This window comes from Arvicanthis niloticus, chromosome X (genome assembly GCF_011762505.2).
Source record: "Arvicanthis niloticus isolate mArvNil1 chromosome X, mArvNil1.pat.X, whole genome shotgun sequence".
Classification (NCBI taxonomy): domain Eukaryota; kingdom Metazoa; phylum Chordata; class Mammalia; order Rodentia; family Muridae; genus Arvicanthis; species Arvicanthis niloticus.
In genome coordinates, this window is record NC_047679.1 from 92,707,628 (window position 1) to 92,768,575 (window position 60,948).

The following is a 60,948-nucleotide window of genomic DNA, read 5'->3' on the forward strand; positions in this document are numbered from 1 at the left end:
GGTCTGGGTTACCTCACTCAGGGTGATCTCTTCTAGTTCCATTCACTTGTCTCTTTGAATATCACTGAGAAGGGGAAATAAAATAGACATAAGGGGTGCATGGAGGGAGGGAATTGGGGAGAGGGGGTAGGGAGGGGAACAGGGCAGATCAAGTGTGAGAAGAATAAGGGAGAGAACTGGAAACAGTGGAGGAGCATCTCTGAGATACACTAGAAACCTAGGATAATGAAACCTTGCAGGAATATATGAGGGAGACCCTATGTAAGACTCCTGGAAATAAAGGATATGAAACCGGAGCTGGCCATCTCCTGTAACCAGGCAACACTTAAAACAGAAGCATGGGAACACCTAACCCAGCAACAAAACTTTCAACCCACAATTTTTTCTGCCTACAAGATGTGCAGGAATAAAAGAGGAACAGAAATTCAAGGAATGCCCAGCCAATGGCTGTCTCAACTTGAGACACATTCCTTGAGAGAGATTCCACCCCTGACACTAATGATATTATGCTATGCTTCCAGACAGGAGCCTAGCATAACTGTCAATCAAAGAGGTACCTCATGGAAACAGATACAAATACCCACAGCCAAACATCAGTTTAAGATACGGTAATCTTGTGGAAGAGGAGGAGGAAGGATTAAAGAAATCAGAGAGGTCAAGGGTACCACAAGAATACCTATAGAATCAACTAAGCTGCACCCATAAGGACTCTCAGACTGAATCACCAACCAGAGAGCATTCATGGGCTAGAACTAGACCCCCTAAACATATGTAGCACATATGTAACTTGATATTTGTGTAAGACCCCTAACAATTGTAACAGGGGCTGTCTCTGACTCCGTTGTCTCTGTCTGGATCTCTTTTCTCCTAACTTGTTTAGACTCAATAGAAGAAAATTTACCTAGTCCTACTGCCACTTGGCATGCCAAGGCAATATGATATCCATGGGAGGCCTCCCCTTCTCTGAAGAGGAAAGGAAGGGTTATGGGGAAGGGGAGGGGAGAGGAAGAGAGTGGGAGGAGACAAGGGAGCAGAAGCTGCAATCGGAATGTTAATTAATTAATTAATTAATTAATGAAAATAACAAGTTCTTGATGTATGTAAAGAGGACTCATTTAACAAACTAAAGAAGGGATTTATAAATAGTAGAAAAAAGTTTTGATAAACTTTAGCTTTACTTAAATGTTTAAAAATAAGGTGACTGTAGAAATAATGATGATAAAATACAGCATAAATGTTAGAAAAGGTGGTAATCTAAAATTAAGATTTTCTCAAAATATACCCATAAAATTGAAACAAAGTATTAGTATACACTTTTTTAAATTGGTGTTTTTTGAGAAAAAATTAAAGTTGGGTGGGTAGGAAGGGTAGAGGATCTGGAATAAATTGCATGAGGAAGAATATGATCAAAATATAATTAAATTTAAAAACTATCTAAAGTAACAAAAATATAATAATAAAAAATAAAAATAATTGCCAACAGAGAGCCTGGAGATTAGTGGCAAAATTGTTCCCTAGTGTAGGTTGTTTCTCTAATGCCGTGATAAAGCACAAACCAAAAGAATTCTGGGAAAGAATATTTGGCTGATACACTACTGCCCACTGTATAGGGAAGCCAAGGCAGCAATCTCAAGACAAAAACCTGAAGGCAAGATATGAAGCAGAAATCATAAAGGAATGCTGTTTACTGGCTTCTGCTCTACCTTACTCTGTTACCTTTCTTATACAGCCCATGCCCACCTACCTAAGCAAGATATCACCCACTGTGAGCTAGACTTTTCCTATATCAATCAACCTGCAAAAAAATGTTACATTCATCTGCCCAAAGTTCATCCAATAGAGGCAGTTCTTAAACTGGTGTTCCCTCTTCCCAGGTTTCTAGTTTGTGTTTACAAAAAGAAAATAAAAACAACAAAAACGAGACACTATATCTAGCATCTAGGAGACTCTGGCCTTAAACTCCAGTACTAGGAAATAAACAAGAGAAATTATCTTTTTTTTTTATTAGAAGATGCAAAGTAACAGGGACATGCATTCGTTGCTAATAGAAATGTAAAATAGAAATGCCACTTTAGAGATGGTTTGACAATTTCTTACAAAGCCAATCATTGACATACCATCCTCATAAGTACTGAAATACACACAAACACACACACACACACACACACACGAATCGTCGCAGCTACAGAGGAAGAAAAGAAAAGGTTTCTACTTATCAAATTGCAGCAACATGAGCAATAAAATCGATAAGAAAGCATTACATTATAATCCAAAGTATAGCATAAATATGTATGCATCCACAATGGTATAAATAAACTTGAGTGTTATGGCTTAGATGCAAAATCCACCCCACCACCGTCACACACAGTGTCATATGTTTGAGAACTTGGTTTCCAGTTACACTGCTCTTTTAGGAGGTAGTAGAACTGTTGGGAGATAGTGTCTCCTGGATGATGGACATAGGTCACTAGGAGGTGCGTTTGAAGGATATAGACTACCCAGATTCTGGTGCCCTTTGTGCTCTCTGATTTGCTTAGACCTGCACATCTCAGTCATATATTCTCTCACCATAACATTGTACCTAGTCTTTTCTGTCATGGACAGACTGCTGCCACTGAAACTAGGAGCCAAAACTTGAAAATCAATTAAATACTTTCTATTGCAGGGGTGGTCTTTCTGGTTTTCTCCTAATATTGAGAGGGGGTTTCTTTCTTTTTTAGAGAATATTTTTCTTTTATTGATTATTTTATATACTTACATTTCAAATGTTATCCCCCTTCCTAGCTTCCCCTCCACAAACCCCCTATTACCTCCTCCCTCCCCTCCCTCTATGAGGGTGTTCCCCCACCTGCCCACCCTTGGCATTCCCCTATCCTGGGTCATCAAGCCTCCAAAGGACCAAGGGGCTCCCTTCCCAATGAAGCCAAATAAGGCAATCCTCTGCTACATATCCAGCTGGAGCCATGGGTACCCCCTGTGTACTCTTTGCTTGGTAGTTTAGTTCCTGGGAGCTTTGGGGGCATCTGGTTGGTTGATATTGTTGTTCTTCCTGTGAGGTTACAAACCCTTTCAGCTCCTACAGTCCTTGCCCTAACTTCTCCATTGGTGTCCTGGTACTCAGTGCAATTTTCCACTGTGTATGTCCACAGAGCCTCTCAGTGGACAGCCATACCAGGCTCCTATCAGTAAGCACTTCTTGGCATCAGCAATCGTGTCTGGGTTTGGTGCCAGCAGATGGGATGGATGCCTGGGTGGGGCAGTCTCTGCATGGTCTTTCCTTCAGTCTCTGCTCCACACTTTGTCCTAGCATTTCCTTTCCACAGAAGGAATTCTGGATTGATATTTTTGAGGTGAGTGGGTGGCCCCGTCCCTCAACTGGGGACCATGGCTATCAACTGGATTTGGTCTCTACTGGTTCTATCTCTCTTCTCTTGGGTACTTTGGCTAATGCCCTTCCTGTTGGGTCCTGGGAACCTCTTAGATTCCCGGTATCTGGGACTTTCTAGTGGCTACTCCCAGTTTCCTCTCCCCGACTGCTACACACTTACTTTCAAAATCATGACCCTCTATACTTCTCCCCCATCTCCTCTCATATCTGAACTGACCCCCCCTTTTCCCCCTTCTTCTCTCCCTTCTAACTCCCTCCCTCCTTCTACTTCCCAGAGATTATTCTCTTCCCCCAGTAGTACTGTAGCATCCACACTTTGGTGTGATCTTCTTTCTTCTTGGGTTTTATATCGTCTGTGAGTTGTATCGTGGTACATTTACACCATGGAGTAGTAGTACTCAGCTAGTAAAAACAATGAGTTCATGAAACTAGCAGGCAAATGAATGGAACTTGGAAATATCATCCTGAGTGATTTTACCCAGTCACAAAAGAGCACACATGGTATGGTACTCACTGATAAGTGGATATTAGACCAAAAGAAGCTTGGAGAGGGATTTTATTAGCTGCCCGATGCTTTCATTTGTAAAGAGGAACAGCCTATCTGTTCTCATGTGCTCCCAACCCTATCATATGACTATTCTTCTTTTGATTGGTTGCCAACAAGAACTCTATTTTCGTAGAGTTTTTCGATTTGAATTTTATCATTCTCTTTTCAAAATAAAGTTAGTTCCCTTAGGAGGCATTATGGAAGTCTCTGTTCTAATAGGTTAACTCTTACCATTGACAGACACTGTTTATTACTGCTCTATGAATAAAGGCAGAACTCTATTACTCTTGCACCTGTACTCTTACTGGCAGGACAAAGACTTCCTGGCTCCTTTTTCCCTGTCAGTAGGAAATCTCTTCCTTATAAACAAGCCGAGGTAAGGTTTAGGGGAAAAACATTCTTGGCCAGCTATACATTGGTAAGGTTTCTGTTCTAGCTGTGATACCTATGTACAGAAAGAAGTCTCAGATTTTACTTCCTGTAATACAGCATCTGCCACAGTAGGTGAGGATGAGAAATATCAACCACCATGCCTCAAAGGAGAGAAACCTTAGCCTTCTACTGGATCTGGGATAAAGTAGAGTCTTGTGCTATAAGAAGTCAATGGAAAAAGCTCAGTTGTTATAAATTCTAAGTATTCTATGATACAGTAGAATTTTTAGGAGTAAAAGCTTGTCAGCTTCTTATAAGTTTTTACCAAAGTTACCATAGGATTTTTCAAGTGATATGGGACCTCTTCTCTAAAGATTAAGAATTTAATCTAATCTATTATATTTTATTTTCCCTTTCTAGGGAGGTGGGGGCAGGTGGGGATAGGAACAGGAGGGATCAGGAAGAGGAGAGAGGGACAAAGAGAGACAGTACAGGGAGAGATGACTGTCCCTGGTGTTCAATTGGTTGGGCAATGTGGAAACCTAGTGCAATGGAAACTTCCTGGAAACTATGAGGGTGACTCAAGCAAAGACACCTAGTAGTGGACACAGAGACTGAACTGGTTATTTTTGTAACCAGGCAACGTTTCTGAGTGTTGTGACTAGGACACTAACCAAGCTACAAAACCTTTCACTTACAACCTGTCCTGCCTACAGAATATGCTGAGGCTCATAGCTTGGAGAACTGGCCAACAAATGACTGGTCTAACTTGAGGACAATGCTACAAGAGGGAGTACATGCCTAGGACTACCTGGATGGCCAGAAACAGGAGGCTAGATGGCCCAGAGATCTAGAGTACAATCAAAAATGACTGAATGACTGAATGACTGACATCAAACAAAACACACACACACACACACACACACAAACACACACTACAAAAATAAATGAAATAATTCTTAATGACATTCTGCTATATTCATAAATCGGTGCTTAGTTCAAACTCATCGGAGAGGCTTCCACTAACAGGTGATGGGAGCAGATACAGAGACCCTCAGCCAAACATAGGTAGAGCTTGGGGAAACCTACAGAAAAAAAAAAGGAGGAAAGACAGTAGGAGCCAGAGAAGTCAAAGACACTAGGAGAAGAGATCCCACAGAATCAACTAAGCAAGGCTCATGGGGACTCACGGAGTTGAAGTAACAATCAGGAAGTCCACATGGGTCTGACCTAAGCCCTCTGTACATATGTTGTAGTGGTTTAGTTTGGAATTCTTGTGAAACTACTGTCTCTGACTCCTTTGCCTACCCTTGGGACCCTTTTCATCCTACTAGGTTGCCTCGTCCAGACTTGATATGAAGGCTTTGAGCTTGTCTAATAGCATCTTGTTATGCCATGCTAAGTTGATATCCCTATAAGGCCTGCTATTTTTTCTGAAGGGAAACAGAGGAGCTGTGGGTCTGAGGGAGAAGGAAAGTAGGGGTAGTGGAATGGGAGAAGTGGAGGTAAAGAAGGCTGTACTCAGGGTATTATCTTTAATGAATCAAATGTATTTAATCCTCATGTTAGCAATTTTCAACCAGAACATATGCTTTATGTTGCCCAGTTGCAATGGGCCATGTATCTGAACAACCAGCTCCCTTTGGCATCAGATCCATTCACCTCCCAGTCTCTGTACCTCCCAGAGATTTCTGAAGTTCATACGCACTCAAGGCTCACCACCAGCCCTGAGTACCTCCTAATGTTCTTTACAGAGAAGTTCTTCTTTACACTTCCTGTAACTCTTATAGGGATACTAAGAGAGAAGTTAATGATCAATTACACTTCAAATGGCATCTCTTCCAGTTGATGATCTTGATCTTTGTATAAATATTTTTGTGTAAAAAAAAACAACTAAAATATTTAATATTAGGTTTTGCTGTACTCTATCACTGATGGAAATTATCAAAAATGATGATTTTCATGCACACAACTCACTGTTAGCAGTTTTTTTTCCTTTAAGAGATGATCAGTAGCAATGGAAGTCACAATTATGGTTACCCTCTTCTCCATTACATAATATCAACAACTGTTAATATGGAACACATACATGAATTCCTAAAGAACATTGTTCTAATGTAAGTTACTGGGTAGGTCTTAAGTAGAGGATTCTAATATTCTCTGAGGTGCTTCTTCACTTCAAATAACATTGCATAAAAATTAATCTAAATACTACTGGGTTCTTTATTGGAATTGGTAGTCTATTTTCCCATACATATTTTTAAACCTGCCTACTTCACCCAGGTAACTACAGTATTTAACATTTTAGTGTAGTTTTAAAATCTTCTTACTAATTTCAGATATATGTTTCTCTATGATTATTGGCATGTCTGTCCTGTCTTGCATCCGGCCTCACAAAAATCACAAGATTGACAAATGTTAAGAAAGGCAAGGCCAAAAGAAAGCTTAGCAGTGTGTGAACTCCATGACTCAGGTTGGAAAGAGAGAATTGACTCGTGAAAATTGTGCTTGAACCTCCACATAAGATCATTAACACATGTGAGTGTGTATGCACACATACTAATATTTTTAAATGAAAGGCTACCTATAAAATAACACGGGGTTATTACCATGATGTGTATGAGTTCTGAACTTTTCAAGTATAGTCCCAGGTCATGTCATAATTTTCAGCCTTATAGCAACTTTTTCTTTTATGAAATGTGATACTCACGGAACTTGGAATGTATTCAAAGCTTCCTTCATACTTATTCATGGTGAGTACTTTCACCCAGAATTCAGTTTAAAAGAACCATCCACAAAACCATTAAATCTCATTTTTTTCAAGATTTGGTAGTATCTCCAAAGGTTAGTTCAAATTGGGAGATCATATTATCTTATTAATACAACATTGAATAAAATCTGACCCATCTCTTTATGTATCTATCTATAGATCTTTCACCATAGATTTATGTAGAAACAAAGCAATTACTAAAATATAGTAAATGTACTATCTGCTAAGGGCTTGTGCACCATAAAATGTACCTAAATGCAATAATGAAGGTGGCCTTAATATCACACATATGCAATACCTGAAAGGCCAACTCACGACTATCACACACTAAGCCAACTTGAGATGCATATCTAGTACTTTAGTCAAAAACCTAACAATATTAGGACAAACACTGATTTGCAAAAAGATGTATTTGAAATTTGAAGGGAAATTGAGTTTAATATGACTCATGCTGGCTGGCTCTATGCCAGGAAAAGGGTATTTTAACAGAGGGTCTCTTCATAAGCATACACTTCTTTTTTCAGATCCACATGAAGGCTCTGAAATCCAAAAAGAACTCTGTCACTAACAAATGATTAATAATACAATTCCACTAGTGTTAACAATTCAGAAATTTAACGAGCAAAGCAGTGAAACATTCCATGGACATGCTGTATTCTATCTTTACAAAACACAGTATTAAGATGTTTTTCTCCAAACAGAGCCTACGTCATGGCTAGTTTTAAGTGTCAACTTGATACAATTCTAAGTCATCCAGGAAGAGGATCTCAATGAGGGAATTTCCAGGTCATGTTGACCTATAGTTACATACATGAGAAATAATTTTAATTTCATTAACTGAGATTGGAAGATCCAACCCATTATGAGTAGGACCACTCCCTTGACTTGTACCCTGGACTAGGTAAGAATGGAGAAGGAAAATATACATACATTTATTTCTCTCTCATTTTCACTATGAATGTATATAACCAGCTGCTTTAGGTCCCTAACACCTACATCACTTTCTCCTCTCCCAACCTGTTTTTCTCCTAGAGTTCATGCACTGTGCAACTTTCTAACCTAAATATCTGCAGTATTCCATGTTCAAAAGGGTTTTTCTCCCATTTTGACAGAATTAACAGCCACTCCCCAAAATGTGGGTTTCCAGTATCAAATTTGACTATTTTCTGAGGCTATTACAATAAAGTATATAGTATCAGTTGTACTACATAGTGAGCAAGCAAACGTATAAAATTCAGGCCTTTGAGTTCTGAATGTATTACTTTGTATGTCTTACTGTTTTGCATAACCTTAAACAACTTACCAATGTGGGTTCAGGTTCTTCCTTCTCCACAGCAAGGCAAAGAAGTAATAAAAGAAATATAAAGAAAAGACAAACTGGTACTATGAAAATAATCTTTGAGTCTGACCCTGTATAACCTAGGATTAAAAAAAAATATAACAATAAAAAGAGAAATGTTAAAGGTTTATGAGGACTCTTGAAACATTTAATACATAAGTAAACTGTCAATGATGCAGTAATGGAATTAAATGGACATACTTGTCAATGCACAGATACCACAGTTGGGTCTCAGTTTAGCATACAGAAAATCTACTTTGACATACTGTGATATGTATCCCATTTCAATTAGAAAATAACTCCCAAAACAGTATAATTTTCCTTAAAATTTGATGTTGTGACATTTCTCATTAAAAACCCATAACATGTCAGTCAACTGATTAAACAAACAAATGCCATGTATCCTTAAATCTCAAGAACAAATATTATCTTAATAAAGATACACACAATGCTAGTGAAGCTGACCTTACAAGGTCACCATCTAAAATTTGTCTGAGACTTCAGAGGCTGAACTAAATGACAAGACATGATGATGCTGTTTGATATTTTAGGTATAACTTCTCTTTTCTCCTGTTTTTGTAGGTTTTTTTTCTTACTTTAGTAGTGATTAAACACCAGGCTTTGAGCATGTTAAAAGATCACTATACCAAGGCATGAAGTGTTAATATTACTTCTCCATAGAATGAACAGTCAGTAGTGATACTTAAACTATAGAAAACGTTTACAAGTTTAGTGTCTCAGACTTGTTCTGGAATAACACACAGTATGTTAAATTTTGGAGCCAGACCTATGTATCTACCTCCATTTCAATTTGTCTTTGTCTTATTCCCTTGGGATCTTAATTCAAATGCATGTTATAGTAAAGATTTACAGGGGTAATTTTGGAGATGTAACAGACAATGTAAGTCTCTTGACATGCAGAATTAACAATAGCAAGGCAGATGGTTTCCTGAGGCTCTGTTTGTGTTCTCTAGTCTAGATGATTCCTAAGAAGTTATTGTCAAAACATTATTGTTCTAGTTATTTCCCCCGTCACGTCTGGTTTGTGTTCCCAATTGCTCATAGGAATGGGTCCTGACCTGGAGTATGGTCAAATGATCAGGGGTCATGTTATTAAAGAAAACTGATTTTCTCTTTCTCAGCAGGTATCAAATGCCAACTCAAAGTTGAAGGAGTAGGAAGGTGAGGGTGGCAGGGTGGATATGGGTGGCTAGAGGGGCTTAATATGATCAAAATATATTAAACAAAATTCTCAAAAAAAAAAAAAGACAAAATCGTTTTAAAACTTTAATTGTCCTAAAGAAGACCCCTCTGAGTACCTGAGTGTGGTCGGTGAACTGAGCTCAGATTTTCACTCAGTTTCACAAGAACTATAGAAAAATAAGTATGTGTTGTTTAAACAGAGTATGTGTGTGTATATAATTGTCCTATTTTCTATAACTTGAAGTACTCAAAAAGAAATATAACCTAAACATCTAAAACTACAAGCAATGCCAAAAAGTCATTGTTCCTAACTTGTAGGTCTAAAATAAGACTCTACCAGGAGATAACTGTTAGGGATAAAGAAATCTCAGTCCCCTACATTAAGTAATGAGATTTTATGTAATGCAAAGAGAAGTATGTTTTGATACTGTGGTAAAGAAAATCACTATATCCATTTTATATAATTTTTTGGATTAATGAAAAAATATAACTCAACACATAAACTCACACACACAAATACACACACATTTTCCAGATTTTTAAAAGTAGTTTCAAAGGTAAAAAATGTAGACACAGTGAAAGTATACTTTCTTTTATACATAATCTCACATTGAAACTCTTGCTTACTAGTACTGTTTTCCTCCATATTCTCTACAGGTTGTATAATATAGTTTGTTAGGTTATTATTAATTTTCTCCAACTTGGTAATAACAAAGACTTGACAAGAGTAATAAATACTGCTGCATATCCAGAATCTGGAATCTGATACATAGTAGGTACTTTAAAAGTATTTAATAAACGAAATCAAACAATGTTTTTGCCGTGTGTAGAGAGAGGTAAAGACAACCATTCCATTATAACGTGTGAAAGTACACTATGTTTTTACACTTAATTCCATATATATATATATATATATATATATATATATATATATATATATTCTCACTACATAAGCAGAGCCGAAGAAATTTTTCTTCAATTTTGAGTAATTATCAGTAATTTATAATGATATTCTGAATTAAATCATACTGTGTGTCACATTCAACGCTTTTATGTTTGGATCACTATGAAATTTGAAAAGAGTTGTATCATAAATCAATTTCCATTAGTACAGAGAGTAATGGTTTTAACTAAATTTAAAATCTGTCATGCTTAGTTTTCATTTTCAGCTCGAAGTGCTGTAGAATCATCTGGGAAGTGCATCTGGATGACAGATTGTCTGGAGCAGGTTGGCCCGTGGGCAGGCCTGTGAGGCAATTTATTATTTGGGTTAACTGAGGTGAGGATACACACCCTCAATATGGCAGCATTATTTCATGGGCTAGGCCCTGGACTGAATGAAAAGGAGAGAGGAGCCTGAGCAGTGCCAATGTGAATGCACCCAGTGCTTTCTGCTCTGTAGCCTGGATATGAGGAGCAGTTTGGAATATCTGCCAACTTTAGCATCTTTACTGTGATAGACTGTAACCTGCAATCCCGAACTAAATAAGCCCTTTCTCACCCGAGTTACTCTTGGATAGAATATTTTATCTCAGCAACAGACATGAAACCAGGACCACATGTCAATTTGAAAAATGGCCAGTAAGTATTGTTACACACTTGGAGCCAGCTGCAACCCTTTCTTTAAAATTTCTGTTCTAGTGAAAATTGAAAGCACAAAAAAATATTGATTAAAATGGACCGTGGACTTTGCCCTAAGAACTATGAGATGCTTATAAAAGACAAACAAAAATATTCCCATTAAAACAGAACAAGATACCTAGTTCCAAATGAATGTTAGAGTTTCAGTAAGCCTATCTTCGATTGGAGTACTTGCTTTTTCTCCATTTACAGATAATGCACGAGATCATTTGATCTCCAGTTTACAAACACAATGAGAGGAAATACATTTTGCTACCACAGAGCCCCAATTACTTAGTTCTTATCCTTTTAGTGCATACCTGCCCAGCATTCTTCATCACTCCATTCGCTCCAAATCCCATCATCTGCACAATATATATTGATTTTACATCTTACAAGAAAGCATAGGTTTTCACTTTCATTTGCTCTCCTCTTCAACTTCATATCGTTTATATCTGTGGCAGACTGAAAGCCAAAGAAAACTATGGTGTGTTTACTTGAACTCAGTACAACTGCGATGATTTCATCTCTCTGCTTCAAAATGTTTTTGGACGTTTAACAGCATCATCAAGTTACACTAGAAAGGTCCAATCCTAGCAGCGCTCACCACTCTACACTGATTTTTAAAGGCGTTTTCTTCCACTACTTATCTGTATTTAATTTTATCTTTTGTCCTGTTATAATAATAGGCCACTTGTAATAAGAAACATCATGTGCAATAAGTCACAATTCCACATAGTTTACTGTCCACAATCTCCAGATTAGCGTCAGAGATTCCTGATGCAATAAATGGGAAACGGCTTCACAAATTACTAAATGCTGGTTTTATAAAAATCGAAATATTCTTCTTCAAAGTGCATCCCTCCTCATTTTGATTTGATAAGCCTTCAAAGACCCATGTAATAATGCTCAGAAAGTGATACAAAACTATTACTTCATATATAAAATTTCCACAAAATACAAACATGTTCTAACAGTGATCACAAGGGGAAAAAAAACTAAAGAAATTACTTCAGGTTTACACTTTAAATTGCTGCAGAGTTCTTCTTGTATATGATGTGATTGCTTTTATGTATTTAACTTATCTACACAACCTTGAAAACACATAGTATAGACTTAAGTGTACTGGGACTCGGGTTTTGAATCTACTTTTAACTATTCGACTGCCAATTCAATTAACCAGCCTGGAACATGTATACTAAGTCAGTAACCATTTTCCCACCTATGTATGAATTCAGTCATTGAGAACTACTCCACCTTCTTGTCTCTACCAATTTCTAAATTGGAAACAAATAAATCAAAGCAAGTTATACCAAGGTAGGGTTAAAGAGATCACCGCATCATTGATGTTTGGAGTCTCACAATGGTCACCTTCTTTACAATCCTTTCTTCTCTAGGAAATGTCTTATATACCTCATGGTTGTAGTTAAAGAAGGTGTGTGTGTGTGTGTGTGTGTGTGTGTGTGTGTGTGTGTGTGTGTTGTCTGAGTCTTATTGGAAGCCATGCAATCTATTTAAATTTCCTGGAGAAATTTTTATTTAGTAAAACAAATTGAAAACAAGTAACTAGATTGTCTCCAGGGTATTTACAACTTTAAAATTGGTATGACTAGTTATACTTTTTATTTTTTTTATTCTTTAATCCCTTTTTACAGGCCAGACTTCATCCCCTCCTGGTCTGCCTCCCCCCAGACCACTCCCCATTCCATACCTCCTCCCCTCTCCCTCCCCCATCTCCACAAGGATGTCCCCACCCCTCATCTCCACCCCACCAGGCCTGCCCACTCCCTGGGCCTCAAGTCTCTTGAGGGTTAGGTGCATCTTCTTTCACTGAGGCCAGACCAGGCAGTCCTCTGCTGTACATGTGTCAGGGCCTCATAGTTATATTTTTATCAATATACATATATTTCCTTTTTCCACTAGATTTGGCCTTCTGGAAAGTAAACTGACATACTTATTCTAGTCTAACTCTCTTTTGAACAGTCACAGATTTTGATTATCCATTATCCTATTACATTTTTTAAAAGTTATATTTATGATTTTGGCAAATAAGTACAATATCCATACCTCCCAGGAAATATCATCTTCTCGGACCATAATTTCATAAGTGTAACACCTTGGTGGAATGGGGCTTCCAGGTGTGCTCCATTTCATTCTAATGTCAATGGAATTCTCCACACTAATATGGAGGAATTCTGGTGGCAATGGTTTAACTGAAAAGCAGAAGGAAATGATTTCAACATCAAAGTTGCTACCTTAGCAGCATCCCTCATCTAAAGCTTGGAACACTTCATAAGCGAATCTTTCAGGGACAAACTACTGGAGTCAAGGTTATTCTCATAATGTGACTAAAAACCAAAGTTGGTTGCCAATCAAAATGTACTTCTTGAGAAATTTTTTTATTTGAAAAACTCCAACACCTTGATCTTGCTCCCTCCCTTCCTCTTCCCCCTTCCCCCCCCCCCGTGTGTGTGTGTGTCTGTGTGTGTGTGTATGTGTGTGTGTGGTGTGTATATGTGTGTTTGTGTGTGTGGTGTATGTGGTGTGTGTGTGGTGTGTGTATGTGTGTTTTTGTGGTGGTGTGTGGTGTGTCTGTGTGTGCGCATGTGCATGTGTGTTTGGAGACAGGGTTTTTCTGTGTATCCTTGGCTGTTCTAGAACTTGCTTTGTAGACAAGGCTGGCCTTGAACTCAAGAGGTACACCTGCCTCTGCCTTTCAAGCACTGGAATTAATGGCATGTGCCACCACCACCCCACATGGGAAATTAATTTTTGTTCTTTTGTTTTTGATAAAGACTACAGTAATATTTTTTCATTTTTTACTTTATTGGACATTTTCTTTATTTAAAATTCAAATATTATTCCTTTTCCAGGTCTCCCCTCCAGAATCCCCTATCCCATCTCCCCTCCCCCTGCCTCTATGAGGGTGCACCGCTGGGTAGCACTCTCACTTCTACTCCCACCTTCCCGACCTGGCATTCCCCTACACTGGGACATTGTACCCCTTAGGCCCAAGGGCCTCTCCTCCCATTTATGTCCAACAAAGCCATCCTCTGCCACATATTCGGCCAGAGCCATGGGACCCTCCATGTGTACTCTTTGGTTGGTGGTCCAGTCCCCGGGATATTTAAGACCAAGAGAAAAAATAAGAATACCCAAATTATTGCAATCATTTTCCAATTTCTGCAACTTTAGAAACAACCAAACAACTTTTACTACAACTACTATTGTGACTACTTTCTACGTAACACATACGTTATGGCTACTATAAGGTATCTGAAATTACACCATGTCTGCCTGATTCTAGAACCTTTCTCAATTATAACTGTTAGAACTAAGAATACAAATTCAGAAGAAATAAAAATGTTTAGGTTCTCAATCATTTATCATTGGAAGCAATGATCAATGGATTCTGTGGATTGCCTCATGCTTTGCACTTCCATCACCTTAATAAATCTCACTGTCTGCTCTTGGCCTCTTCTGCTCACTTAGGAACAAACTAAAGAAGAAGCAGCGAGTTTTAAGATGACATCATTTGCTCATATCACCTATATTTTGAAGTTGTAAAACCATATAGCTGGATCTGATAGGTTCCAATTTTGAGGATCCATTAACACAGATAAAGAAATCTTTATAGTCTGATGAGTCCAAGTTGGAAAGTTTGCATCCAATGTTTTTTTCATTATCCTGGAGGTAATTAGCACACTGTAAGGCATGATCCAAGCCCTCATACCTATAACACAAGAAGCAGTTTAGGAATTATTTAGTAGCATCTTTTTGTATCTTGGTGCTCAGTTTTAAATCATCTTATTATATTATATTATATGAAATGAGCATATGAGCACAGTATATTGATTCAATATATCATACATATACACATAAAACGCACACACACACAACACACACACACATAGATACATATGTAACAATAATTATTTTTAAAAGATGTCACGGATTGGAGAGAAATTGAGATGTTATAAGATCAGTAGGAGGGAGGAGAGAAAGAGGTAGAAATTATGTAAATATGCTACACATGTACATCACTATCAAATAAACAGAAAAAGTTGTTATAAAATGGATAACATGGCTGGGCAGTGGTGGTGCACACCTTTAATCCCAGCACTTGGGAGGCAGAGGCAGGTGGATTTCTGAGTTTGAGGCCAGCCTCTTCTACAGAATAAGTTTCAGGACAGCCAGGGCTATACAGAGAAATCCTGTCACAAAGAAACAAATGATAGATAGATAGATAGATAGATAGATAGATAGATAGATAGATAGATAGGATAACAGGAAAAAGAATCATTTAATAGCATACTATGCTTTAGAAACCTACTATATACTGCATGCAATAATAAGATCTATAGATTCAACAGCAGGAAAAACAGAAATAGTTGATTTCATGGCGCTTCAGTTCAATGTTAATCTTCATAAAATCTCAAAGCAACTCAAGCACTATTCATCTATTTTGTCTTTGTAGACTCATCAAATTTTGTGAATTAAAAATTTAGAATACGCCCGGCAGTGGTGGCGCATGCCTTTAATCCCAGCACTTGGGAGGCAGAGGCAGGTGGATTTCTGATTTCAAGGCCAGCCTGGTCTACAGAGTGAGTTCCAGGACAGCCAGGGCTATACAGACAAACCCTGTCTTGAAAAACCAAAAAAAAACTTGAAATATATTTTTTAAAATTTAGAATAATTAGGTAGCCTTGGTAATATATGACTAAGAAAAGTATTTGAGTTGAAAGAAGATGTAAGAGCAGATATATAATTTTCCTAAGTTTACTAAAATAAAAAGAAATCTTCTGATATTCTAACACTATGATACAAGCCTGAAAACCCATGACTCAAGGAAGAAGTAGAATGAACAAAGCAAATTGCAGTGTAGATTTTATCACACGAAGTGTAGTTCTCCCTTTTTCTTAAGCAAGAGACTTTACCATGGCATTTAACATTAACTTTGTATCAGTAATATGGCTGATGGGGATGAAAGGCCTTGTTAACAACTGATTTTTAAATCAATAATTCCTGAATATTTCCTAGAAAATAAATATTAGCTTGCAATGTAAATATGATTTTGGTTTTCAAAGTAGCCCTTCTGAAATGAGACCAGCATAGCAGGTGATAGGAGATCGTGGAAATATCTAAACTCTAGTAAATGCACCTTATACCAAGTACCCTAATTTAGGGAAGTATTTGTAAATTTTAGTCTTTTGGTTCAGTTGCCTGCTTACAGTGTGGAAAACTTCATATTCATGATCAACTTTGTTTATTCATTATTCTTTGACATAGGATTTCACTGTACACTATCCTGGAACTTACTATGTAGCCCAGTGGTCTGGCATCAAACTCAAGATTGTTATATATTAGTCTCCCAAATTCTCCAATGACAAGTATACATCAGTATGCCTAACTGGCGCTTAGGTATACAAAATTTGACTGTGCAAATTTGTGTGAGTGAAAAATAACATATACTCTGTAAAATGTTAACCTTATTTCCCCCATTTTACTAAGGAAAGATAAGTTATGTTAACCTTAAATGACAATGTGAAGAGTGTCTTCCTCTCTTTTTTGTTGTGGTTTTTTTAAAAAAAAATGAGAGCAGTGTGTCTCATTTAATATATGTTTAATATTTATTGATTTAATGACCAAAAATTTAGAAATGTGTCCATTCAATTTAAGATATGGAAAGTGAATCATTCTCCCACGAGGAAACTGTTTGCTCAAGGCTACCCAGGCAGAGCAGTGTTTAGAGCACAGGTCTCAAAAGCACTAGTCCTTTCTGCCCAATCATTTATATATTGTGTTTTTCTTTAAAAGATGCAATCAGAGAGTAGTCTTAAAACTCACAAATACTAAAAGTTTGGCTTCTCTTTCTTTGTCTTTCTTTAGTAAATGTACAATCCCTTCTTTTTTCCATTTATCCATGTTACCATCCCTGGTTTCATTCATTTAGTTAATATTTAGTATTAATCTATTGTGAGTGTGGCCTTCTGTGATTAGTTAAGAGAAATGTAAGAATTGGTTCACATCCACCAATCTTTAAAAAAAAAACTTGAGGAGACAAAGTACACATACATGAGATAAGTTTATCACCCAAACAATAAAGAAAGTGCAATTAAAAGCAATAGTTCAGTAGCAAAGATAAACAGAACCTGGAATGATCAGCAGAGTCAATAAATTTAGACATCACATGAATCTAGAAGGATGAAAAAGAATTAGCAACAGAGTGAGCCAAAGGCCATTCCAGATTGCAAAATGCACAAAAGTCAAGACATGGATAATGAAAAGAAATGTACAGAATAGCATACTGATCGTGGCCATAGCAAAGGATAGTTTTTTTGAAAGGTAGTGCAGGGAAGTAAAAAAAAAAAAATTGAAAGGCAACCTAGATTTGATCCTGGGCATAATATGATGTGACTGGGGTATATGGTCAGGAGATGGTATATAAAAATGAGAAAGAAGACAAAGGTGGCTCCAAGGTGTAGAAATGAGCAGGAAGGAAAAATGCTACAATCTGAGCAGCCACCATTTGGGAGGTCATGGCAGTTGTCCAAGTGAGGAATGAGGGGAGTCTAAAGGAAAGTTCTTACAGTAGAAACGGGAAATGAAAAACAGATGTGCAACTTAGCAAAAGAATGTCAGAATGTGGTGGGTGATTGTATTACCATAGAGCAATTAAGGAGCTGGCTGCTGATGTGGGGTGGAGGGTGGTTATGTTTTCACTGGTCAGTCACCCATGTGCCACATGCATGCCCACACAAGCCCTAGTCAAACTCAGCTGACTACAACATGAAAATTAAAACAAAACAAAAAGACAAGATAGTCGGAGAGGGCTTGTTGAGAGAGAGGGAAGAAAATAAAGGAGGGGAGGGGTGAGTGTGCCTAGACTATATTAAATGTGCATATAAAATAAAATTCTCAAAAGGTTCTATGTTTTTAAAGCTTCATCAACAGTTAAGAAACAGCAAGAAGACCCAGTTTAAAAGATCACTGCTTTTAAAAAAAGCTAAGTGTATAAAAAAATACTCAAACTTTTAAAACAATAAACCCAGCTATCTATAGGATGCAATATTTCATCCTGTACAGAAATAGTCATGGGATGCCTTGCTGTATCTTCAACTTGAGATTCCCACATAATTATGATTAATTATCATCACACACAGGGCTCTGGTAAAGAAAATGATTGTGATTCAGTAGAGATATAGTTGACAGATGTTTGCCCAGAAAAGTACTTACCAGAAAAACATAGTATAGTTGGTATCAGAATGTACTATCTTGCCAGGCTTCCAAGAGCAGACCAAATATTGCCAGTTATAATATATACACTTCATGTCCTGAATTTTAGTTTCCAGGCTTCCTATAAAATGAATGAATTCTGAATACCTGAGAAACATGATAATAGATGATCTATGCAATCACTTTGCAATTTTATTTCCTTTGGCTGTGCTACTTCATTTAGCAATCAGCTTAATGAGAAAGATTGCAAAAGTAAGCTACCAGAAATCACTTCACTGTAAGAAGTATATGCAAACCTGAAAATGATTGAGGGCTTATTTACTGACACTAGTTTATGTCAAAGTATTAAATTAATTATTCAAAGATGCTCTCAAGAATTGAAATTCCCATTCATGTTTACTAATACAGCTCCATACTTAAGACTCTACCAACAAGATGTAGACTTAGTTTTTTGAAGAAGTTTGCTGATTTAATGAGTTTTAAAATGTCAACTCAATTATACTAAGCAAGATTCTATTTATGTTTAATTGTCACAGGATTTACTTTGCATAAAGTCATATATATGGTTCATTCATCATAAAGGTTAAGGAACTTATTCTCTACATGGATTTTTTGATAATATCAAATGTGAAAAAAATAATGTTGTTTTAACCTTCATCTGGTATCCAATAAGAAGCTTCTGTCCATGGACTTTGAACTTCTGATCCATTTGTACAATGCTCTGACAAATGCGTACGTATCTTTCCTTCAATGCCTTTATTAAGATCAAACCCATCCTTGTAAATTAGATTCCTAGTAATTATGGTCTGTTTGATAAAAAGATGAAACAGTCCATTTTAGAAATACATGGAATGGTGATTCACATTAATAAGGCTAAACAATATTAATATCTAAGATGATTATTTGGCATAGTACCCCAGATATATATTCTGTCAATAATAACCTCTGTATATGGTATCATTCAATTAGGTCATTCAAAACAAAACAGAGGACATTTAGTAAAGGAAAAGGCTCTATGATAGGAACATGAGATCTTGGAGTTAAATTCTTTTCACAAATAATAAGCGTGGCCAAAGATTTGTCATTTTAGATATACTATAAACCCTTTGGGAATCCCATAAAATAAGTCTTAGAGACACCTGGAGAAAATTAGACAATTTCTAAGTATTTTGAAGATGAAAAATTAATATATGAGAGAGCCTTATATTCCTGAAACCCAGTAGAGTATCTTGTCTAAAATGTTGTTCAATAAATATTAAACTTGAATTTCTCATTAATACTGCCCAGCTGAATTACAGAGCTAATGGTGTACCTTTTGCAACAGAGCTCTGAATGAACACAATAGTTGACATTATAAATGGCTAATAATTCAATAAGCTTTCATTGAGATCTTGCCATCCATGTACAGAACAATACTGTGTTCTGTGATTTGTATGCAAAGATTTACCTAGACATCAATGATTTTCTAAGAATTATACAAATAAACCAGTAAAAGGAAAAACTATAAAATATGCATAAATGTTTTTCAAGTTCATGTTCTCTTGTACTTCCAAGGGTAGTCTTAATATTGAATGAGGTGAAAATAGAGCACAGAAACTTACATGGCAGTTTTTTCATATACTAACTAAAATTGTTAAGGCACACAAAATAGTGGATATTGAAATTGAGGGTTGCAAGGAAACACCTAATGATCAGATCACTCTGATTTTGTAAACCTTGCTTTACTTACCTTCCAACTGCCACTATCAACATTCCGGTATTTTAATTCATATTCTAGTGTGCATTCCTTAAATTTTTCCATAACCACGGGGGGGTTCCATTGCAAATAGAGATAACCCAGTAATCCAGGATCCAATATTTCAAAATCCTGAGGAGGATTAACTGAAATGAAATCAGGAAAAAATATTTTTCCTGTACTTTATGAGAAAGATTGTTGAATGTGAATAATTTCCAAATGCCCATCACCTGATTACTGGATAAAAATTCTAGCACATCTGTACAGTGGGATAATATTTTACTAGAGAAATGAGGACAGCACTGATAAGAGGCTATAATTAGAAAAGCCTTGAAACAATATGCTATGTAAAGGGAAGCTGCCTCATGAAACCATGTGTCAATGATTTCAGTTATACTTAATCCATACATGAAGACAGTAGAGGCACAGGGTATCTCTGGCACAGCCCGAAAGTATTCTGGAATTTTATGTCAATAGTGGTTTCATAACTTTGTGGATATACTAAAATAATCCCAAAATGCTACATTACAAAAAGAAGATGTTTACTCAGGATGCAAAGGTAGAAAGATCTCTGTAAGTTCAAGGCCATTCTGGTCTACAAAGTAAGTACAGGACAGCCAGTACTATTACACAAATAAACTGTATCTCAAAAAAACAAAACAAAAACAAACAAGCAAAAACAGCTACTACCAACAATAAAAACTCAGGGAGATGTTTTTGTTTTATTAATAAATTTGAAGTCCATAATATTTTTTTGTACGTGTCCTTTTTAAAGAAAGCACATGAGGAAAACTTGATCTTTGTATCTTTAGGAACTAAGGCTGTACACTTGCAATGGAGACTTGTCAGTGGACATGTACACCAGAATTTGTATAATATTATATAAATGATAGTTATATAAATGTCTCTAGTAAAAAGAACCACTCACTACTAATTCAGTATTGTGATCAGCATAAAAATTGTGATAGATGCAGGAAAAGGAAAGGCAAAGAACGTATTTACGAGGCTTGAGCACCTTAAGAATTTGGAGTACAGGCATGTCTTGTGAGTAGTCCATGAAGATAATTAAATCTAAAGCTTGCTGAAGTTCAGAGCTATCTCCAGAGTTTGAAAAAATCCAAGCCTTTCCTACACACATTCTAAGTAACACATCTAGTAGCGCTACTGTACTATCATCCTGATAGCCTCTGACTAATTTTCTCTGATGAATGTTGTTCATTTTCATGTTGCAACTTGCTAGGGGCTCCAGTGAAAATGACACATCAACTTTGTTGTTTTCTTCCTTAAAGTTAGAAATCCATGTCAAACTAAGTGTTCATCAGACACTTAAAACCTCATATTATTTGTACTTCAGTATACACAGTACTTCAGTATACACTGAATATCCATTTTCTGCTTTCTTCAATTGTCATAAAAGTCATAATTAGTAAAGACTCAACTTGTGCTAGGAGAATATAATTTCAAATACTTAAGTTGTTTCCTTAAAAATATCCCATGCAAGAGGTCTGGCAGTTATTTTTTATGTAGCATTTAACCCAAAAATATATGATCATTAGTTACCTTACCTATCAATGTGAGTAGCTACCAAGAATATATATTTTTTTTTACATCATGGAAATATTACTGATATTATCTATTAGTTTTACACTTTCATGATATACACTGAAAACAGTGTTCATGTCCTTTAAGACTACTTCATTAAAATTGATTTAATTCATTTACCTTTTATCTCCAAAGAATGGCCAGTTATTGTACAAAGAAGAAAAAGACCCAAGCATCTGGTATTTACACCCATCAAAGCCATTTCTCCAGGACTTGGTGTGCTGGAAGTTCCACTCTAAGGAGAGAGAAGACAACAGTGGAGTTTTATTGTGAAAGGGTTAAAAATTTTTAAACCTTCCACAGATGGAGTCAAGAGTGCAGATCAGCTTGTTCTGCATTCTGAGTCCTAGGAAACTAGCTATCCACAAGACAAAATAGATGATAGATTGAATAGAGTTCAGAGCTGGGAGTTCAAGATAGCTTGACCAAGTGCTATAGATACCAGGAACTAAAAAGTGACCATAAGATAAATTGAATAGGGTTTGAGCTGAGAGTTCAAGTTAGCGTGCCTGTGCTCCCTGGATACCAGGAGAGTTTGAGTTGGGAGTTCTCAGTGTGCCTATGCATCCTGGATACCAGGAACAAAACGAACCACAAGACAAATTAAATAGTGTTTGATATTTCCCCCTCGTTCCCCTGGGTTGCGGTTCTTACTATAAAAACTCTATCTTTCCCCTAAGTGGGGGTCATACTTCACTGCTTGCCTCTGCGTAGGACAGGCTGGAAGTGCGACCTCAACGCGTTGATTGAAATATACCTTTTGCTGTTACATCAAGTTCGGTGTCTTTGCAGTTATTGGGGTGGCCGTGAATTCCCAAGAGCAGGGAGGGAGTTCCTCCCTACCTGTCGGGCCTTACGATTGTACTTCAAATAATCATATGGGTAAACGTAACTAATAATATTTCTGGGAGTGCTCTGTGTATTTCCTAGCAAGACTGGAAAACTGTGCCCCTTGAACCGTGGAAATGTAAATTAACCTTGAGTCAAGGCAATTGCAACAAGGGGATTCTGGTCCCTTAAGAATCAAGACTAACCCCACATAAAGAAAAGTGGAAACATTTATTGAGACCCCCGACAAGGATATAGTGACCTCCAGAAGGCTCCCTTCTGAAATCAAACCCAGCCTAACATCACTGAGAAGAAATTTGGACACCTTGTACTCATAGGAACCATTTCTCCTAAATGCAAATGAAACCTACTGAAAAACAGTATTTGAAAATAATGTAACTTCTAAGAAAAATTCAAAAGTCTACATGAACACCCCCAGAAAACTAAGAACTTTGCCCTTGTACTTTATAATGATTAAATTATCATCGTGTATACACAGTTATCCTGGATTTGCCTGTTTTTTCTATCAGTAAATATAATTTTCTCCTCCTAGCTATTAAGTGTTTTTGTCCTCTTCGCTCTTCCATCCAATGTCCTCATTACAACTCTTACTGTTTGTCTTCAAGGTTCATATCCAGCCATCTCTATCTCCATCACAATGTGCACACCACTCACAAAAGGAGTGATACCTCTAAGGGGAAAATCGGAGCTTCTTTTTTCTCTTTAAAACAGTAGCAGCATTGCATTGCCACAAGACACAAGGCGGTCTGTTTTAGGTTGGAAGAAGCATGTTTTATGATCAAAATCTAAAGACTAACCCCTACAAATAGATACTTCATGTTTAAAGTCAATTTTTCCTTTTTAAATTACTTGAGCATTTTATACATGTATTACCCTCTCTAGCCTTCCTCCCTTCTGCTGAAACACTACTTCTCAGCAACTCTCCCTTCTGTATCCTGCTTATGACCCACTGAGATTAATTAGTACTGTATAAATCAGCGTACTGGGGAGATGTTTTTTTACTGAAGTATGGGCAACTTATCCATGTCTATATTACCAATGAAAATAAAACATTCTTCTCAACCACCATTAACTGTTGTGATTTGCTCAAGAAGAGCCCATCTCCCCATCTTTGCCAGTTTTATGCAAATAGTCACATCTTCAGGGAGTTCAGTGGCTCTGTTATAGCCAGAAGATGTTTTACTGTTCCTCTCCCCAGATTCTGACTCCTACAGCCTTTCCACTATGTTTCCTGCACTTTGGAAAGAACCTGTACATATATGTATGTAACAAGAATTAGTGAAAAAATAGGCTGTGAACTAAAAGAGAATAAGGAAAGAAGTATAAAAAAAATGTATTGTAACAAAAAGAGTGGGGAAGATGTGATGATCATAATCTCAAAAATAAAAAAAATTAAATTATATGTTAAAGACAAATTACCACAGTTTTTGCATATTTCTTTTTGAGTCTGCCTATCTGACTGAGAATTAAAAGTTATGTGTGTACCATCTTTCTGCTATCCTTCACAGTTTAACTGAAACGTGTAGTTGTTCTCTTATAATTCCACCCTCTTTGACCAACTCCCCTAAAACATCCTAATATTTGCAAGTGTCAATTGCTACCTATTAGAATCTTAGGATCCAATTACTGCATGTAAGTAGTGGGTTTAAAATCATCGGTCTCACTTCCTTCTATAGACTACTGAAATTGGACTCTAGTTATCAACTAGCATTTCCTTGATCAATCCAAAACACTTAGGCATAAGAAATAAGATAGATGGAGATGGCTCTTGAAGCCATCTATGGAAAAGTTCCTAAAATATGTTCCCGAGTTACACCAGGATCCAACCTGGACTTTCCCAAAAGAACACAAAGACATTTCTACAACTGGCTTCCTCATTGCAGGACTATCATTAGAGCATAGAGTCAGGCACTAGTGTGCTGCTTCCAGAAATTTTTCACAAGGTATATGGAAATCTGAATTAAAGGGGAAGGGGAAGAAATGTGCACATGCACAATTCGAAATGTCTCTGACACACTGGACACATACTAAACAACTCATCTGGACAGAAATCCAATTAATTTGAATGAGGAACTAAGAGCTCAAGATGAAGACTAGTTGTCTAAATATGCACAACTTATTAGTGGCAGGGGAAGTACTAAAAACTAAGTCTTTGAATGTCTTTTCAATAACTTGCCACTTAATTTTCTTGTCTTAAGAAGTCAATATGCACTTACTGTATTAAAGTCTCCTTATGCCCAATTTTCTGCAACCTACTGTCCCTACCCAAGCCAGCTACCTTACCATTTACTGCTATTATCTTACTTATAACAGAAAAAATAATCTATAAATATGCATTGAGTATAGGGGAGTTTTGTTTCTTTGTATTGTTTTGCATGGTAATAGCCAAGTAACTATTTTATTTTGCACAAACCAAATAGCAAGTCATAGTGTCTGTAATAATAATATCTCCTACAATGCATCCTGAGCACCGTTTGCTTTATATACATTATTTCACACTATGTTTAAATTTCTCTTTGGCCATGGTTACTATTTTTATGAGACCTTAGAAACCAGAGGCTGAGACACAGAGAAGTAAAACAACATGCCTCAGGTCACACAGAATGTAAATACTGAAACAGGGATTTAAATCTAAATAATGTAGAGCCAGTGCCTTAAATTGCAAACAATACTAGGTGTTTTTCATGCCCAAGAGCAATAAGTTCTTGTTTCTACCCACTTTTTTAATGTAATACTACTACTGACACAGTTTCCCACTGGCAGTCTCCTTTGGAATGGAACGAAAGTCTCATTTCTCTTCTCTACTTTTTGAAAATAATAAGAACAAAACTCCTTCTCTCTAAGGACTCTGTGACTAAGGCTGAGGCTGTTCAGTGATAGACTGTCTCCCTGGTATGAGCAAAGCTCTTGGTTCTCTCCCCAGCAAAGACACACACACACACACACACACACACACACACACACACACACACACTGAGTCACTCATGCATGCACTTGCACACACATACAAAGAATTGGCTAGATAATCCTTGCATTATTGGAAAAGTTCCAGGTACTTACCAATAATATGGTTTCTCAAGAAATGTATTATCACAGGCAGTTATCACAAGACCTCTTTGTCCTCTCCTTTCCACAGTAGACACTAAATTGAATCTCTATGTTTTCCTTCCTTCCAGATAATAAGGAACACTGAAAAACTTAAGATAGGTGCTCCTGAAATAGCCAGAGGGCCAGGACAAGGATTCTACAAATCACAAACAAGGTTATGGGCGGTGCTAAATGACTTCTCAGGCAAATTTATAATTATGAAATGGAAGTTTAAAGGCTGACAATATTATTTGGTTAAAGTGATGAATTTATAGCTGAGAAGTATACATTTTACTAGTATAAATTTCCATCTTTATCAATTTTTCCATCTTTATCAATATTTAATAATAATAATTTCTTGTACTTGTTGAGCTTCCAGTAGTTCATAAGTAACCTATTGAATTACTTTAACCAATAGTTTGTAGGATTGGTGTTATAAAAAAGTAAAAAAAAAAAAAAAAAAAAGTGTTGTGCATGTTTCAAAGGCCCCAGAGATGTAAAAGCCTATAGAAAAGGAACAGGGAAAGAAGGAAGAAGCAAAACAATATCCAAAGCCATTGGTTCTTGACCTTCTCCTAATGCTGCGACCCTTTAATACAGTTCCCAATACTGTGCTGAACCCCAACCATAAAATTCTTTTTGTTGCTACTTCATAACTGTAATTTTGATACTGTTATGAATCCTAATGTAAATATCTGTGTTTTCCAGTGGTCTTAGGCAGCCTCTGTGAAATGGTCATTTGACCCCCAGACTGAGAACCATTGTTCTAAGTTAATAATATATAATGTGGCACTTTTGTTGATAAAAGAATATATCCCTTTTCTATGTTGGCGAAAAATAAGTACCTTTTGTCTGAACTCTCTAAAATTACCATAGATGTTTTTCATTGTATTTACTTACAAGAAAAGTGACTAAGTTGTTGAAACAATTATTTATCATAAGCTGCCTAATGGAATTTAATATTGTCAATAAGTAGCTTGTATAAGAAAAAGGATTAGAGTTACAAAATGTTATATGTTCTATTCACATTTTAAAGCATTTAAAAATATAAGCCAAAAACCAGTCTTTGGAAGAAGAAAATATTAGTATAAAAGAAGAAAGAGAGAGCAGAGAGAGAGGACTGTGATTCCTTGGTTAATTGTGATTTGCAGATAAAGTGAGAAACCAATTTGGTTTACTTGAGAAAGATGTTGACCTCAGAAAACCAAAATAGGTACTATAGTTTATTTGGCCCTTACCAAGGTTTAATTTTTGTACCAGAAACATTATATAGATTACCACACTTAAATCTCTCAAGTGTTGATAGGCAATTTTATTACCTCAATATTACAAATGAGGCATTTGAAGTTTAGACAAAGGACATTTCTGAAGGTCATACAAACAAGCAAAGATATTGATCTAATTCTTAAGCCCATGCATGCTCCTTTTAAACATAAAACAGTCTTCCAACCAGTCTTAGAGGTGGTCAATTGCCTCTCATACAAGTTATCCCTAGGGTATTGTTCCCAATTGCCATCAGTTGCAGTGTTTCTAGTCATGGTTTTAAGATGTGACTCAAGAGCATGACATTGCTGTATAATTAATCTTTCAAGAACAACATCCAACAGTGTAAACTATTCATAGCTTCTGGAGTATGGCCATGACTCAGCATCAGAATCAGAGTGTCTGGAAGTTGCCAGGTTTTGAGACCGAATAGCATGCTGAGATTGATTCATGCCTCAGTAATACTGCAATCAGCCCCTGAACTAGTGGTGAGTCAAATATAGTTTTGATAATAACATGTAAATAACCTGCCCTGCATAGATAAGCACATAAGGATTTGTGAACATGATTTCACATACATTAAAACAAAGAACTTTGAACTAGACAAATGTTTCATGGTTGCCACCAATCAAATCATATAAATAATTTTTACTAAACATAAGACATAAGGAATAGATAGATAGATAGATAGATAGATAGATAGATAGATGCTGAATGGTTAATTACCTAATTGTATATAAATTAAATACAGGTAAGATCTCTATTTTAACATCATTTAAGCACCCAGTTAGATATGACATTATTATATTTACATCCTTGATAAGATTGTACACTGATAACAATGTTTACTGATATTTTTTATAGAATATGTTGAACAGAATATGTACAAAAAATCTTATCAAATCATTTATTTCTCCTTTAGATGGCTTCTGATATGGTACCTTAAGTTCATCCAGCAAGCAAATATCCTAAAATCTTATCAAAGCTACAGAATTGCCTTTGAGATTCCATAACAATATCTACATTGAAAGCATACATTTGCAATCACCTCACACATTGCAGAATCTATACACTGCTTACACAATTCAAAATTTGTCATGAATTTGGCCAAATCAGAACTTTATTATTTTATAATAACACCCAACAAGACACTTTTAAAAAGCAGTCCACTAAAAGTTATGACTTTACTTTTTTCCATAAAGCATCAATTAGAAAGTAATTATTAAAAAACAGCACATTGTTATTTTTAAATATACCTTATACCTGAAGAGCAAAGCACTGTCTTAAGAGAGATCACTGTTCAGGATGTAACAAGCAATCTTTTTCTCTTTCTCTCTCTTTCTATCTTTCCCTCCTCCTCACCTCCTCCTCCTCCTTCTTCTCCTCCTCCACACTCCTCAGATGCTTTCAAAGACTGGATTGTAAATAGTGTGTCCTGTACCCAAAACATTCACATCGTGAAATAGCTTCAAAGGGAAGGAACAGGCTGTCGTCCAGCCCCTCAATATTCATTACAAACACAATGCAGAATGTGCAACAGTGAGTTTTAGAATCCTTGCAAAATATTCTGCCAGTTTGTTCTTCCATCTCTAAAAGATACAGGCTAAAAGAACGTGGAACTTCTATTTACTGTCTCATAATATATTGTATCATATATCTCCAGTTATAGAAGCAAATATTAGCAAATACAATTAAGTACTTGTACCACATATTTATAATATGGAAATTAATTTAGGAACCTATTTTCTGCCACATAGTATTATAAGTACTGGATACAACAGTGAGCAATAAAAAGTATTTACCTTCATTTCTTGTGTTGGAAGCAGATAAGCAGATGATGAACTCATCAAATAATTGTAAATTGTGCAAAGAAATGCAAAGCAAGATATCAAGAATGAGAGTAAATGGTGGCTCAGTTTTGATAGAATGATGAGGGAATGCCTTTCAGAGAAAGTGACACTAAGATTCTCATTGAGGGAATTAACAAGGGTAAGATACACAGAAAGAATATTCCAGGGAGAAAAAAAATTGCAAAATCTTAAGCCCTATAGAAGCAACAAGCTTAGTAGTTCCAGAAATAGTGAGATAAAATAGGAAATACTGTTTTGGGTGTTGTGTTTTAATTTGAGGTGTGTGTGTGTGTGTGTGTGTGTGTGTGTGTGTGTGTGTGCACGCGCACTCGCAATTTTGCTTTTAGAAATAAGGTTTCATGTAGCTGGAGTGGGGCTTGATATATAGTAGAAGCTAATCTTGAACTCCTGATACTCCTGTTTCCACCTCCCAAGTGATGGAATTAGAGCTGTTTGCCATCTCTCCAAGTTTAGCAACAGAAATGGTTACAAGATAATATCATCTATTTACCATGGCAGGGTTGTCACATAGTAAAGGTATCATTTATATGTAGCAAAGTATGAAGCAGTTGGACAGCCGTGAGCATATTTATGTGTCAGTGTAGCATGCTTATATGCGTGGTTAGACATGTGTGGCTATGCACATTTGTGTAGAGGCCAGAGGTTGACATCATTTACTGTATTCAATCACTCTCTATTGTATTTTTGAGACAGGATCTCCCACTGGATCTGAATCTGGATCTTGCCAGGTTGTCTAGCAAAACCTATGGATCCTCCTCTCTCTGCTTTGTCAGTGCTGGGATTACAGACCCATGCCTACATGCCAAATTCTTTACATGGGTGTTGGGCATCTGAATGCAGGACTTCATGCTTGTGTAGCAAGCATTTCAGTGATTGAAGTGCATTTCTTTGCCTCATAAAGTATATTTTAAAAGACTGTCCCATGAAAGGGAAATGAGAGACACAATGACTCAGAGTAAATCAGTTAGTAATTGGAACAGGTTGACAGCAAAGGTGATGCAGGAATAATTCACTGGTGAATTGGGTGTGGAGTTTCACAGAAAAATGCCTTGATTTGGCATAGACAACATATAATTATTTCTGCGGCCTGAGGCTGATAATTAAGAATTCAGTTTGCCATAGTTGCAATTAATGTGCCTAAATAATAGCCAAAGGTAAATAGTAGAAGTGGGCAGTGAGATGCTTGACTCTAGAGAATAAAGAAAGACCATTGCTAGAAGTATAATTTTGAGAGCCATAAAAACACTGAAAGTACTCAGGCACAATGGAGGTTACTTATAAGATACTGTAGACATGTAGAATAGATGGGTATCATGGAATAGAATCTTCAGATATAGGAAAGGTTAGCATATGAAGAGGAAGGGACAAAGTAGGCTAAGCAGACCAGCACATCAGATTTGGTGGTATCCCACTTTCTCCCAAGTGGAGAAACTATTCCCAAGGCAAGGACAGTGACACGCCATGTCAGAAACTCCTGCTAGGTAGCATGAACCATGAGAATAGTCTATTAGACATAGCAAAGAGAAGGTGAATGATGCTGTAAAGTGAACTCCAACAGGAGAATGTCTGAATCACTACAAATTAATAGAAGTTCAAAAGACAATGGTGGGGCAAATTTTGAAGACAACAAGTACACATAAATAGTAAGAGTAGGAAACACAAACAAAAAAATTTCCCTAGTTTTCACACAGTCAGCACCATACAAATTACTGTATCTCTGGTTATTTAGATATGTACACATTTCTTTCTACCAGTAACCAACCAATTCTGTAACAGACACCATCTGGAAATCCTCTAATTTACTTCAAAAAGCATAGCAGTTTGATGGCTGACACAGCTTAGCTACAAATCAGGCCTCTGATCACCTCCTTCTTGAATTACATTCATTTTCTGTAACTCCCAGAACTCAGGAAACATATCACTTAAATGTCTCTAGTTATTATAAATAACATTACAGAATATGCAGATGAGTGATTGCAGTGGGTTGAATGGTATGTGAGACAGGCCACAGAGCTTCGTGTTGCCTACAGGCACCTTCACATACTCAGTTACCCAGCAGCACCCTGAACCCAAATATTTGGGATTTATGAAGGGTTTGGTGCAGAGGCATGATTGATTAAATCATTGCCCATTGATGATCAACTTAACCTTCAAATTCTCCTCCTTCCCCTGGACATGAGACAAGAGTATCTGTGTTTTGAGGAGATGAGGCACACTTACCTCCTAGGGGAGCCCAAGAGTTGTGCTCTGGGAAATTAAATCTTGAAACAAAGAAGATTCTTTACATCGAAATGATCATGTAAGTCAGAAAGGCAAGCTTTCTCTCATGTGTGAAATCTAAAACAGAAAAAATATTTGACATGAAAGAGGAAAGATGATTATTGAGTAAATAGAATGGGCTAAGAGGGAGAGGAGGGAGAATAAGAGATGGTAAATATGGGGTGAGTTGCATCAAAGCACATTATAGGCATGTATGTAACATAATGAAACCCACGATTATATACAACTGATACACACAAATAAAAATTTGAAGACAAATACATAATGCCATAGTATTACAGTCCCATTGAGTCATTAGTAATAAGCTCATTCTATCTTCATATTATGACCAAAGACCAGGAAAAGGTACCTCAAAATGCAGATTTTCAAACTACACAATATCTTCTTTGAGACGCTTGCTGTGCATTACTGGAGTTGTGTATGGGGGGGGAGATCTCTCATTTATAGTCTTTCTAAAATATGAACATAGAAAATCTCATGGGAAGGCTTGCTCTCATCCTGCCCTTCCTTAGATTGTTGCCATGCATGCTTAGTAACAGGGTAGTGACACTTTAGAGATGCAGGTCAGAATAATTTAAGATTATTTGTCAAAGAGAACCATGAGCATTCATCTGAGGAAATTGGAATCTTCCCAAGTTTGGATTGGATGAATGATGGCTCAGTGTGTAAATTGCTTGCCATACAAGCATGAGGACCCCCAACTCAAATCTCCAGAACCCATGTAAATATTGGCATTGCAGTTCCCTAATTCAAGTGCTACTGCAAAAAAAATAAATAAATAAAATAGAGACAGAAAATCTTGGTAAATCTGGTAAGTGCAGGTCAGTCTGATCCATAGCATCTAACTTTTCTAAACAAGGTGTCAAGTCATTTCACCTTACCATCCATACCCTAAATGAAAAGACTCAAGGCAATGCACTAACTAATAGAGTGACTCAGGACAAGTGTCTGCTTTATATACTCAGTAAAAGTGAGTTGGATGATCCTGGGCTAGATAGCCTGGCATCTATATTGGCAAATGACAAAAGAAAGATGCTGATATCAAACAAGGCAGAAGGCAAAGCATCAAAATCAAAGTTGTCCTCTGACCTCTACATGTGCACCATGGCAAATGTGCATTCATACTCACACTCATGAATACACACAAGTATATATATATATATATATATATATATATATATATATATATATATGTATATATATATATATATATATATAATGAAAACTTATGTACATACCTATATGCACACATAGAGACATACAGACACACACAGAGAAACTACCAATGTTTAGTTTGACCAATGATTACTAATTGTTTCCCATTTGTTAAAATCATTTTATGTAGCTATTTTCTAACTTATTGTATTTCTAACTAGATAGTGTTATTTTTGAAAACCTGGGGCCAAGATCATGGCTCATTGAGTAAAAGTAGTTGCTGCCAGATCTGATGACCGAAGTTCAATTCCTCAGAATTCATATAGAGGAACAAGTAAAGTGATTACCAAAATTTTCCTCTGACCCCTATAGAAGTATCATGGTACTTATGTTCACACACAACACCTATACATACACAAAGTACAGATAGATAGATGATAGATAGATAGATAGATAGATAGATAGATAGATAGATAGATAGATAGACAGAATGGCTGACTGACTGAAGGGATGTCACAGCACATAACAGCTGGAGTGTGGCTCACAGGACCTGTGTTACAATCTAACATCCTTCAGTAGATTCTAACACCAACTTAAATTCACCCAGGAATGTGTTCACAAGGACACAAAGACAAATAATCGGAGGAATAAGTAAATAAACGTACCATTTCTCCAGAAAATTGAGCATCTCTATTTTCTGGAAGAAGTTTGAAATTTCATTTATTTTCTTCTGTGTATGATTTCTGTAGAAAGTCATGAGAAACACTTTTAATTGTATTTTTACACAAATTCATTTAAAAAAAAAAACAAATGTTTCTGGATTTAAATATAATTAAAGGTCTGAACAAGGAAGGCACCAGGAAAAAAAAACATTTGACTTAAAAATGAAAAACAAGAACAGAGAGTACCTGTGTCCTACTAGACTGTTTTTTTCCTCTATTTTCTTTTTGTTTTCTTTTTGTTATCTTGAAAACTGTCAGGGAAAAAGCAATGTAGCAGAACACAGTCCCAAAGAGGTCTAGTAAGTGCTTTCCTCTAGGCAGGATTGTGTTTATTCTGCTTTAGCCTGGAAGCCTGTTTGGAATGCAAAACAAGGAGAGTAGTATCACTTCAGCTCCTCAGAGTTGGCTTCTTCCTCCTGCCCCTTGATCTCCAGGCTCACTCATCTTGCTTTCTCCTTTCTAACCCTCTTTTACTCCATTCTCTCTCTTTCCCTCAATTTTTACTGAGTTTATAAAGCAGACAGCTGTCTTGAGTCACTCTATTGTTAGTGCTTTGCCTTGAGTTTTTCCATTTAGGGTATCAATGGCAAGGTGGAATGACTTGACAGCTTGTTTAGACAACTTAGATGCTATGGATAATCAGACTCACCTGTACTTAGCAGATTTATCGAGATACATAACAGGATGAGAAACAGTAGGAGAACAATCCCCAGATGTTGGACACACCAAATATATGGAGTGTACCAATTAAAACAAGAGATACACAGATCCAGTTTTAAAAGAAAGCACTGTATAATGAAACATAGTACACTAACCCATCCCTTTGCCCTGGGTCACTCAATCAATGTACGTGGAACATACTCTCTCTAGAAAATTGCCAAGAGAAAAATCCTCAACTATCTTCAAATTCAGCTCAGCATATTACAGCCTACTTTCATTCTATCTGGACCCTCATCTAATTCCAGTGGTAAATTCATTAACTCAGTTGCTAGCTACCTGCATTGACTGTTTGCAATGTCTCTTTAATTTGCTTTGTAACTTCTATAGTTTCTTTAACCCCCTTTAAACTATATATTATGTATACTAACAATTAAAAATGGAATAAAAGTTTGCAATCTCAGTTGTCATGAATCCAAGTGAAACTAAGTGAATTCAGATAAGAAAAGCAGTGAAATGAATGTAGTTTGTGAATCTACTGACATTCCGTAAGTTCTCACATTGTGGAAAGATCTAACTGACCTAACGGACCTAACGATGCTGTTGGTAGAATGTGCTCACAAATTTTACGTTTCTTTTTTCCACCAGTGGAAGCCAATATATGCTTAGATAAATTGTCACTGTTTTCCAAAAACTATGGATGCTTTTCTTTTCTTTTTTTAAATTTTGGTCTGACAAGGTTTCACCATTGTTAAGCCAGGCATTAAGTCCCCAAACTTGTCATGCAGCACACAGCAGCCTCCAATTCCCTACATCACACTCCAGCCTGGCTTCAGACTCATGATCCTGCAACCTCTGGTGGCAGAGGACTAAGATTACAGAACTGAACCTCCATGCCCAGTACAATGTTTCTTTTCAATATAGTTTTTATTAATACTTTGGCTTCAGAAGGATCATTTCCGTATGTAAATCAAAAATTAAAGTTATATTTCCACAAGTTTTCTCTTTTAGTTATTTTTTAATCGTTTGTACAAGGAGCTTTCTTGTTGCTTAGCAGACTGAATACCTTCATTGCAATGAACTCAGAGATTTAAAAGAACTGATGCTTTGCACACACCCTCCCCAAACTTAAAGGCTCTAAATGCTTATCTTAGTCCTAAGTGATTGGTCTATGTATTTCATGTATTGTTGTTTTTGACAGTGTGTTAATCATAGGCCTGACACTTTCCCAAGTGACACTTGAGCTTTATAACAAAACGAACCCGAAAGTTTTTGTTTGTGTAATCTATCCTTAAATTTACCTTTGCTTACTATATTACTGCTGACATGGTAATAGGCCATCTATCCAAATCATCGTTTCTCAGACATTTCCTGAACTTCCATTTTGCACCCAATGCTGAAATCAGACAAGGCACAATATTTCCTGCCCTGCGTTCTACTGTTGGAGCAGAGGAAGAGAAACAATCATTTTGAAGTGTCGTTTTCACTCATTTCCAGTAGAAGGGTGAATTGGTGCATTTGAGGTGATGTGGCACATAACCAGGGAAAACGAAGACCCAGATTTTAGGATGATATTTCAAAAGTGTCCTTTTAGTTCCATGAACTGTTACTAAAGTTGTTGGCTAGAAAATGCAAATGGCAGGGTTATCTCTTATCTTTGAATTTGGCCTTTTAAGAGAATAGACATTTCCTAGCCCCCTCATCTTTTTTCATCCTACTACAGAATGGTCTTGGTACAGAGCTTCCTTTGATCAAGGAGATGAGTGAAACACTTCAAGCATGGTAGAACAACCAGTTCAGTGAGGCACAGGACCATTGTTGGTCTCTGGCAATGAAGCTGTGAAGTCTTGATGCAGCTCTTCATCACTAACCCTAGTCTGTGAAATCAAAGCAAAATTCTGTACTTCAACAGAACCAGTAATTTAAAAGTCAAATTAGATGTTAGCTTGACAATGTGTATAAAAATGTTTCAAAGTTTACATCAATTTATCCTCAAATATTCAAGTAGTCTAAGAAATAGTATGTACAGTGCTGCCATTTGTGTTCTATATAACCTTAGTTCCTGAACCTTGCTTAGCATTTTTGCAAAGAGCCTCATTTAATTAGCCTGTATAGCACATCTCTTGGTTAAGGGTCTCATACATACTATATATACATGAGGCATACAGAACCATCAACCTAGCTCCAACCACAGAGCCACAACATTTGAAAGTGACAAAATACATTATGACAACATTCCAATGCTCCAGTGTTACTCTTTGAAGTTTTTCAAGAGGCTTTCAAAGTTCTTGAGATTGTAAACAAGAGGCAATACATATTAAAGGAGCTTCTCTGACTTGCTGGAGATTCTGTTATTATGATGGCATCCATCTAGCTTTAATCTTGTGTGGCATTCACAGGTCCCAGTGATTCCAGCTTATCCAATGTGCTTTGCATATTACCACAATCTCCAGAGTTCATTTCCTCTTGGTGAAACAATGTTTTTTTTTAATCAATGTTATTCTTCCTGAAAATTTGCTAGATATAGAAAAGTATCTTGTTCCATAGCTATGGTTTAATCAATGCTAGATAACCAAATTCAAACAGAACTTGAAGAGAGGATTACTTGTAAGGCTGAGCCTGTTACCATCAGGAGATCATCTGAGCCTAGTTTCAAAGATCCATCAAAATTGCGTTTGTGGACTGCTTGTGTTTCCTTTTAGAAGGAGGGGTTTAGAGGGTCATTGAATCCTAACCTAAGTGGTTGGCCATATGTCCCAGCCACTTTTATGTGATATTGTTATAAATCAAGGGATACAGGAAAGGAAGCTATTAATAGCCTGGGGAAGACTACATGATTGGACTTCCATCTGTTTATCTATAGGGAAGTGATCATCGGGGCTGTGTGAAGACTTTCCAGTGTGGCTGTCTTAGGGTTACCAGTATTCAGTCAATACACCCTTACTAGTTTGGATAAGCTCATTGGTTGCCCAGAAAAGATTTTGGTAGAATTGTATGTTGGTTTATCATTGTAACTTTGGGAGGAGTGGGTTGACGTTGGTTTCAACCCTTGTAGTTGAATTACATCTCCAGAGAGTATGGCTTATCTTCTTTTGACTGAGTATCTACTGAGTTGTTTCCAATGGATGCTACTCCCTATCCTCCAAACCACTTCACACCTTGGAAGAAAGTGGGATGCTGACTCGTCAGAACCTCCTGAGCTCTCCTCATTTACTTGAAACTAGGTATACGAAGACAATGAGGCACCTATGCAGAATTAAAAACATACACTTGCCTTCTACCAGTCTACTTCCATCCCAGCTAGTGTTTTTTTTTTTTTTTAACTCACTTTGTAGACCAGGCTGGCCTCGAACTCAGAAATCCGCCTGCCTCTGCCTCCCAAGTGCTGGGATTAAAGGCGTGCGCCACCACCGCCCGGCCCAGCTAGTGTTTTATGTATTGTCAGTCTCTGTTTTTCAGCTTGTGAAAACTTTCAGTTCATGGACCTATATTTTTTACCCAATTCATGAGCCAGATTTTGTCTTATTTCTATCTTAATATTTTTCAAACAGCCTTACCTTCCTGCAAACTCGGGTGCTCCTTGTTTTTTTAATCATAACTTTAAAATATAAGGGCCTGCCCTTTTTGGAAGAGAAGACAGAAGGGAGCATGGATCTGGGGAAGAGGTGAGGTTGGAAGGAGTGGAGGGAAAGGGAACTGTGGCTAGGTGTATTTTATGAAGAATCTATATTCAGTAAAACAAATTATTTGACCTCCCTATGTAAATTTGACTTGTATTTTCTCTGCACCAGCACCTGACAGGTAGTAATTGCTGGTGAAAGGAGTCTCACGGTAGATTAGGTCCATGGTAAATATACAACATTTGAAGTTAAATTAGCCCCGTGATAGTATTCAAAACCTTACTACATGTACAAATTCATTTAATTCTTTGTAAGTACAAAACTATATTCTTTTCGATGCATGTGTTCCTTTTTATTCCCAACATGCCCTTAGTTTTTGCATTAAAAGCAATATGGAGGGTGGAGGAGATGACTTAGCAAAATGCCTGATGTGCAAGCATGTAGATCTGAGTCTGGATCTCCAGCACACATGTCATAGCTGGACATAGTCACACAACTAAATGACATAGAGAGCAGAGATAGGCAGATCCCCAAAGCTCAATGTATAGCCATCCCAGACTAACTGGTAAGCTCTGGGTTCAGGGAGAGACCCTGTCTCAAAGGACAAGGTGGAAAGTAATAATGCAAGACACCTACCATCAACCTCTGGCCAATACATACATGTGGATAGCACACATGTCCATATATTTACATGAACACATTCACTACACACACTAAAAAAGTGGAAGTATCAAATGGATACTTCCTACATCTTTCCAATTTGCAATAAGAACCTTCATTTGTTGTTTCCCTAGTCTCTCTAGTTATTAGAAGATACATTTTCACCTTTTAGTGTAAAAGCCCCCATATGTGCTCACATTTGTCAGCATAGCTTGGACTATCACAATAGCTTTTTTTTTCACTCTTTCTCAGTGATGCTGGTGGTAGAAAATTGATTAGCTTCTTAATATCTGTCTTTGAATTTACTCTGTGCCTCACAGTATCTCTTTCCACATTGTAAGCAAAGTGTACATAGTGGATTTGAAAATCTGAATCTAGTTGTGTAACTGCCAACCTAAGAATTATTCATTGTTCCTTTCTTATTTTAGAATTCAGGGATGAGATTGTGAGTCCTTGTTTGGTATTCAAGGCTCTAAACATTAGAGCATCTGTCTGGTTCGTTGTCTACGTCTTAGGAACCAGTGTATTTGTATTCTACACTCACACTATAAGGACTATACATGGTGTTTTGTTTCCCCAAAGGTTCTTTGGCAAGTCCTCAGACTTCCAATGTAAGACAAAGTTGCCAATGAATTATTATAATAGCTTTGATACTTCCACAATATCAGTCACCAAAGAATTTTTCTCAGTAAGCTTTTTTTTTTTTTTCAGTTGTAGAAATGCCTGACTTTTCAAAGAAAGATGTGGAGAGGAAAGCACACATTTCCTACAGCAGGACTGACCTCTTTTTGTGGAGATTATCTTAAAATTCACAGACTATCAATACATTTTAAAACTACATATGGATAAGGTCATCTAACTTTCTCTGCTTCGATAAACATGAATCATCTGAAGATTATGAATACTCAAAACATGAGAGCAATTCACCTTCATTTCCCTCTTTAATTTATGATGCTTTAATTTCTCGAGCTACCACTCTGCAGACCTCTTTAAATTCCTTCCACTTACCCCCACCACAAGTACACCAGCATGTATCACATGCTAAAGAGTTTTTAATCTTTTATTTAATCTCCTTTAAAGACTTTTGTATTCCATCTATATCACGGCATATTTCCTGCAATGCCCTTGTGGTTAGCCTTCAGACTCTCTTGCCTGAGCAACTACTATAATTTCCAGACACATTTTCCAACTTAAAATACATCAAGTTCAGACCATTCTCCCTACTGCAATCTAGTTGAAAAGCTCAACTATGAACAAACTCTCCTAATGACTTTCCACTGTTTTACTGATATAATGGTAACTCTGAACTGAATGTGCTTCTCTAAGCATCTCACTGCAGCAACTTTCTTAATCTACAGGACAGCATTGTGGGATGAATACTGATTTAATCCTATATGACAAAAAAATATCTTGAAGTACAAATATGCTACATTAATGTCTTGGAATCCCATTAGTTAGCAAGTGCTGGAACTGAGATGCAATGTCACCTGGTTCTTTAGAGACATTGTGCCTTTAAGCTTTATGCTGCTATTGTTTCTCATAAAATAATATACAGGGTACATGTATATATGTATAATGATGATGAGTAAAGAAGAGAAGGCTTTGAATTTGAGATGGAATGGGGGACATAGGAGGAGTTTGAAAGTGAGAGAGGAGCATAACTAATATAAATTAAGTACCTGTGTGTGCAACTAAAAAAAAGTCCACAATTTTAAAAAAGAATGTGTAAAACCTTCTGCAAGACAATCAATGCTTTTTACTCCTCTTTCCATACTAACAAGTTCAGTTTTATCTCCTGTATTGAGGTTTTGAAAAATAGGATCTTGTTTTGTCCCTAAGCCTTTGTCCAAGCACTGTCATTAAGATCAATTATGGTTTGCCAAATTTAGTTGTTAATAAATTACTAACAAATTTAGCTAAGTCTTGTGTATAATTTTTGGGGCAGTGATAATATTGATGTTAAAACAGACCTATGTAGCCTCCATTTCAATGTTGTAATATGGAAACAATAGTCCCTTGGGATTGGAATTTCCCCAGAAATCTTATGTTTAAAAGGGGAAAAGACTGAAGCCTGGTGCCAGTCAAAGAAGGAACTAATCTCCTAGAAAAATACTTTACATACTTCTGATAATCTAAGCATATCACCACAGTGACTTTCTTAATCAAAGCATAGAACTATGGGATGCATGGTGATCTAATCACATTTGACTAAAAGTAACTTGAAGTACAAACATGCTACATCACTGTCTTGGAGATGCCTTTAAGCTCTGTGCTGCTATTGCCTCTCATAAAATAATATGAAATGTACATATATATTCACATAACAATGATTAAAGAGGCTTTGAAAAGAGGGAGAGTGGCGGGCATGGGAGGAGTTCAGATCATCCTGCAGGAGACACTAAAACTCAGACAAAGATGAATCAATAATTGGTAAAAGCACACCTTGATCAGGACTGCTTAGTTATACATACCTTTTGCCTCTATTTAAAACCAATCCTACTGTCAGAACCCTAATGGCAGGCTTGAAGTGGGGAGGGGGTCAGAACTTCTTGTTCCTCTTGCAAATGTAGTCACCATTGAAGAAATATTTTCTGTTTCTTATTACTTGTCTCGTTAATGGTTCTATTGAGGGTAGGTGGCCAAGCCTAGCTTGTAGGGCTCCCAGGGACTAGGCTCTTATCCTAACTGTGGTAAGACTTGTTCATTCAGATTGAAGTACCGTCATCTCTCTACACTGTACTGATCCATAGAGAAATGGAATTCTACGCTATTTTTAAAGGCATTCTTTATTAGTAAAGTGTAAAACCTTCTCAAATGCTAAAAATGTGGACTTGGAGAGATGGCTCAGCAGTTGACTGCTCTTACAATGAACCCAGGTTTGATTTCCAGTACTTACAAGGTGCCTAATAATTTGTAACTGTAGTTTTAGGGATCCAATTCTCTCTTCTGTCACCCATGGGCAAGGCTTGCAGCCAAAACACCCATACATGTGAAACAAAACTAAAGACATCTAAAAATAAACCTAAGAATGTAGAAAAAGTTAAGAGGGTTTTTAAAAATTATTTATTGAATTCCTATTCTCTCCTGTTTCAAGAAGATAACTGGGGTCATCATTCCAGACCTAACAGGATACACTATCCTCCATTTCCAGAACCCAAATAAATTGGCAATGCCAAAACCAAAGCTTCACAAGAAAAAATATAAGTTTGAATGTAAGTAAGGGTCTTAAGTGAAAAGATAAAATACTATTTTAGAATACTAAGAGGGAAAAAAGTGGCATGTGCTTAGTTCAAAGTTATTCAGAGGCCCAGTAAGAGTCAAAGGAGACAGGAAAAACAAGGAACCACTCACTATTTGATGGCAATGGGCTAGTAGGACATGTAAAATCAGATGCCTTTCCTTGATTGTACTGGACCTTAGATGTAAGGTACACAGTCCCAGTAATGATCCAATCTCCTAAGCATAAAATAGGATTGACAGCAGAAAATATAAAACAAACAATTCCAACACGAAACAACGTGGTAGATTAGAGAGAATATTAAGAAAATAATGAGAGATTAGTGATCAATAATCAAAGGGGACTTACCAGAATTTGAGGTTCATCTAAGGCTTCAAATATTTGTATAACACAGCAGTCAGCCTAATTATTAACTAAAATTGTGTATTTTCCTTTTGTGGAAGGATGTTAGCTATAAGATAGTTTGATAAACATTTTAAAGTGGAAGTTTCTTACACACTCACATTTGTTTGTGTTCCAGACTCACACAATGGCTAATTATAAAACAATATGGTAAATTCCAGGAAAGAAGTAAGCACTTAAAAGCAAAGAGGACAGGTAAGTACTCAATCTGATCTTGGGAGTTGTGGTCCAGTGTGAGGCATTAAAGAAACTGGGATGCAATCTGTCTCACAAATGGTAAGGAAGTCTTGGCCAACAAGATGAGGATGAATTGGAAGAAAATGGTGTGTCCTCTGTGGGAAATGATTACGCAAATGTAAAGAATAGATAATACTTCACACATTCAGGGGTCTACAGTGATTTGTTTGGCTATGGTGTAAGATGTACGTAAGCATGCCTTTGGGGCCATGTTCTAAGACTTGAATTTAATCCTGAGGATTAGAAGTGGATATTAAACCTGAAGGGTGTATGATATTGTGGGATCTAAAACAGGTGAAAGGTTAAATCTGAATAGATGAAAGGACTGGTTTTTTTTCTTTAAGACAGGACAAAAAGCACATGTGAGGAGGAAAATGAATGGCTCTATAAAATAAATGTAGATGTGTGTGTGTTTAAAAAACATATTGGCTGAACAGGAGTTTTAAAAATAGAGAACCTGGCTGGGAATGGGGCTCCATGTTATAGCATTTATCTACCTAGCATGAGACATGGAGACAAGAGGAGGAAGAAGGAGAGAGAATGGGAGGGAAAGAGATTGTGAGGGAGAAATGAAGGGAAGGAGGGAAGAAAAATAGAGCAAGAATGGAGGGACAAAGGGAAGAAGGGAGGGAGGGAGGGAGGGAGGGAATGAAGGAAAGAAGGATGGACTTTGCCATAGCCACCGAAGAAGATGCAAAGGAGCTGGAGACAATTCGGAAGGATCATAGATGGCTGTGTCCTGATTAGTACCAATTCCTTATTCAGATCTTAGCTGAGGTTTCACCTGCAGAAGCTACAATGGGGCCACTCTGTTTTATTCTTTTGAAGTACAGATGACTATCTTTCCTGAGGAAACTCACCTTACTGGTAACATTATATTAATTCATACAATCTTCTGATTAATATCTACTCCATACCCGTTCACTCACCACTGTATAGATTAACCTTCAGTTTTCCATCTCTAAAATATAAAGAACAGTAATCTTCTCTATTGCTCCTTGTTCCATATCTTATGGGTATTTAACTAAGTGACTGCATATATGTTTTACTCAAGAGGAAACTGAATCTCTGAGAGCTCAATCTTCATGTACAAGTTCAAGAGTAAGTACAATGAGAATTCAATCTAGGCCTATATTAATCTAAATCTGAACCCACTCTTCCCTTCCACACTGCTTTCTTAGGCAGTAGGCAATTAAAGAGTTCATACATGAACTCTACTAGGGTTATATGCATTTTTACATTCTTGTCTTAACTTTCCTGCTTATAAGGAAACCAAAGTTATTAAATAATTTACATCCAAATGAATGACTTTAGAAATAAAATATTTTGGAAGGCTACAATTACAACTTGATGACGATAATATTCACAGCATGTACATGTCCTCTATCTCCTAAGTGATCGTATATAGTTATCTACATTCTGACTCTATGTAACAGTGTACATTATCCATGTCTCCAGCATAGGTTTTAGTGTCACTAACAAAATGGAATTAGGAAAAGAGACATATGAATCTGAGCAAGGTCCTTCAACTCTCTACATCTGTAATTTCTTCCACAGAAAGGAAAAAATAACATTTGTTACCATACAGCTTATGAAATGATTAATGAAATAATGCATACAAAAACAACCTTGGAACACTTAATATAATAATTCATTTTTTTCCTTTGCTTCTTCTATATCCAGGGGTCATTTTCTATGAATTTCTTGAAAAATACCCCAGAAGCACCCTATTCCACTTCAACTCTTACCAAGTTGTAGCAAGAATAACAAGATATCCTGAGAGCAGGTTTCATTCACAGGTAGAATATGGGCATTATAAGGATTTCTGCCTCTTCTTTGATTTCTTCCACTGTTCAAGTAATCACATGTAACAATTAGATGACCTTTCATAATACTAGGCAGAGACAGGTTGAATATTTGGCTTACTTTACAAATGAAAAAATTAAGATAAAGACAACTACTAAATAGGCATATGCAAGGAAGATCTAAACAAAAGCCTGCATTCTTGGTTATTAGTTTAGTGCTATCCCTAATAAAAACTCCAGTAATACCAATACTAACACATTAATAATATTCTTGAGTCTTAAAACTCACTATAGTATTCTATGATCTCAATATAGTATCTACATATATAAAATATCATAATGAAACCAACTGTTTTGTCCACTTAATAAATGCTAACAAAATGGAAAGGAAATAGCAGATTAAACCCTTGGTTGATGTCCTGGTTTTATGTGTCCTTGCTTACAAAACACAAAACTAACATGGAAAAGAAACCTAATTGAAAACAACTGCAGTTTATAATGTGATTGGCATATTTCAGTGTTAACTATTAGTATTTGTTCTTTCAGGAAAAATATTAGATGCTAGTACATTTTATAACCAAGGTAGTGAAACTTGAACTTTTCTTTTCAAAACTGTATTATGCATATAATTAGAATATATGAATAAATGAAGCCACACAGAGGATATACATGTTCTCTGAAATAATCAAAACATCAAAAATAAATCAAATCTTTTCTCATAGACAGGATCTATGGTTCTCTCTTAAGAAAGAAACATTGCTGCAAAATGCAACCTTCTCCTTTATACTAAATAATCACATAGAAAATTGTCTCAGAGGACTCTGAAAGTAAGTATTTTCAAAGAAACATTGTTGCTCAAAAGAGGTAAGTTTTTATAGAAAATACAGGCTAATAAAAATCGAGCAGTAGTATTATTCATGACCTACTAATACTAATTCAAACATGTAACATTTCCCCAAGTATTTCCATTAAATCAAATCTTAGCCACACACACGAATGATTCATGTGCTTTTAAGCAGACAATTAAAGCAAAATAAGCAATTACTCAAAACAAGTTACTTCTCATTACCAAATTTTATACCCAAGTGAAACTTACTTGATGTGAATAATGTGTCCAGATGTAATCAAATTCTTCTGAAATACCACTGAAGTCTGCCTCAAGGAACAGCTTCTAAGCTTAATGGGTTTTAAATGACCTTAGAACTAAAGCTTGTATTTAAGTAGGAGGAGCCTTAGCTTTAGCCACAAAAAAAGTACCAACTATCATGAAAAAAATTTGCATTCAAAGCAAATGAGCTCTCAAAGTTATATTTGCTTAAAAATTCTCAGAGGAAATTATATCTGAATGACTTTCCCATTTGATTACTTCCTGATACAGCCTCTCAGCATGCCAGTGCTATTCTACTACGTGACTCACCACACCACAAATCAAATGATAATCTAAAGGTAAGTATATGATTAATGGGTTTATGTTTTCTCAGCATATACTATGCAAAGACATTGTTGTTTTGAGTGTTAAGTACATTTATGTAGAAAAGAGCAATTACAAAACCTGGGTTCTATTCTGGAACCTTGCTTTATAGTCAGCTCTGGAATTTTGTGCACTTTCCTTAGCCCTCTTGAGACTGGAGAACTATTTCAGGGGCTGATGATGTAGCTCAGTAGTACACTGTCTGCTCAACATGTGCAAAGTAGTAGGCTCATTTCTAAGCACCAAAAAAAAAAAAAAGAGTGAAGAAAAATTATTGAATGGGTCCTCAGATGAAATCCATTTTATGGTTGCCTAGGGAAGATATGGACATTTTCTTTAGTGTTGTAATCACTGACAAGGTGTCCATACACCAGAAAACAGCCACTCATCCATGGGCCTATATGCAGCCGTAACTAAATTCAGTAGAGAGGCAGGGAGGAGGAAAGAAAGAAGGAAAGAAGAAAAGAAGGATGGAAGGAGGAAGGAAAGTACAAAGAAGGAAGAAAAAACAGATATAATCATGGAAGGGGAACTGGTTAGGAAGAAGTAGGGATATAAAATGGGAAGACAAGAAAGGGCCATAAGAATAAGTATGTTCAAAATACATGCATGTATGAATCTGTCATAATGAAACATATTGTTGTGTATAATTACTAAATAATAGCAAATATATTTTACTGTTAAGCCATTTACCCTCGATTTACATAAAAAATTGTCTCTTCATTTTGCCTAAAAATGGTCCTTTATGAGCTGGGGGTGGAGTTCACATATATGTATATGAAAGAGCCTGGCCTTGCAATCAAACACCAAACAAACTTTAAATTTAAAAAACGTATTACAGAAAATTATTACCTATGTAAATGAACACAAATACAGACATTTTATTAAATGTCAATCGCGTTGTAGACTTCAGAGTGTTGGGATGACAAATGTGTGCCACCAAGGAAGAAGCAAGCCATTAAAGAACAAGCTTGTTCTTTGACATCTGTGTTTATTGCCTTGCTTGTTCCTTGATTATTTTGTCTTGCTTGCTCCTTGACTATTTGCATCTATTGTATTGCTAGACCCTCAACCTAGAACTGACCTTAATACATGCATGTAATTAAAATGGTATAGAAGCATAAAGGAGGAGGAGGGGTGAAATAGGGGTTTCTAGGGAGGGGAAATGGGGAACGGGGATGGTATCTGAAACGTAAATAATAATAAATATCCAATAAAATAGGAATAAGTAAATAAATAATAAATAGTAAATAAATAAATAAATATCCAATAAAAAGGAAATTTAAAAAGCAAGTGTGTGCCACCACATTCATCCTATTGTTTCTCCAGGTTTGAAGTTAGGAAAGTCCAATTTAGAGAGTGTAACATCACTGATCTGGCTGTTTTGCAATCATTTTTGTCTGAAATTACTTATCAGAACTCTGTGTGAGAGTTTAGTGTAGGAATTTGCTGACAAGAAAAATAAATAAAAGAAAATCTTTATTCAACCTTTCCTTTCTTCTTCCTGAGATTGCAGTTTCAATTAACTGCAGGAAGTTTCCCTCAAGTCTCCTGCTTCCTGCAAATCTTCTGGCAGTTAGAGATAGACCCAGCTTCATGGTGTTTAATATCTTACAATAATATAGTGTCTGTCATAATAAATATATAAAGCATTAATTAAATTTTATTAATGAACTTCTGTTTTAAATAATAATACATAATGCTTCTGTTGTTGAAGTCTACTAGATAGTCCCTTTTATCCTGATGGACAGCTCCATTGGTGAAAGCAGAGGCTAAACTTTGCTGCTTTGCGTGAGAAAAAGTTCTGTCTCAACCTTTTCTGGTGACAGGGATACATATAGGATTAAACCACAGTGCATGTGGCTGCTTGAGATAAAAAGTAGAAAGAAGACTGAAGAATTATTAATGAGAGACCTTGGTTTACTTGTTTTGTTTTGTTTTGTTTTGTTTTGTTTTGTTTTAAGGTAGAGTGAACAGAACAAAGATAATGTCAATCTCTGGCCTCTGTACATGCATGTATAGCAATGCTGTTTAATAAATGCATGTATCATACATGCAAACACACATAATTTTAATTAGGCTAATTAACATCCATCTTCAATAAAATTGACATCTATTTTTGTGCTCTTTGTATACTTACTGAACTGCTGAGGATTTTATATAAAATGGTTGAGTGACAGGAATTATGATATCTTTTTCTTTGTGCAGTATTCTATAATTTCAATTACTCTGTTGACCACCAAATCAGGAAATGGTTAGTTTAAACCACTATTCAAATGGAAGTATCCCTGATGATATCAAAATCTGCAGAAGGCCCAGATCTTACATAAAATGGTTGAAATGCTTGCACATATTTTATACACATCATCTGAAATTCCTTTCTGTTATTTCTAGATTAGTTGTATTACCTATACATGGCAATATGTAGTATGTTATATATATTATATATAGTAATAAAAAGTAAATTCTACATATAAAGCTATTATACTATACCTTTTAAGAAAAAATCTGTATATGTTTAGTATATATTCAATTTCTATGTTTGATTCAATCCAAAGATATGGAGCCTACAGAAAATAAGGCTTCACTACATCTAAAGATTCAAAGATTTATTTTGTTTTTAAAGGTTAAGAGGTATTAAATAGACAGAAAAAGAGAGAGAGAAGAAAAATGAACAAAATGGGATTACATATACACACAAGGTTTACAACAGAATTCAAAATTTAATAACAATGCCTAAACATTCATTTAAACATATGAGACAGAGTATATTTAAAGGCTGCTTACCTTCTCCCCAAATCTAGTTTTATTGTGCTGTAATAAATCTGTGATCTCCTCTATTACCAAGATGCAGTAGCAAGAGTCGAGAGCTGACATTACCAGAAAAACCCTTTGACCCAGAATATACAGTTGGCAACAAAAGCAGCCTGTCCTCAGGTAGTTTTCCGAAGCAAGAATGAGCACCAAGACGTGTGAATGCAAACAGCAGAGGTCAGCCGTGCCAACCTGATTCTGCTCACTCCTACTCACTGCTCAGCCACAGGGCATCCAAGTTCTACGTACCAGACAGATGAGTTCAATGCTATGTCATGTTGTTTGAAGTCAAGTTGGAGGAATGGAAAGTAGAAACTGCTGAATGTTTACTCCACAGTGTGAGAATGTTAGGAAGCTAGTTAGATGTTACCAGGACTAGAAGACACAGGGGTTGGACTCCTCAGCCTAGAAAACCAGGAACTGGCACTGCAGAGCTCTAATCACAGGCTGGAGGAATGGAAGCCAACAATCTCTCTGGTCCAGAGTGAAGATGTAATCCCCTAAAATACTCTGAAGGTCATTAATAGATTTCTATCTAAACTTAATCCCCAGAGATCAAAATCCTATAAGATTGTTATCTAGCAAGAGTCTGGATAAAGAACAACAAAAAATATAGATATCATTTCCTTTTCTTGTAACTGACAAAGCAAATGTGTCTTTTGGTCATTCAGAAAACAAAATGTCCCTTAGGAAAGGTTTATTGTTCTAGAAGCTTCAGAACTATTTTTTAAAAGATTTCCTAAAATGGTGTTAGAGAGAAGGCTTAGAAATTAAGAACACTGGCCACTCTGGAAGACTCAGCTTTAATTGCCAGTACACACATGGCAGCAATCAATTGTCTGCAACTTCAGTCTCAGGAATCTGATGTCCTTTCCTGTTCACCTCAGTCATCAGGCACACAAATAGCATACAGACTTAAAAATGTATATGCAGACAAAATACCTAGACACAAAAAATACATAATAGAGATTTTTTTAACTCTACCTAACATGTAGAGTGAGAAAATAGTCTCTGACCATTGGCTACTCCCACGGCTTCAGAGTGTGCTTTCCTCAACTCTACCTGTCTTTGACACTAGGTTCTGTCTGTCTCTTATGAAAAAAAGATCAAGTGGTCAAAACAAGATAGATCCCCATGACAAGAACAATAAACTGTAACAGAGAAAACCATTGGTACCTAACAGAATTTGGAAGAGAAAACAAGTAACTGTACCTGTGTCATGAAGATTGTGTGAATCTTCAGGCATGAATGCTTTGGAGGATGATCCCCGGTAGTGTTAATATCAATTGCAAAACACTTAAAAATACATTGAGATTTTAAGTCTGTGCCCTGCCAAAATCCCTTGGAATTTCATGAGAGATAGAAATGAGCTTTGTTAACTGTTGTCAATGTTCTGAGTGTTTTCGAAAGCAAATAAGTCTAAAGTTGTCTTTTACAACTGTGGCAAAAACTAGGCATGGGTAAGTACATGCTTTTGCTACCAGGATTTAGAAAGCTGTTGGATCTCTGTGAGTTCAAATACTGCCTTGTCTATTTAGTGAGTTCAGTGCCAACCAAAGCTATACAGTCCTACCTCAAAAAAATGAAGCAAAACAAGACATTGTTTCCCAGTTTGTGTATCTCCTTTGGGCCATATAAACTGTGTTAGACTTGAATACACATCTTCCCAACTGAAGGCTGAATTTTCTAATTTCTTCTCATCTAGTTGTGAATATGTGGTTGCAATTTAGACAACAATACACAAAAAGCAAAGTGTGCAATCTTTTGATCAAGGTTTAACAAGAAAAGCACATATCCTCTTCCCACTTTTTCACCCAAATCAGCAAGATATGGCCTGGATATGACAGTGGAAATCATATTTGACCACATAGATAATGTCAACATACTACAAGATGGTAAAGTGATGCGTTAAAATGATCCTGGACATTTGTCGACCTGCAGTAGTCCTGTCAGTCCACATTTTGGTCTATCTATGATGTGTCTGGATTTTAGAGGTTTACCATGCCTTAACTAATAGTGAAATAAATCTGTGTTAAAAACATGTATTAATAGTAAGACACTGCTCTTCCCAAGGGTATCTGCACATGAAGTCCAGAAATCAAAAACTGTATAAAATGTAAAAGGAGAATATGTGAATGATGTTTTAAGCCTAGTAAGGCTAATGGCTTTTTTATTTTTTGTTTTGCTCCTTGTTTTGACCTCTCATTCAACTTAGCAGAGCACTGATTGCCTACTGCGTTATTTCTTTAGGTTAGACCCTGCCTGGGTTTTCTCATGTCTCTTACTTACCTTAGTATGTAATTTCTTTATGGGCAGAAGTAGTATGCCACTTACCTTTATACATCCAATTCTTAGACTGGAGGAGTCATTTGGTACATTAAAAACAAACAAACAAACAAAAAACCTCTTGTACATATGATCTTTATTCCGGTGGTGCAAATAACCCCAAAGCAAAAACTAAAAATGGCAGAATGGTCTGCACTGTTGACTTACACAAGAATTTCCATTTAAGAAACTAAGAGAAGCTAAACTCTTTTTCAAAGTTCCTTTGTAGTAGATGGAAGTCAGATTCAATGATTCATCATGAACTTTGCTCCTCACAACAAACTTGTGGTACAAATATTAATACAGAAGACCCCACTAATCAGTAGAAGGGTACCTTCTGTATGTCTTAGTAAATAACCCAGACCGTTGCTTTTCCTATAAATACATATGTATGATAAATTTTATTTATGAAATATGTACAGCAAGAGAAAACTAACATAAAAGATTTGGAATGATCTAACAGTATACATAATAAATTTATATAAGTGTAATCTTTCTGTCTTAAAAAAGCCTGGTATTAAACTTTAATAACATTTCTTCTTATCACTAGTTGATGATAGGTTAATGAATTAATGGGAAGTCACTACTCAGATAAGAGAAAGAGTATTTCAGCATTCCCATTATACAGAAGAGAATTTTAGGGTATCAAAATTTCAACATTCAACAAATGGAACTCAAGAATGTTTGTCAGCAAAAAGTACTGTCTTTGTTCCAATACAGTCAGCCACACTATCTTCCAGATACAGCCTGGAAATATGCAGAATGACAATGAAAAAATAGCATTTGTGTCTTAAAAACAATTTAATTAGTTACGAGTAATCAAGTCAACCACTAACATGTTCAGATTTGGTGAGTAGATTTTTACTACTTGTTTGTGGCTCATCTCATGCAGCTTAAGCTGGCCCTAAACCCAATTGGCTGCCAATGAAGACCTTGAAATCCTTATCTGCTTGTCTCCAGGTTCTCACTGATGTAATTATAGGCACACACCTCCAAACTCAGTTAATGAAGATCTTGGAGTTGAACTCAGGACACTGGGCAACACTACCAACTAAGCCATAACCCCACCCCTTTATGCTGCTTTCTTAATCAGAGAATGTTTTCAGTTTAAAGCATAGGGATCTTGAAATAGATTTTATAAGATCAGTTATAATCTGGCAAATTATTTTATTAATTATATTTCTAAACATGTTACAGTAATATACAAATGCCCATAAAAGTAAATTTCTTCAATGACATTGCACAGGTCTGGGGACATACAGAGATCAGTTGGTAGGGTGCTGGGTTCTGCCCTGAACATCATACACAACAAAAATGAAAATATATTTTGCATTATAAAGTGAAATCCTATATATTTAATACTAAGATTGAAATGAAATAACCAAAATTTTTATTAATATGCCATAATGTGAGATCTGACCTGCTTAACCTCAAAAACCAAGAAGGGCCCTATTCATAGAATATTAATTGGACAAGACTGAAATAAAACTGTCTACATGTTTTTTTAACAGACAGGAAATCACTATGCAGAAAGGAGAAACCAAATGGAGTTAGAGACAAAGCCTTTTACATATAAGAATTCATTAGGCACTTGTACCATATCACACTGCCTTTTGACGTTAAATCTTGCTAATTTAGTTCACTTCTCTGAAAATAATGCATGGAATATTATACACCAATAAATCTATAACTGCATTCAACTAAGCTGGGCTATTTTTTAACCATTACCACAAATAAATCTCTTCTACATAAAAACTTTCAGATAGTAGGATTCACAAAATAATTCATTTTCATTTATCATCTTCAAAGATCTAAACTGCCTTAAAAAAATGCAGTTTACTAATCAAGAGAGCTTTACCATAGTATCATGATCATTCCTGTTTTCTCCTTGATAATGTGTCAGAAATGAGCACACAATCTAATTTTTAATGAACAATTCACAGGAAACACACGTGTACTCATGTGTAGATTGAAGTTCCAGCTAGACATTGAACAACCAATACAAAGTTCCCAAAAGCTAGGGGATACTATCATTTCAAAGAAAAAATAATGATTAAAAACTGAGAATTAATCTTTTCAAGTTGTCATTTTACTAAGGCATATTGATTGAAAAATGCTTAACTGCGTTGCAAAATAAGATTTTGAAAAAAGTTAATTTATGAATAGTTTTTGTTTAATTTGAAGAAACTCACAGATGTTATAGATCATACCCACCATATATTAACACTGACATTAACATGGTGAGATTGCCAGAAAACACAACATCTGGATGTAACACCAGGATGATTGTGTGAACTACTTTAGATTGGCCATTTATCTCTGTATTTATCTCTGACTGCCTTGAATGAGTTTTGTCTTTTTTTTTTTTAGACAGTGTTTTTGCTATGGATCTTTGGAGTTATCAATCCTCCAAATTTACTGAGACTACAGGCATGCTTCACCACACCTAGCCCCATCTGGTAGTGCATCTTTGAAAACGGGTTTTAATACTTTCTTCAGACCTTACTGCCTCATTGGTTATTATCATTCAGTTGTTCTTTCAGTCATTTATTCAATAAATAGGTATTAAATGCTGTGCTAAACAGTTGGAACACAGAGATGGACAAACTTCTGCATTCACTGAAATTACATTCCTGTGATAAAAATATATCATAAAAACCAGAACAAGCAAAAATATAATATGTAATCATAAACTCATTTATTTAAAAGTCATGTAAAGTCTAAATATACTCTTCAGTGACAGAATGCCTGATTAACATACTAAATCTCTGGATTCTATTCCCAACACTAGAGGGAGGAGGAGAGAGCAGAACACAGAGGATTCCAGACCAGAATTTGGTTCTTACTGCCCCAAGAAAGTAATTCAATACAACATAATGAAAAGGGGGAAGTAATTCGTGGTTTTAGGTGGATATAAGTAAATTAATTTCTACAAAGCATGTTCCTGGGCTACAGAAACACTATTTGATGGAAAGGTTTTATTTGAAGGTGTATAACATGAGCCATGAAAGAACATTTACCTGTCCATTAATTTATGAGGGCTTACTTCTTGCCATCTCTTAGAGCTACGATTCCTAATATCAACGTACTTAGCTGTCAAAACTGAAGTTATAGGCAAGAATTGCCTCTCTCCATCTACAAATTACTGTCCAGAAAAGGACACACATGCAGAATAGTCAACTGATTATATCTGCCTAGACAGAGTAATCAGCCCTTAATAATCCTGCATCACTAAGGTCTGTCAAATGATTCTGGGCCAGAAGGCTGAAGATTTGATGCTCCAACGTTCGGTAGTATAGGGGCTTTTCAGGTGTTCAGCGGTCTCTATAAATTGGCTAAGTTTTAGAAGCTATGCTTAGTGCTTCCCATAACTTCAGTTAACTCAGTCATTCTGGATTTCTGATGGGGTTGAAGACCTATAGTCTCATAACCAATCCTGGCTATTTACTTTGAGAGAAAAGATCTGAGTAGATGGTTTTCAGCTGACATTCATTCTAAAGCCAAAAAGCCAGTATCAAAAGTAAGTATTTTAGTTAGAAGAGATGACAGGGGTTCTGGTTAGTCAACAGAATGATGGACTGGGTATTAGGACTATCTTGTACCTCACTGGTACAATTAGGAATAAGTATGCTCTAATTGTATTTTGAGAGAAAAGTTCTACTTTAACAGGAAGAGTGATATATAGGAGGAGCTAAGTGGGAAGGAGTACTGAGAGGAAGAGATAGAACAAGGAGAGAAGATGAAGAAGAGAAGCTAGGTGATGAGAGAGAGAAAGAGAGAGGGGGCATGGAGGCAGATGTTCACATGTCTCCACCAGTAAAAGATAGTTTTTATATCTAGGTTGGGTATTGGGTTACGATTCTGATTGAGCATTACCAAACTTATAAATCCTTTTATTAACATTTTTAAAAAATCGTATAAAAGCAAAAAGGAAAGGGGGGCATGGGACAGGGGTGTTCTAGGGAGGGGAAATGTGGAAAGGGAATGGCATCTTAAATGTAAATAAAATATAAAAGAAAAAAAAGAAAAAAACTGAAGTTATTTGTTCTAGTAAAACCCAACTGATGGAGTTGAGGATGAGGGGTAATTCATATCATAGATTACTTTCCTAGTGTGTATGAAGCCTAGGGTTCATTTCCAAGTACCATGTATACACGGTATGATAATATATTCCTGTAACCCCAGCACTTGAGAAGACCAACAAAATCAGCAGTGTACATACAGTACTTTAAAAGGCTACATAGAGAAGGAGTAGTTATGTTTACTGTTTCATTTGCATGTTTGTGCAGTATGACAAATTCTTTTCTTGAATGTGGGTACAAGGTACAGATATACTGATTCTACTTTTTCATAGTGCGTGAAGAGCAATGTCTGAATATATTGATGCATACATCAGTAAACCGACATTCTTACAAGACAGAATGAAACAATGATGAAATATCAAACAAGAATGAGATGGGGGAGTGGGAACTTAAATGACCAGCGACCTTACTTCCGCAACTGACTGTACTGAAGCCTCTTCAGTTGTTTTCATAAATCTACAAAACAACCAGATTCTGTAAATAGTTTCCAGAAATTCTTCCAGTTTCACTACAGAAATAGGTTACTCCTCTGAATGAAATGAAACAGACATTGTCTCAGGATAGATATCCACAATCATTCAACCTCCTAAAATATCAGATATTAAATAATAAACAGATGTCTTCCCTGGTTTATTGATTAGGTCCATATGCCAGAATAGTTGGTAGAACCACGAATTTCCATAAAATAGAATGAGAAAAAAGCAGTCATCACTTTCACTAATTTCTGATAGTCTGCTAGCTCATGTGAAGCAACAGTGTAATGGAGTAAAGCCTGCCAACTTTAATACATCAGTCTTAATTTTGCTATGTGTTGAAGTATTGATAAAGGTTTCGATATCATTCTCACATATTAATTAGTATGAAATTGTTTTTTCTTATGACTTATTTACATTGAACTAGAATCTTCTCTGTAGGAAGCCGCTGTAAGCAGTGGCTATACATTTGCATTTCCAAGATGGCGCTGGCCGCGTGTCTTCCCAATTGTAAACAATTATCTGCGCAGCTGCTAGGCAGAAAGGCGTGCCAAAGTCACTGCCAATCCCGAGGCATAATATTGGGTGGTGAGTGAACAGCCAATCAGAAGTGAATACGTCACTCTAGGCTGTATTTAAGCAAGGCCCCTTCTGCGTCTCTTCCCTTCCGCCCTTGCGCGTCCTTCCGCGCTTTCCACGTGTGTGTTACACAATAAAAAGTCCTCGTTTTGCAGTAACTACCCGAATTGCGTCTCGCGTGTTTTCTCATCCATGGGTGTGCGGCAAGGCGGGAGGCGCGTGTTATACTTCTCAAATATAGGAAGGCAAGCAATCTAATAATAGGTCCGGTAAGGTGAGATAGATAGATAGATAGATAGATAGATAGATAGATAGATAGATAGATAGATATAAAGTAATCAAGGCAGGCGATAATAGAATCTTCCTATTTATCACATACATCATTCTTTTTTTTGAGACCCCATAGTGTAGATTCACACAGATTCATTTCCAAAACCAACCAACCAAACAAAGAAACAAACAAACAGAAAACTCTATTCATGAGACTGTATCATGTCTATTTGCTGCTCTGCCTCCTGAATTAGACTGCAATACATATTTCATATTTCATCTTTGTGTGCATATCTGTTGAAGATACAAAAGCCAGAAGAGGGGAAAAGGAGGATGAAGAGAAGCTGGACAGAGTAGCTGCTGTGTAGGTTTGACTTACTGGTTTTGTTCACATTATTTATCAGGGATATTGCCCTTTCACATTAACACTAGGCTTTCAAACTGCCACACTGCCTCACAAGTCTCATTTGTTAGGTTGTCCAGATACTTGATGACACAATGGGGCTTCAAATTCAAGAGACACAGATGTTAATGGCTATGGTCATTTTAGAGAACTCAACAGCTATGAACACTATTTTTCATAATATGTAATGAGATTTTTTTCACAGCCAATAATTACCCTACTTATTTTCTTAACTAATATCTATGATGTTTAAAGCAAGTTTGTTACTATACCTATCAATGGCTTTTATTCTCAAGCATGGTAAATCAACACCCATCTGCAATCTTAGAATTTCAAAAGCTAAAGGCTATCTTTAAAGTAATAAGAACTATTACAATACTGTGCCGTGGTGCTTTTCCTGGCCCTTTCCAAAAAAAAAAAAAAAAAAAAAAAAAAAAAAGACAAAAAAAAAAACCATTCTTCTTCTCATTTCATCATGGTTGCTACAAACTAATGAACCAATAGATTCTCACATTTAACAGGTACTCACAAACTCCTGACAGGGCACCCTGCAAGATACAGTGGTGTATGTTACGAGATATGGGACCTATGTTTTGGCCCAAGGTCTATCACCACTATAAGCCTGATTACATCTTTTTTTCTTCAATACTTCAGTTTTAAAAATTGTGAAGAAACAGTGCTGAACATCAAAGTCAACTCCAATTACTCCCCAGAAAAGCCCTCTAAATAATCCTTGGCTTCACTACAGGACGTTTGTTAGACAGTTTATTGCAAGAAAATGTAAACCTACCTTTCAAAATATGCGTGGGATCCAGAAACTTCTTGCGAATTGTCTCTATAAGCCCTATGTAGAGCTATTAATATGAACTGAAACAAATCAACTAACAAGAATAGAATTTCAAATCTGCTAACTTCCTGATATCTGTGAAAGGATAATTACTCAAATAAATGCTGATTCTTTTACAAAATTAAAATCTTAAGATAATAATAGAATGTTTGTGGACTGGCATGGCTCATACTATAATTGTAATTTCCTCTTCCAAAACAGAATGGATAATACAAATACTATTCATCACTGAATACATTTAAATATGTATATAGACTTCGTACAAGCAGCCATCAAAATGGAAATCATGCTAGTGCAATGTATCATTATATGAAGACAGCACAATTCCCAAAGAACTAGTGTACAAGATCCAGTCCTATGGAAGAAAGCTTAGAGTCAGTAGGTCTTGCTACAATTTTCATACCATCAACAGATAAGACTCTCCTTTTTATAATCCTCTTGAGTGAAACGATTCCACAACATTCCTCAGGAACCATTTCCAATGTTTCACAATAAAGATTTCTGATTAAGTCTAACCCAAATCTCTCATGGCTTCTTCTCGAGTCTATTGCATCATTTGAGAATAAAGAGAGAGGACTGAATGACTGTCTTCCACATCTGAATCATCAGTATATTTTTAAGGCAAGAAGTAGGTTAGCCCTCAGGCTTCATTTATTATATATCAATGAATACAATTCTTCACCAATCCACTCAGAAGATCCCCTCTTGTGTTCTGTGACTGACATATATGTATATAGCTATATCTTACTTTGAAGGCTCCAGTAACAATCTCCCTAGAGGGATCCCGACCTTTTTATACTCAGCATATAGAACCTTCTATAATCTACAGAGCTTCTCTTTTTCCTAGGATTTTTCTCTATTCTCAGAATAATATTAGGAACTGTAGCTGAGATTATCTGAACTATAATCGTATTGCCGAAGTGTAAAAAAATACACATTATAATATTAAAAATTCCTGGCTTCAGCTTACAAAGAAAAAAATAAGAGCATTGAGATTTTAGCCTTGTGGTATCCTGTCCAAAGGCCAAGAAATTATTCAAGTGGTATTTCTCAGGAAACAAATGTTTAGACTCCTGGGAAGAAGCCAGAAAGCTGGAGTGTGATGTGGTTCTTGGCTCCCCAGTTATTATGTCACCAGAAAAATATTTTGGCTGAGTATTAGATTCTCGTCCTCATTTCCAGTCCACTGCAGCCTGTAAAGTTATATGCTTCAGAGAATTTCACAGTGCACTCAAAGGTGCTTTTGCATGGCTAGCTTGTCATATGTTGTACATCTGAAATTTGACCTTTTGGAATTTATGAAGGTATTGCAAACATAAAAAGCTGTCTTCTTACATATTACTCAATAGAATGAGAACTGATGCTTCTCTATGGATCTGTCTTCCATTGCTGAACCAGATTCAGCAAGAGAAGTGAATGTTGATTGCTGTATTTAATTGTGACTTGGCTTATAATTCAGGAAAAAACCTAAACACGGGCCGACTACCAACCCCAGGCTACCCACCAATGCAATTACAATTGCTCCTCAGCAGGCTTCATTTTTTTTTTTTTTTGAGACAGGGTTTCTCTGTGTTGTCCTGGCTGTCCTGGACTCACTCTGTAGACCAGGCTGGCCTCAAACTCAGAAATCCACCTGCCTCTGCCTCCCAAGTGCTGGGATTAAAGGCATGCGCCACCACTGCCCGGCAATTTTAAAAATTGCATTACATATGTTATATATGTGTGTGCATGCATGTGGTATGTGTGTAAAATCAGATGACATCTAGTGGAAGATGATTCTTTCTTTCTAGGAGACCCGGGGATAAAACTCAGGTCATCAAGACTGGTGTCAAATACCTTTACCCACTGTGCCGTCATGACAGACTTGACTCAAATTTTAATTGACAAATTAAAATTTTATCTATTGATTGTGTACATTATGTCATTTCCAAATACTTATGTACCATATAATGGTTTAATGAAGTTAGGTAATGCATTACTTCTTAATAAGTACAATTTTGTGTTGAGGACACATATACTTTAGTATACCCATGCAATTATAAATGACATGAATCATTTCTCTATTGAGCTCAATAGTACTCCATGGTATATATTTGCCATATTTTTGTTACCTATTCATTGGTTGATGGGCACTTAAATTATTTACATTTGTTGGCAATTATGAATAGTGTCACAATAAATATTGGTATGTACCTGCCTAGTTAGCATATTGAAGGGCATTTATTTGAATAATCACCCAGTAAGAATGTTGCTGTGTTCTATGGTACAGTCCTAGCTAGCTGAAAATTTTGAGACATCTCCACACAGTTTCCACAATGTCTCCACTACTTGATGCTCCCACCAAGATAGTACAAAAGTTCCATTTCCTCCAGCATCTGCAGTAGCAGTTACCTTTTCTATTTCTGTAAATGGCTCTTCTAACAGATTCCTAATATTTATACTTTTAAAATTCTACATGCTTTTTCTTAATATCTGATACTTAGCTAAATATTACTTGTTTGTAATTTATTTCTTGTCTCCTTTTTTAATATTCTCATTTCTATGAAGCAGATAGTTGTACTCTCTTATCAAATCTCAAGTGCCTAAAATAAATCAACTGCTTCATAAATATGCTCTAGGTGAATTGATGAATCCAAAAAGCATTATGAAAGATACCAAAAACATTAGGTTGATACTGTAACATGTTTCATTTCGATAAGCTACTGAATCCAACCTTCACCATTACAGTTAGTGAGCTGATAATGCATTTATAGTTCATTCAGTTACATATTACTACCGGCTCATACTTTTTATGTATGTATTCATTTAAAAACAGTAATTCACTACTTACACGATGCATATCACCATCATTTATATAGATGTTCCCATTCATATACATGCCAAACACATTTTATTATTTATAATCAGGACATGAATACATAAAGCAAAGGCATAAAGTGAGACAGAAAATCATAGCAGGAAAGCAGAAACACAACAAACTGGTAGACATGCAAGAGCCTGATGGAGATCTGATGCGAGTACAAGGAAATCCAGGAAAAGAAAGGACACGACGTTGACACAAAGGGCTAAGAGGAAACATCTCACCTGGGTCTCTAGTGTATTTTAACTTTGACCTGATAGAGCAGCTCAGCATCACTCAGTCCTTGGATTCCTGTTCCTCAGATCCCCATCCACTAACACTTGACATATCTCCCAAGGCTCCACATGCCCTGGACTTTATACAACTGCTAGAGTGTATTTCCTGAAACTAAAAGAGAGGAAAGGTGTTCAGTTACTTTATTTAAAACAGAAATGAAGCAGGATACTCAAGGCCTCCTGGGTATCAGCTTTGACTTCTTGGGAAATGAGCCATGCTGGGACAAGGGAGCTGCCCTCTCGCTTTCCCTGTAAAAGCTTTCCTTGATCATTTCTTATCGCTAAGTGAGTTCCTTTTAAGTCTAACTGACTCAAAGGAGAACAAAGACAATGCTGACACTTGGAAGCTAAGGAACATTCAGAAATTCCTGCATCTCTCTCTCCTTTCAAAAACACATGTAACAGCACATTCATGGAAATAATTTATATTCTTGAACAATGGGAGGAAAGTGTCAGCAATCTATGTGCCAGACTTGCCTAAAGTCACTTATCTTAATATTGAGGACACGCCTACCACTTTCTCCCCTGTCATTTTTTTTTTTGCCTTATTTTCTTTTAATGATCTCATGCTTCCAAAATAATTTATATAGGAAAAATATTAAGTAGTAATATCTTACCACAAATCTTATGGCTTTTAAACTAGTGAGTTTCAAAAAAAAAATCTCTGGATAAGCACAAACTGCCCCCACTATGTTAAGGAAAACAATCTGCAGTTTTCTAAAGCACATAGCCATGTTGGAGAGAGTGGAATAAAGTGTTCCTCCAAATTGTTCACTTGGACAATTATACAGCTAAAATTATACAGTATATTCTATTAGTATTTTTAAAATATTTCCACTTAGTATATACAGAGGAGCAATTACTACTGCAAGATCAAATATTACATTCCCT

At 36.3% G+C, this 60,948-nt stretch overlaps 1 protein-coding gene across 14 annotated transcripts; it reads right to left on the bottom strand.

Annotated features, from left to right (window-relative positions):
- Positions 1–7,469: 7,469 nt before the first annotated feature.
- Il13ra2 (interleukin 13 receptor subunit alpha 2) lies at positions 7,470–60,151 on the bottom strand. 14 transcript variants are annotated; one of them, XM_076918278.1, is made up of 16 exons: positions 44,755–44,871; positions 43,602–43,702; positions 34,998–35,134; positions 33,226–33,391; positions 32,983–33,060; positions 31,103–31,219; positions 28,374–28,446; positions 21,933–22,047; positions 20,205–20,356; positions 19,128–19,281; positions 18,476–18,596; positions 14,788–14,972; positions 13,307–13,452; positions 11,560–11,704; positions 8,381–8,496; positions 7,470–7,616 (listed from the first exon to the last, which is right to left on the bottom strand). In XM_076918278.1, exons 8-16 carry the CDS (start codon positions 22,012–22,014, stop codon positions 7,560–7,562), a joined length of 1,158 nt encoding a protein of 385 aa, XP_076774393.1. In that variant the 5' UTR covers positions 22,015–22,047; positions 28,374–28,446; positions 31,103–31,219; positions 32,983–33,060; positions 33,226–33,391; positions 34,998–35,134; positions 43,602–43,702; positions 44,755–44,871; the 3' UTR covers positions 7,470–7,559. The 14 variants fall into 14 exon arrangements, with proteins under 14 accessions (XP_076774393.1, XP_076774391.1, XP_076774392.1 ...); XM_076918276.1 differs by lacking the exon at positions 28,374–28,446; XM_076918277.1 differs by lacking the exons at positions 28,374–28,446; positions 34,998–35,134.
- Positions 60,152–60,948: the final 797 nt, after the last annotated feature.

Excerpts from the sequence above, each read along its gene's own strand:
- Il13ra2 (XM_076918286.1), bottom strand. The coding sequence starts at position 22,014 with ATGGCTTTGATGGGTGTAAATACCAGATGCTTGGGTCTTTTTCTTCTT. Across the intron at positions 19,282-20,204 it reads TTGATAGTGGCAGTTGGAAG|ACCATAATTACTAGGAATCT; the intron begins GTAAGTAAAGCA and ends TTTATCAAACAG. Across the intron at positions 18,597-19,127 it reads TTATTGGATACCAGATGAAG|GAAGCCTGGAAACTAAAATT; the intron begins GTTAAAACAACA and ends TTCATTTTATAG.